Source organism: Glycine max, chromosome 10, assembly GCF_000004515.6.
Source record: "Glycine max cultivar Williams 82 chromosome 10, Glycine_max_v4.0, whole genome shotgun sequence".
Lineage (NCBI taxonomy): Eukaryota > Viridiplantae > Streptophyta > Magnoliopsida > Fabales > Fabaceae > Glycine > Glycine max.
This window is the reverse complement of record NC_038246.2, coordinates 28,298,567-28,350,416: the sequence shown is the minus strand read 5'-3', so window position 1 is coordinate 28,350,416 and position 51,850 is coordinate 28,298,567. Positions and strand designations below refer to the sequence as shown.

Genomic DNA, 51,850 nt, shown 5'->3' with positions numbered 1-51,850 from the left:
ACATATATATATATATATATATATATATATATATATATATATATATATATATATATATATATATATATATATATATATTCTATAGGGTACTATATGAGAGATGACATTAGATATTACATTGTTTTCCATAAAAGAAGCATATATAAACTTAAACAATTAGGTTGCCTTAGCAGTCCAAAGACATCATATCAATTAGATGTGTATTTAAAGAGAAATAAGAAAGCTTTTTATTAATATATCTTAGACGATACATATTCAAACAAATCACAAGTTTTTCATTTCCTTAACACGTAAGTTATGACACTTGAAAGTAAAATCGATTAACATGGACACATCAATGCACGCAAAGATCATTAACCGAGGGTATCAAATGCAATTCGTTTTTCCTCCCAATAGCCACTCCAAATTGTTCGGCCATATCCATATTCTCAGGTTTGATTTTATTTGGGAGTTCCCAGTTAAAATGATAGAGCAATAGAGCTAGTGGAAGCATAATGGTGGCTAAACCAAATGTCATGCCAGGACATATTCTCCTTCCTCCCCCAAAAGGAAGATACTCAAAATTATTCCCTTTGAAATCAATAGAACTAGCCTCAAACCTTTCAGGGACAAACATTTCAGCATCAACCCAATATTTGGGATCTTTACAGACTGCATATACGTTTACCATGACTTTAGTTTTGGCTGGTATTTCATAGCCATCGATAATGGTTAGTTGAGAGCATTCTCTAGGCAGCAATAAAGGAGTAGGTGGGTGTACCCTGAATGTCTCTTTGATCACCAACTTCAAATAAGTAAGTTGCTCTAAATCACTTTCATGAATTATTTCCTTTCCTCTAAAAGCTTGTCTCAATTCAGCTTGTGCTTTCTCCCTCACTCTTGGATTTCTCATCACTTCTGTCATAGCCCACTCTAGTGTTGATGCTGAAGTATCAGTTCCAGCAGCAAATATGTCCTAATCAGGCAAACAAAATATTTTAATGTAAATTTTGATAAAATAAAAAGGGAAATTATATATATATAACAAAAACTGGAGAAATTCTAGTATAGAAATATCAGATGACAACGGAAAAAGAAGTGGAAGATAAAGTAATTAACACAAACAAGAGGAATTAAAAATTAATGTATTTTATCTATTTGATTAAGATAGGAAATACGCAGGGGGAGAGTTAACTTTTGTGAGATTTACCTGAAAATATTTTCTCCACAATAGCCTAGATTTTCTTTTGTACAATGCTTTTGTTTAATTTTATTTAATTACTATAAAAAAAAAAAGAAAAATCGAAGAGAAAAATATGTGATAAAATAAGTTATGTGACAATGAAAAATATTTTTTTTTTTGTAAATATGTGTATAAAAATAATATAATTATATAAACTCTTCTAGAAGTTAGATGATTAGTTTTCCTATTTTAGAATCATCTATAATACCAATAGTGACAAACTTTTTTCTTTTGAGCAACAAACAATTTAAATTTATTAAAGAGTTATTATATTTGTACACCCAATTCTTCTTTTGTCTTTTCAAATAATTTTCTTCCCAAATTATTTTTATCAATAAATATTTGTTTAGTTTTGCTATAAATGTTAGAAGAAGAATTTGAATCCACCACCATTCTCTCCTCCCTTCTCCCTTTATCCTTAGGCTTTCCCTTCTACTTTTCTTCCCGTACTTTCGTTTCTATATATATATATATATATATATATATATATATATATATATATATATGATTGTTATATTATTTTTCATGTCTATCTAATTTCTATTTATATGTAATTTGACATTTTAGTTTATCAAATATGTAGCAATTGAGGTACAGAGTATGATGCCCTCAAGAGCATAAGATATTGATACTCTTACACTCCATTTTTGGGTGTATGGGTGGAAAGAAAAGAAAAAGAGAAAAAAAATATGAGGGAAGAGAATATGTGACACATGATGTGATGAAAAATGAAGAAAAAGATAAAAACACAAATATGATGAATGTGAGTTGTAAGAGAAGTTAAATGGTATGTACGACTATTTTCTCATAGCATATTACAGTATGTGGTTACAATCAAAATGTTTCTTCTTTCTTCATAGAGTCCACACCCTGGACAACACTTAATACATGATGAAACTAAAATCTCACCCATTTTGCACTTAACAAGATCAGACGACAACGTACTTTATAAAACAAATTGAAAGCAAACAAGGAAGCTATAAAATGATAACTAAACTTATTTTAGTCTTAAAGATAAAAAGAATTAAATTTTTACAATTGAATATTGGGCTGGTGAAGAAGAAACAAGTCTAAATTATCATGCATGCTATCTGATGTTCGTCACTCTGAATGAACAGTAGCTGGATGAGCATTTTAAAATTTGTTAGAAAGGGCATTAAAAGGCGCTTATTTAAACGTACAATAATAAGAGATGCTAAATTTCACCACAACCAATAATAATAATAATAATAATAATAGATGTTAAATTTCATGCAAATACTTTCAAATTTAATTGTTATATATTTTTGTTAGTGTCAAAATTTTTATATTGTTAACCAATCAGAAATTAATATTAATGTAATTTTTAAGATAATTATAGAAAAGTTAACAAATATATCAAACATAGTTATTTGTGACTAAATAACACTATAAATTTATTTTATATTATCCGTGCGTAACTTATTTTTTATAAACTTATTTGTAATTTGTTTTTTAGTTTTGCATTGAAGACCTAAAAAGTGATTTTTTTTTTATAGAAAATTATATGAAAGCACATTTAAAAATAATAGAAGAGGATATTTCTAGTTTTAGTTTATTAACTAATGGCATTAGGACACCAGATAACATTTGTTTTTATTTTTTAATGTCAGAGAAATGGAAAACACGGGAAATGAAAGAAAAACATGTGGTATTCAGGCAGATTTAAAATATAGAAGTTTTGCCACATAAACTAACCAATATCAAGGCTTTGATGTTGTTAGTCGTCATGTTTATGTTTAGAGTATCACTTTGTTGTTGGATTCTGAGAAGAACATCAATATAATCTTCGTCCTCAATTTCAGCTCCATCTTCTTTGGCACGTTTATGCTTTTCTTGATGCTCTTTGACGATGGTTTCCAATAGCTTGTCAACCTGCTTGTGCAACTTCTTCAATTTAGCCATCTTCCCAGTTATGAAATATAAGAATGGAATTGAAGGAAACAAATCAGCAAGGTCGAATCCTCCCCCAATTTCAACAATTCGTCGGATCAAAGACACAACGAATTCGTCTTGCTCCTTATATATGCCGCCAAATGCTACCCTGGAAATAGAAGCACATATTAATGAGAAAATTCTACTAGTGAGATTGATTGTCGAACCTGCTGATTCTCGAATCGAGTTGATAAACTTTGCTGCCTCGTCTTCTCTAATCGAAGCAAAAGACTGAACTCTTTTCACGCTCAGAACCTCCGTCACACATATTTTCCTCATTTGTCTCCAGTGATCACCATATTGAGCAAAAGCAATGCCCAATCCCCCATAGGTCATTATTTCGCCAGCAACAAAATAGGGTCTCTGAAGAAAAGAAACATCATGTGTTTTCACTATTTCCTTGGCCATCTTTGGGGAGGATGCAACCACTGCTGAAATTTCACCAAGTTGAAGGTGCATGAGGGGTCCATATTTTTTGGAAAGTTTTTTGAGAGCATGGTGTGGAAGTGAACCTGCTGCTGCTAGTTGATGCAGGTTTCCTATGATAGGTAGTTTCTTTGGTCCTGGGGGAAGTGTGTGAGAGACATTAGTTTTTAGCTTGTAATATTTTGCAAGCAAATGCAACAGAAAGAACAATGCAATAACTAAGAAATAGGTTTGAGCTTCCATGGCTTTTTAGTTTATAGAGTTAGCTCTCAAATCAGGTGGTTATATTGTTTGCCGAAGACTGATTCCTATTTATAGAATCTTGAGTCTCAGAAGTCAACAATTTATCCATTTGTTTTTGGAAGATGTATATTTGGGGCGTTGAATGGCATTTTTTTTTTGTTGATGGCCGTTGAATGCATGCTTTAGATTGTCGTTTAACTGCAGTTATAGTTATTTTTCCCTTTTTTATAGGGAAAATTTCAACATAGATTTATGGGAGAAAAAAAATGTGATGACAACGTAAACTTTTTGGCTTTCAGGGAGCTTTTTCACTGGCAGTTTGCATTTTTGGCTTTCATAGGACTGTCATGTTTTTCGTTGTATACAATATCTTTCTTCATCCTGATGATGATGCCTTGCTCATCCTCTTGTTTGGAGGAATTCTATAACAATGGTTTAGGTTCACTTAGTTATAATTCTTTTTGCTTTTATTAACATGCGTTTTGGTTTGGTCTTCCATGCTTTCTTATATTATTTTTTCTTTTATTTAATATATTTTCGGTTTTGCTTACAAAAAAAAAAAAGACCTCAACTTTCTAAGTTTTTTTCTTTTTCCATGACATAAGTGTTACATTTTATCACTTTTTTCTTTCTGTTAGTCTTTTTTCCGTCTCAATTCACTTTATTTAGGATGCATCATTATTAAGTAAAATTGTAGACGAATGCCACTTATGCATCAATAACTAATGTGATCGTGATGCATTTCTGGATCACAAGTACCTTGATCATTGCAGCGGTAATTGGGGTTGAACAGTGTCAAAAAAAATTTGTCGTTGCACTCTAGCTAATTGGTTTGAAGAAAATAAAGTATTTATTTGGGCATCATTTATTCCTTTAAAAATTTATCCTTATTTACGCATGTGTTTGACTTTTGTAATGTTCATTCATCAGTTTTGAAAAAAAGAAGACAAAGAGAGTAACATATTTATCTCTTTGATTTTAGATTATACAAATTTGACCCTTCACATGCACGTAAAATGTAAGTTGCTAAAGTCCAAAAAATTAACCAAATTAAAAGTATTGATAGAATTCGTTCATAAGGTGATGATGAGTTCAATAATTCCTACTGCAATTACAAACAATAAATTAATGATGGGGATTCTATTTCCAGTCTTTTGATCGTTGTGTTGTGTTGGGGAGTTTCAATTGATTAGGTACCATGCGAACCCTCTAACATGCATGCAGCTTATTTTTAAGCTTTCATTAGCCACTCTTATTAAATGATGTGCGATAAATCACGATTGCATGTTCCCTTTTCTGATCTTATAGGCACGTTATACGGAGGATATCATTGTTTAATTATTCAAGTGCCCAAAGATTTTGATTCTTAGAGAAAAATAAATAATGATTGAGCCTTCTGCTGCTTATATAACTTCATACGCCTAGTAGAATGTTACACAAGTTAATACAATAAATTCAAAACATCTTTGTCGTGTCCCTACGCTGTTCCATTAAAATAACAATACATAACAACACAACTGTGTTAATATTTAATAGTAATATTTAATTTTAAAAATCATGAAAACTATATAATTTTAAAGGACAACTTAGAAAATGACAACAGAAAAGTCAAATTCTGGATATATACAAAAATTAACAATACCAAAGTCTATCTCATTAAGTGATCAAAGTCGGTTACATGGATCATATGATGTCATTTGGCATAGTTAAAAATCAAAATTTAAGGAACATTATTTATCCTAAGATCTCATTTGTTTTTCCTTCAATAATCTTTTAGGTTTCACTCTTATCCTTTTCACATGACTAAAATCATACAATCTACTTTTCTAGCTAACACCTCTTATGCTTCTTTGTACATGTCCAAGCTACCTCAATTATTTTTTGTCGTCTTTTTCTCAATCAGTGTTACACCAATCTTTTATTATATATAGTTATTCCATATTCCATCATTTATTGATTATATAACCACACATCAATCTTTAACTTTTTCTACTACTCTCATTTATCTCTCATGGTGTTCTCTTAAGGGTCAATATTCACTATCATATAGTATAGTTGAAAGTACCTATATATAGCTGGACAAGAAAACTTTCCTCCCAATTTGATGGATACTTTATGATCTCAAATAACTTTACTTGAATACAAATAAAAAAAAATTACAACTTAAATAGAATTTTTTTTAAGCTAGGTTAGAGATCATGATGTTTCTCAACACATTAAATTAAAGATTAATCTTACTCGTAGTACATAACTATCATAGAAACTTTCTTCAGTTCCACGGTGTTCATCTAGAAGTTACTCATCAACTTTGCACATAATCTTTTGACTTGAATTTGTTGAAATGATTAAACTAGACTTATATCTTAGATTCTAAAATATTTTTTTATTCTAATTCTAAAGTTATTTGTTTTTACCTTGGTTGCTTTATTTTTTCTTATTTTATTAAAAGGATATTTTAATTTTTTTATCAAAATAATACAATTGTATTTAAATATATCATTATATTTAAATTAAATTTATTAAATATTTTTTAATTTCATAACAATATTTTATATACAAGACTATATATCTCAAATATGATTAAATAGTTCTGATTATATTAGGCGAGTTGTATTTTATAAATACAACTTAACATATACAATTATCATAAAGCGCAGATACATTGTATTTAATAAATAAATTTATGTATTTTTATTATAAAAACATACAAGTAAAATCTATCTATTATTTTATAATTAGGACTTGACAAAGTGATATTATATAAGAAATCACACTGATAAAAATATAAAAATAAATAAAAGAAACTGCAGCTAAGGAGAAATTGACCACAGATTTTGATTCTTTTTTGCGAACGTATTGTGATTTGGAAAGGAGTTTAATAATTTTTTTTATACAAAAAAATGGAGTTTATGGAAATTCTTTATGACTATATAATTTTATAATTTATTTTAATTTTACAAAATTTATTTAAATATTTTTAATTTATAAATAAATTCATAAATTAAAAATTATATAGAATTTAATGAAATTTTTTATCCAAATTCGATCGACTTAATGCTCAATTCACTGTTTATCTATTGTTTATTTATTTTGAAAAGTTTATCCAGTGCAGTTACGACCTGGAAACGAGATTATTCAACCACAAATCGTATCTGTTTAATTTAAATAAATAATATTCAGGTCACTGGTGGGCTGATATTCAAAAAACGTCACATAACCCCTGCGTAAAGGTTATGTATTTTGAACCACCTTCAATTCGACCATGTATAATCTATTTACCCAGTCCAGTCAATGTTTCTCCGATAATACAATATCTTTTGTTTATTTGACTAGCTAATCTATGATAGAGATTATGGATAATATATTTAACGAAAAATATTTAATGTTGAAATCATTCTATTGATATAGCTTTGGTTTAATAAAATTTAAGTTATTAATATAAATATAAATGTAAATTTATATAAATGATAATAGTATCCAAGGTATATAATAAAAGAGAGACCCAATGAAATCCCTAAAATGCTCATGATTGAGAACTTGACATGTGGCACTTTTGCTAGATTTTTGGTAATTTTACCCCTCCAACTTTGAGGTTAGTTTTCTGCCACCTGACTTGCTGTGTTGCTTTTGTTTTCTGTCATGTGACACTTGTGCTGTGTTGGTTTGATCTTCTTCCCACGTGCATTTGTTTTGTTCCACTATATGATGCGTTCCCTTGCTGTTTTGTTTCTTCTTCAGTTTTTTGGTTTGTGAAGCAAGCATTCATTTTTTCAGGTTCTTCTCCTTTGTTTTTTTTGTTTCTTTTGCTGCATGTTTGCGTTCATATTTTGTGGTTCCTTGCCATGTCCTCTTATTTCGTACATAGGCATCAAATTTGGTTTAGTCTTTTTTTTTTTTTTTGTAAATTTTTGGAAAATAAATCCCCTATTTTTTGTCTAACTTTTGAGTCCATTTTGGTTTGTTTTGCAGTTTGGTAGAGGGAAACACCAAAGATGGGTCTTTGCTTTGGTTGCTTCAGCATAAACGAACGCGTGTGCAAGGAAGAAGAGAGATTGACCTCTGAAGAAGCGCATGCCAAAGCTGCCGAAGTCGCATAGAAAAGGTTTTGCCTTTATCCATTCCTCAATTTTCCTTTTTTTTTTAATTCAATTTCATTAATATTCTCAATTCCTGCAAAAAATTAAAATTTACGGATTTGGGTTTTTATTTGTATACCTACATGGCCAGTGTAGTTGGTGATAACAAAGAAAACCATTTTTCTTTTAGGAAGCGTTAACTGTCATGCGGTTACATTGTTGGTGAAATGGGTTGTAAGTTATGTGTTTGGTGAAATGCCTAAATGAAGTTTTAGTTTTTAATCTTAAAAATTCATGTGTGTGCTGGTTTTGGGATACCTCCATGTTTATGATTTCTGAATTATCTATTGTAGAAACGAGTTTATTTGATTTTATAGTATGCACCCAAAGGTGATCTTTACAAGGAATCACAAAAATGCAAATATTTCAATCAAAGACGTGCATTATTAGAAAATACACTTTCAACATCGGTTATTTATGGCATTCTACATCGGTTTTATAAATAACCGATGTTAATATACACACGTTAACATCGGTTATGTATAAATAATCGATGCTAACGTTTGTATATTAACATCGGTTATTTACATAATCGATGTTAACGTGCATGTTGACATCGGTTTTTGTAAATAATCGATGTTGTTTACTATATTAACATTGATTTTTGTTAATAACCGATGTTGTTTTCAAGTTTCTTTTCTATATAAACTTTCTATTTTTACAATAAACCCAAAATTGTACCTATAAAATGCAATTTCAGACCCAATTCACAGTAAATAAATATTTTATTCTGCTTTGAAGCAGTTTTAATCATAATAAACATTGAATACTTGATTTATCATAAACAACGATCAACAAATGAATTCAATGTTCAAATTAAATAGGAAATGTCAAAAATGTTAAACCAAAGTAAACTAAGCTAAACTTAATGTCCCTAGATCCTAGGTCTGATCTCGAACTCGAAGATAATACTGTGCCCACTGGATCTGCAACACATTTAATCTCTCTGGCTCCAATGGTCTAGGATCGTTAAAATACTGCATGATGAAATAAATGATAATAAGTTAATAATGTAATAGAAATTATAAAAAAAATCGAATTTGTTTGAAATAAACATACCGCTTCCCAGTTATTCCTAAACTTCCTAAAATGATGGTGGACATCCAGTGCATGACATAGTAGCCGCACTCAGTACTTCCTTTTTGTCTATTACACTAAATAGTTGTCTGGCCTGTTAGGCAATGAACAAAACCAGACAACTAGGTGTTCGTTGGGAACAATGGCCACCATCTGCCAGTGTCCGCTGCAGTGGGGATGAATATAGGTTAGTATATTAGTAAACATTAATCAAATCCAGTTATTTTGCGTGACTTACCCATTCAGGTAGGCTCCAAGATAGACATTGCATTTTGAACTCTACATCCAACTCTTTATGTAACTTTCAGTCTCAAACTACGATTGCCCAGACCTCTGAATGGACTGTGGCTCGAGGAATCCATAGATATTAGAATTCCCCGCTCGCATACTTGTTTCAGTTAGATGCCTATTTATGTGAAGTCAAAGTTAAATATTTATGAATTGAAAGCAATAACTTAGGTAATTAAAAGTAATCTAAAATGACTTACATAATCCACAACTGTAACACTGATATGCTGAGACATTGACCATCGTGCGCAATTTCGGACAGGTCTTCGTGCTTTATGTAGAGCGGGAAGTCTGGATTAAAGACCCTGAACATGGTGGCATCCCATGTAACCTGGTAAGGCCTTAAGAAAAGCTCTGGGATGGTCAATGTCATCAGATAAAGTGGATCATCAACCTCCGGATGGGGCTTTTGAGGTGGTTTTGCTGAAGACACAGTTGCCTGTTCATGAAACAAAGTTAAATGGCCTAATTTGAGGCACACTGAATGAATTAATTCAAAAAGAAGAAACATATAGTAAGATTAAAGTACCTGATGTGATAAAGACTTGACCAGATGTGTCGGCCAAGTAAGGAAGGTGTGAATTGTTTGCCCCAATAAGGAAACCTCATTAGTGGGTACAAGAACTGGAGCATCTGCATCTGTAACCTGCTCCACACCCACCTTTACTTGGCCAGACAACAAAGGAGTGTTATGAACAACAGTGGATCCCTCATAAACTATCCCTAGGGCAACCAGGCGGGCAGGATCTGCTTCGATGTACAAGCCGCACCTATCTGAGTCACCCGTCTCAAGATCATTTCCTGAGGGATCAACACAACTCCCCTTTGTGCTTACTCGAGGACCTGAGGGACCAACCAAAGGCTCGGGAGGCAGTGCAAGTCCCTGAGATTGCATCTGGGACTGCATCTGGCTGAACGATGCCGTGAGCCATCGCGTCACTTTTTCTGTGATGGACTCCTCTAACTGGTCCCTGATTTGCTGGGTCAGCTGCTGCAATTCTTAAAGAGTCAGGGAGGAAGAGCTGCGGGACGTCCGTGGAGCCAATCCAAAGTATTGCTTGATGGTGACACCGGCTCCAACAGCACGGACACGTCCAGGGTACTCTGGACGTCCAATAGCAGCAGTGAGAACATCTTGACGTCCATGGGGGATGAAGGATCCCTGTGTCGCCTGCTCCTCAAAGGAATCCTGCATAGAAAACACATAGTTGTACATGGCATTCACAAAATATTGAAATATAATTATAATGGTTAGTTGAAAATAACTTACGATCTTCTCAGCGATTTCCTTTGCGGCCTCAGTCGTCATCTCCCCTGTTTTCTTCGTGCTGGCCATCTTCCACTTCACATGGCATCTGACCGGGGATGGAGGGTCGATGACACCATCAACGCTTCTTTACTGTGCAGCTTCCTCTAGCTTCTTCTTGGTCTTCTCAGCTTCTGCTCCAAATATTCATAACCCCCATGACACAAAACGTGGGGGGCAGTGTTCTATTTCTAGATGGCTTGTGCCTTTTTGCTTACATCCTGCAAAAATAAAACAATAATATTTCAAATTTCTAGAATGAAGTATAACAAGTTAATGTTTTTTTAAAAACAACTTAAATGGCAAGGAACATACCTCCCAAGAAGGGTCTCTGCGAGTCTGGCAAAACTGGACCCATTTTTCCTTGCTTATGCCGTATTTCTCACAGATAGTGCCGTCCACACCATCCTGATCGGCTGCAAGGGCCCATTTCCTCGTGAAGTCTAATTTAAACTGCCTCCATCTCTCACCAGTCTTTGGGATTTCAAATTCCGCCTGATAATAATAAATAAGCTTATTTTTTGTTACAATAATGTAATTTTTGGCTATTAATTAAACAACATCAAATAAGAAAAGAAAAATACCTGAATATCCTCCCAAATCAAGTCCTTCTGAGCAGTAGGGACCTCCTTCCAGTTCTTGTACGTGACGTCCACCTTATCACGCGCCTAAAATCCCCAAATATGTTCTTAATTTCTTCATGTGGGGACCGTCGGCCTTACCGTCGGCAGGGACAATAATATTTTCCTTCTTCATTCGGTCGACCTCTTTCTGAAGCAAATTGCAAGAACTGCTCGATGTCATCCTCATATTCTGGGCTCATGCGACTTTTATTCATCCAACTTTGATCCATCTAAGCAATTCCATGCATAAAAATCTCACTTTTTTATTTATAGGTGTGGCCCTATTCCATTTAGGAAGACTGTCTTTTATGTTAGCTTCAAACATCAGGGTTAGCATTATTTTGAAAATTTTGACTAAATTTCGGTAGCATTTCACATTGGTCTCCAAGTACACGACATGACATCGGTGAAATGAATTTTCCGATAATCAAGTATGCACTCAGAGAACAACTTGAAATGCATTGAACCGAAATTTGATCAAATTAATCAAAATAATAATAACCTTAACGAATGAATCTAACATAAAAATACCAGTTCCCCAAACTGTCCAAACGGACAATTCAAGACTAAATACAATGACTAATGCAAACTGTCCACAAGAATCATTGCATTCAGTCTCAAACGGGAATCTAAGATTCACTCAGCATGAACAACAATTGTTTATATAGCAAATTACATTGATGACGTACAAGAACATACAAAATCTAAATTTCAAATACAGACAAATATCAAAATCAACAGTTCTTTACGTAACTAATTTCAAATTTTGGGTTTGGAGGGTGCTTATGCTTTATTATTGTAGTTGGTTATGTGTCTTCTTTTGAGAATATGTTAGAGGTATGACAGAGGTGGATGGAATATGTGACAACCAAGAAGGATTAGCTTGTGAGTACACCAGCCAACCCACTGCTTCCAAAACCAGTAGACCAAACCTCTTGAGTGGACCTCATGTGCCAGCAAAGGTGACTAAACTCTGCCTTTCAATTTTTAGATGAGGGTGTGTGTGTGTGTGTATCAGCAGGGTGTATCTGTCTGTCATGAGGGTGTGTATGTGTGTGTGTCTTTGTGTGTGATTAGGGTGTGTGTGTCTTTGTGTGTGATTAGGGTGTGTGTGTGTATCATGGCGGTGTGTGTGTCGTTGTGTGTGATGAGGGTGTGTGTGTGTTTGTCATGAAGGTGTTTGTATGTGTGTGTGATGAGGGTGTGTGTGTGTGTGTGTGTGTGTGATGAGGGTGTGTGTGTGTGTCTTTGTGTGTGATGAGGGTGTCTGTGTGTGTGTGTGTGTCAACTTAACCAAAGATTAATTAAATATAAAACAAGGGATAAATTTTATAGAGGTTGGCAATATGGTTTATAAATATGATTGCCTTCATCGAGAACTGAGAAGTAATCAATCACACTCATATTCATAGTCGTATTTGGTTATTCTTCCTTTGAGTCAGTCAATATTCACTACTATAGCTTTTTAAATTTTCATATGATATGAGACACTAAGGGATTTTAATTGCCATGACTATATGCAGTTGGGCAATTATTGTCACCATACAACTTTATTTGTGGCTAAGAGATTTTAATCGTTAAATTTTGACTCCTGAACCATACAACTTTATTGTGGTTGTTATATTCATGAAGTAATCTTTCTATTCCTTACCTAGTTTTTGACTGGGTTTTTGGTTTTCATATAAAATCACCGAATCAATTTCACCATATGACAATTGCAATTCTCACCAACAAAATCATCAGCAGAGCAAACCATACAAAGCATACATATGAATCACAGACCAAAAAGTGTAGCAAACAAACCTCAGTATCTGCAAGATTACATCAAGGAAGTCCAGCCAAGACAATGATTATATGGTAAGAGGATATTGGCTCTAGAAGATTATCCTATATGCTATTTTGTAATTCTGTTACAATCAAATCCAAGGGCAATCGGTTAAGTTATTGAAACTGAACTGAGCTTGGTTGTAGAACTTACAAGCTATTGGACAATATGATGAATGAAGCTTTAGTTCAGTTATGCAAATTCAGCTGCTGCAAAGAGATAATAAGTAAGCATTTTGACAAGAATTTATACCTACTTAGTAATATGAAGACTAGAGAAAAGAAAAATGAAAAGGGAATTCTAATGCAAACTGTGAACAATGTATAGATGTCATGCCATGACTAGTAATTTATGGAATTACTAGTCAAAATTGAATTGAGAGAAGCTAAGCAACAAAGTTCTATGAATCCAACTTCCTCCATTTCAAAACAGACAATGGCCAGCCATTCTACATCTCTTATTAATGGCATTCCCATCAATGAGGCATCTAACCTTGGGTGGCAGCAGCCTCAAGTTATGGCAAAACCCATCAATTGATTCAAAAAATTAAAAATGAATTAAATAAAAAATTACAAATCAGTTTGAATTAACTTCAAAGGGAATGCCTATTAAATTGTTAATTGCTGGCTTAATTAGTGTTGCATAAAGTGCATGCATGTAACAATCCAGATATTCATAATTGACTGAATAGACATTGAGTTGAATAACAAATGCTACTATGAGTATGCAGTGAAAGTGTTAGGGCTCTATGTTGCTCTAATCTGGCTGATAATGCAAGATCCAGTTTGCTTGCTGAATGTGATCAGATAGATTATAGTGGCAAAATAAAGTTAGCATACCGAGAATGATTCCTTGTGCTTTTCTATAGTAAGAACTATGTAGAGTCCTGAACCTTTCCTGCCCAGTTGCAATAGATTTCAACGTATTTGGTTGTTGTCCTCACTCCTGATTGTTTTACAGTGTACACAAATGTCAGAATCAGAATCAGATATCTTACACTATAGTTTAATGCTTATATGAAGTCTCAATTATACTCATAATCCTTCAAGGATTGAAATAAAAATATGCATTCCAAATGCCCAAAAAAAAGCATACCAGATTATAGTAACTAAATTCATATACATAAGGAGTTATATACGACTGAGTGATAAAAAAAAATATACCGGATTTGATTCTCCCATTAAAAAAAAGTTAACAATTGATAACTAGAAAAAATAAAAATCATGTAAATAACACAAACCTCTGGTTATGGACCACTCATGATAAGGAATGATTATACAATTTGGAAGCAAGGAAAATGCTAAGTAATTTTCTTTTTGTTTCTTTGACAACACCTAGTTAAGCTTTCCATATTAACAAAGTAACATTTCAATGCATTGACAGATTTTGCTATGAAGACTCCTTAGAGCCAATAAATGTGAAAGCTTGTATATTGTAGATTAAGTACTTGGGGCAGTGAAGTTGTTGTGAAAGCAATTTGAGGCATTGGTACTATAATAGAAAGTGAGCAAGTTTTTGAAATTGCGCAAATGTTCATGGCTCCAGCTACCATTGTAAATAGTAGCATAGGTCAAATTATTACCAATTATACAAAGTCCACAAGGTATCATAAGATGCTCTTGATTTCTCTCTGAATAACCTCTAAGGTCAATATTTGGTTACTTTTTTTGATTTTTCTTTAACAAGCTTATTATAAATGAATCTTTGTTACAACACTTTTCTTCTTATATATCTCATGATAAGTTTTTATTTGAATTTCTTGTTAAACTAAGATCACCATCGGCAGTAATACATAAGAGCCATGAAGTAAAAATTCCAGCTCCATTTGCTGCTTCATTTTCACCTAGAGGTCCAAATACAGGATCTCAACATATTCTGAAGGTACTAGTACCAAAAGCTGCAAAATTTCCTCCATTATATAGTTAGTGGACTTATTTTTGATCTTCTTGTAAACTAACCATAAAGTTAGTATTTAAGAACTAAGTGAGTTTTATAATCTATTTGATGCAGCGTGATGTTGCAGCTCCTGGCATTAACATCTTGGCATCTTATACAACTATGAAGTCAATTACTGGTCAGAAAGGGGATACCCAATTTTCAGAATTTACACTTATGTCTGGAACTTCTAGGTCATGCCCTCATGTTGCTGGAGTAGTAGCATATGTGAAGTCATTTCACCCGGATTGGAATCCTGCTGCAATCAGATCAGCCATTATTACTACAGGTGAATTAAATTTTAAACCCATTTCCACTTTAGTTAGGTTTTTTGTTCCATCATATGCATTTTTAACTGTATTACACTATTAACTTTAGTAAAAGTGCAGGAAAATTCTTCAAAGTTGGACTCTAGCATATGGTCAAATGATTTGAAAAGTGGATTCTTCCATGCAGATCCTCATCCAGGAAATATCCTGATTTGTAAAGGACCAGAGGCAAGTCATCAACTATATTGGTTTTGTAATATCTCCTTAACTGTGATTTCATCTCTAGGTGAGTATCATATAGTTATTGTAGAGTTGTGTTAATCAACATGAATTACTTATGGAAATGACCATAATGGGTAGAATATTGAGAATTAGTTCTACACATCAGGATCTAATTTTTTGTATTTTATTTTTTTTAACTCTTAACTATCGTAATGTACTAACTTCCCTCAATTCAGGTTGCCTTGCTAGACTATGGACAAGTGAAGGATCTCCTAGATTAGTTGAGGCTTGCCTATACAAATCTAGTTCTTGAGATTGGTAATGGTGACCCATTAAGACCTGCAGAGAGGTATATGTACTGAAACATGCATTTAAGTCTTATGTTTGCAATTGGTATTGTAATGCTATCTTGTTTGTTGAGAATAAGAACATAAATACATATCTTTGCTAATACCAAGTTACAAACTGAACTAGCAGTGCTGCTAGGAATAGATAATGAAAGCAAGGATTAAGAGTAAATTCATGGAAGTCCTATAGCATGACAACATCATCATTGCCTGAAATAAGCTATCTTTTATTTAGGTATCCATAAAACACAAACTGATAACCGATAATTATATTTGGTTGTATTACATCGTTAGTAGTAATGCACCTTTCTATGAAATAGACATCACTTAATTGATCACCAACAATCCCATTTTGTCTGCAATCAATCAAATTAATAAGCATATGAGACCCAATAATCTATTATAGAAATCAACTAGGTCTAAACACCAGCAGCAGCAAAACCCTATTAAGCCAAACTGGAAGCATAACAGAGACAACACAACTACCCTATTAGGTCTACAATTACATGAAATGAAGCAACATTCTATACACCTATCATGTATCAAATTGGAAAGCTATGCTAGAAAACATAAAAGAATACTATCTGAATATTGCACTATTTCTTTGCCCGACAGATAGAAATTTATAGCTAAAAAGCTCATACACTTCATAATAAGTGCTAGAGGCTTCACAGAACAGAAAGCTTATAATTATGTTATACTAATGGGACAACAATTTCTAGCATATTATCCTATTTCAATGCCTTGTATGGCTTCACAGCAGTCTTTCTCATTTGACAAGTTAAAAGCAAGTATAACAATTCTTGGATTAAGTATGAAGTCCATAATACATATAAAATCTAAACCTAAAGTTGTGGCCTGAATTTGCTACACCAACTCTTTCTCAAATCAGGATATAATTATCAAAAACTGATATCCGATAGTCGATCTGAAGATAACAAATCAAGTTGTCACAGACTAATTAGAACCAACTTAAATGATATTTCATTTTATTTACGTGAAGAATGGCTCCATTTTGCTTGATGTTTTAGTTTAATGAACTTCCTTGGAGCTTAAAGGTTTGAACTTAGAAATGAAAGATAATAATTTAATCTGGTCGTGGAAAAATGATAATAAAAGATTTGTCACTCTGCACAAACTAGTAGACAATTTTGTAAACTTGATCTCTGTCCTCTTTTTTTAACGTTTTTGAGTTCATTTGAGAGAGCTTGTTTCTCTCCATTACAATTTACTCAGTAATTAAATTTCTTCAAACTCAATTAGCTAGTAGCCACAAGTGATCCAATTATCAATTTGGCAGCACTGTATTCTGTTCTTGCTCCTTAAGATCAGAAATATATTATTGTGTACCACTCTTGTGTATGTTTTTATGACATGAACAACTTGTGTTGGTTGGCAGTCCTATTAGGAGTTTTATGGAAAATGAATGCGCCATTCTTTGATGATTATTTTATGCTTGTAATTTCCCTTTACTATTGTTGTTTCTGATTTCTGACTGCATTTTGGTTATTTTCTTTCTATTTTTTCTGTCATTGTAAATTTTGACATTTTATCTATTATTTTCTACTTCGTTTTTATCTTTTAGTTTGGAGGATGGAGCTGGACATCCAGATGTTTTTGAATAATGCTGATCAACAACATTTTGAGTTTCAACATTTCCCTTCTTCCTATCTCCAATTGGTTGCACACCGTGTTGCTCAACACTACAACATGCAAAAAATGGTTCAAGATAATGCCTTAGATGGTCAGGGAAGTAAAATTCTGGTGTGGAAGTTACCAGAAACCAAGTATCCTGTGGTTTGATTATCTGAAATACCTGCTAAGCAGTTGGAAAATGATAAATCTGAGCAGAAAAAATTTGTTATTAGACCTAGGCCCAATAGAAACAGTTTGAATGATGCCAACGGAGTTGGGACGAAAGGAAATCCTGTAAGAAGTGTGGAAGAAAGGAAGGAGGAATATGACCGGGCGCGGGCATGTATCTTTAGTAGCCCTAGAAGCTCTGAATCAGGCGATACCTCATCCATGGTTCCAATGGACGGGAGAAATTCTTCTACTAGCAAGGATGAGAATGAAACTAGCAAGAACCCCATGGCTGATTCAAAAAGATATATCAGTGTCAGGGATAGTTGTTCGACTCGAGTTGCCATAGTCAGAGATAGGGAAAAGGATCATAGTGATCCAGATTATGACCGTAGTTATGGAAGGTGAGTCATATTACTATATTCTATTATTTAACTGAGAGCTTTCCAACAATTGAATGCCGTAGTTGCAAATGCATGTTTATTCAGTCATTTTTCTGCACTAAACTTGGAAGTTTGAGGTGTATTTATATATGACAATAAAAGATTAAAAGCTATTTGTTTGTTTGTGAGAGACGAAGTAGGGGAGGGATACACAACAAAGACTGAATAATGACATTTCTGATAATTTGATGGCACTTGGATTTAAGAATCTATATAACTTGTAATGTGATGTTTAAAGATGTTTTTTGTTTCTTGAAGGTTTTAGCTATTTGATAGTTGATGCGATCTGTACTGATTTAGTAACTTTGAGTATACATTTTTCTGAATGAATTACATTATTGGTGCAGGGGTATCCCAGCCTCTACTGTTAACTTGGTGCCATTTAACTTGCAAAAAGCTCAACCTTTATTTGCTCAATACGATGCTACATTTAACCAGTTGCGTCAGATGTGACAAACAGCTTAGTAAAAAGTGTTTGTCTGAGGAGTGGAATGGTTTTTGAGTGATACCAATATATTTTGGAGTGTTAGCAGCCTCTTGTCACAGAAGATAGATTTTGTTACAACAAAGGGTTGGTCTCCTTGAATGATCAAGGAAACTAACGCCTTATATTCTAACACTAAATATGCAGGCACTGAGTAAGAAGAGCTATGAGCTTGTTTCTGGTGGAACTGAGAATCATCTACTTTTGGTGAATCTGAAGAGCAAGGTAAACTACAACTTTTCATTCAAGCATCCTCAAATATACTATGTTACAAAATTATAACATTCAATGCTAATTGTTTGTTTGTTATTGTCACAAAGCTGAATTGAAGTTACTGATAACTAACCATGGTCATGATTTACTTCAACAGAAATTGTAAATCCTTGTAAAAGTAACAACACATTATGTTGGATTCATAAAAGATAGCTGTAATTTTCATCTAACAGTAATATTAAACTGAGACTAACATTCTTTTATAAAAAAACAAAAATCTCTATTAGGGTATTGATGGCTCCAGAGTTTAGAAGGTGTTGGAATCAGTTCGCATTGCAGCTAACAAAAACACAGTTCCAGGAGATGTGTCAGCTATGGTTTCTGGTGGTATCAGAAAGGGTATAGGGTCTTCGTTGTTTTATATTTTGATTTTGGTGTCATTATTCATTTACTTGATCTTAATAGTTTTAGTGGATTTCAGGAACTCTTGCTCTTACTTCTAGTGGATTTCAGAAACTAACTTAAACCAGCTTTAGCTTAGCTGCCTTTAAATGTAATGTCATCCACTAACCTAGCAGTCTATGGCAGCTTGCTGAAAATAATTGAAAGCAGTGCTAGCCTGTGCATGTGGCTACTATAGGGTCAAACGTTTTAAAGAATATTGTTCCCATCTTTCCCCATTTCAAATTCTAAAACTAAAATCCAAAATAATAACTATTTGGAACCCCAATTGCATACACAATCTTCTAACAATGTTATTACTTTTTATAGTAGAGTAGAGACTGATTTCTTAGACTTTTTTTCACCAAAATTGTATAAGTGGTTTTAATTTTAGGGGAATGGTGCAAGTTTTGAACTTTTTGTTCAATCAAATTGGAGTAAGTCATGATTACAAGGAGTGTGTTGCCATGCTGCTCTTCATATGTAGTGTGCACTAGCTACTGTGATTTTGCATAGTTTTGAAACAACACCACGTGTCACATGTGTTTTTGTGTTCTCTCTATCTAGATTTTTCAATTTGTCATGTTCTCTTTGTAAACCTTCCATGTTTTGCCACTCATTCAACTATATTGAGGCAAGTTAACTACAAACCTGTTGCCATGGGTGAGAACTACTTTTGCTCATCACCACCACCACCAAGGGTGAGAACTCAACTAGTCCATTTGCCAATTCAATTGGAGCCAAAAATTGGGAGTAGTCCTATGGAAGTGCAGCAGAGGAAGCCAACAGTTGCTGCTACTACTATTCAATTGAAACATTAAGTTTTTAATTATGTTTTTTAATTGTTGGAGCTATCTGTTATTTTGCAGTTGTTGCTGCTACTATTTGTGTTCTCCTCTTAGGAAGCCAGCAGAGGAAACAAACTAAAGCAGGATCACAACATTCGGTTCCAGATCTATATTGATGACAGAGAGGGACTATACCTTATAATATAGTTTTGTAAGGTACTAGTTGGATAATGATGGTTATGAATAAGACAATAGAAGGCTAAGTCATTATCTAATGTAAAAGGAGACTATGAGGAATGAAATGCCATAAGTTGAGTGTATATATCTTAAAGCTTTAGTAGTCTTAGACTTGATCATGGTGGACAACTCTGAGTATAAGAGGGAAGAAAGGTAATAATGTCTCAGCAACAATGGTTTAGCCAACTATATAGGGATTGTGGTAAGAATGTATCCTAAGATAATAATGAGAATTAACCCTATAATAATGGTGAGAATGTGATAGGAGTCTACGTGAAGTAATGATTGAGAGGTGAAGATCGGACCAAATGCATAAAGGATTCGCTAGAAACATGGTGAGGGTAAAGCATACAAAGCATAGATATCATAGAATCAATTTTGACTGGGTTTTTGGTTTTCATACAAAATCACCGAATCAATTTCACCATATAACAATTGCAATTCTCACCAACAAAATCATCAGCAGAGCAAAGCATACAAAGCATAGATATCAATCACAGGCCAAAAAGGGTAGCAAACAAACCTCGGTATCTGCAAGATTACGTCTAGGAAGTCCAGCCAAGAGAAAGATGACGTGGCAACAAGATATTGGCTCTAAAAGATTATCCTATCTGCTATTTTGTAATTCTGTTAGAATCAAAATCTTTTCTGCTATGCCCTATATGCAAAATCAATAGGAATGTAAAAGACTAGGATAGCAAACACAGTACGAGGATAGCAACTACGATAGCAAACACATTACAAGCCAAAAGATAAAATTTACCAACATCTAAAACTAGCCTAGATTTAATTCAGACCTCCTTGGAAGCAATGTAAGAGACTGAATAAGTACCTCCAAATGGAAATCTGGTCAGAAGCTATGTTTCAGCAGCTCTCTCCATCAATTAAGCCACTATATAAAAATTTCACGAGCATATAATAGAAAATATTTCAGTGTCAACTTTAAAATTTTTCTCATAGAAGTAGAAGCATGTATACATGATAAAGATTGCAACCCAAACACAGAATTCAGAATATCACAAAGACAATAACTGATGACTAACAAGTTGAAACTATTCAAGACTTAATGTACCCACAAAACTATATAGACATATTGGCAAAGGAAAGCATAGCAAAGACAACACAACTGCCCTATTAGGTCTACAATTACATGAAATGAAGCAACATTCTATACACCTATCATGTCCCAAATTGGAAAGCTATGCCAAAAAACATAGAAGAATACTATATGAATATTGCACTATTTCTTTGCCAGACAGACAGAAATTTATAGCTGAAAAGTTCATACACTTCATAATAAGTGCTAGAGGCTTCACAAAACATAAAGCTTATAATTATGTTATACTAATGGGACAACAATTTCTAACATATTATCCTATTTCAATGCCTTGTATGGCTTCACAACAGTCTTTCTCATTTGACAAGTTAAAACCAAGTATAGCAATTCCTGGATTAAGTACGAAGTCCATAATACATATAAAATCTAAACCTGAAGTTGTGGCCTGAATTTGCTACACCAACTCTTTATTATATTACAATGCCAGTGTATGACATTAGTAGATTTGCAACTTCCATGATGGAGGGTGACATTAGCAGATTTTATGTGTGATGTGTGTGTGTCATTAGGGTGTGTGTGTGTGTGTGTGTGGCAAGGAAAAACCAACTCCACCAAGTCTTCCCTTGTCTCCAAAACACAATGCCAATTTGCAATTGCAATACCAATGTTTAGGTCCAATTCATTTAAGAATGATCCAATTTAATTAGACCACAAATTCATTAGTGTAGCTTCTAAAATAAATCCCAAAACCTAGTCAGATCTACTTCAAGCATAAACATGCTTGTAAACAGATTTGGAAAAGAAGGGGAAATTTGAATCCAAAATAGAATTAAGAACAAGTTTGAGAATCCAAATCATTACCCTTTTATAGCAATCACCAATGGAGAAACTAAAAAAGCATAAAACACAAACAAGGGGGGAAACCTTGAATCTGAAAGGTCACAACTACACAAATGGTCCTAGTCTATTTTTGCACTATTTTTTTCCTCTTTTATAACTTATTATCTCCCAATCCCAAGATTACTCTTATCCCAACTATTAGCCCATGGAATAAGCTTTTCAACGATATCTCATTTGCCTAACTTGGCCTCGAATTCAATGATATATGCTCAAAAGACAAAATGTATGTCATGCATGCTCGCCCAATACTTCTGGTCTAACTCTAAAACTGAATTTTAACACCGAAATTCCCAAATTCATCCTTTTTACAAAGTTTGTAGATATCTTTATTAACTTTCCTAGCATATAAAGAACGTCATAATTAGAGATCTATAGCTTAAGTTATGACTAAAATGTTGATACAACAACAACAACAACAACGCCTTATCCCACTAGGTGGGGTCGGCTACATGGATCAACTTCCGCCATAATGTTCTATCAAGTACCATACTTCTATCCAAACCATTAATTTCGAGATCCTTTTTTATAACCTCTCTTATAGTCTTTTTGGGTCTTCCTCTGCCTCGAATTGTTTGTCTTCTCTCCATCTGGTCTACTCTCCTCACTACAGAGTCTACCGGTCTTCTCTCTACATGCCCAAACCACCTAAGTCTATTTTCCACCATCTTCTCTACAATAGGCGCTACTCCAACCCTCTCTCTAATAGCTTCGTTTCTAATTTTATCCTGTCGAGTCTTACCACACATCCACCGCAACATCCTCATCTCCGCTACACCGACTTTATTCTCATACCGCAGTCCGATAAAACTTTCCCTTTAGCTTGATCGGTACCTTTGCAAAATTAAGACCAAGTTTGAAACCTAGAAGCAAAGTTAGACTCCTTGTTGATGTAGTCAACTTAAACAAATCACACCACTATGCTCACTTAGTAGTTAATAGCATGATATACTAGCACCAATCATTAAAGAAAACCAGAAAGAAAGTACAGGATCACTACTAGTCGTCCTATAAATAACCCTTAAGATAAAGAAATAGCTACAAAGTACATGTTAATATCTAATTGCAGGTTATTTTTGTCATGATGTCAACTTTACTTTGACTATATTTTCTGACCTAAACCTTAGGAGATTTCTAAGTTTGCATAAGTGCTTCATTTGCACGATTTTAGGTTCCAAAAACTCTATCATTTTTCATTATTGATAGTGTCTTTCTTTGAGAAGATATGATTCATGATTAGTAACTTGTGTGATTTGCAGAAAGTGCTGGAAAAGGAGACTCAACTTCTCTTGGCCCAAACAGAATTGAACAACATAAAGAAACAGCTACAATGTGCTGAGAACACAAAATCCAAAACTCTTTCCGAGCTTGATAAGGCCAAAGTGACACTTCAGGAACTGAGAACGAAGCTCAATAGTGTTAGGGAATCTAAGCAATCAGCAATAGAAGTTGCTAAAGCTATGAACAATAAGGCCAAACAACTTGAACAGGCACTATCCCAAAAAGCTATAGGATATGAAGCATGGAAACAAAAACTAGAGCATGAAAGAAAGGAGTACACAACAACAGTGAAGGAAGAAAGTAGATGCTTCGAAGCAACAACTCAACAAAATAATGCAATATTTTGACACAGTTTTCAAAGCAAGACTAGCTTCATTCCAAACCCTAGTAGTAGTAACTAATTAACAAACTAACTAACAATCTATAAGAACAAAGAGCATGTACGCAGAAGCTCAAAGTTACAATGAAGACATGAAGCTTACCTCGAACCCAACAACGACAATACCGGTGAGACTGGCAGTGAAATGTACCTCAGGTGACCACGAGTTCCCCAATCCTTGCACCAGAAACCAAAAAAGGGCCTTAGCTTAACCACGAGTTCCAGAAACAGACCTAGCTATTCAATAGAACAACACAGGTAGACGAAATGTATCAAGGTAAGTTGGGGATGGACAACAAAAAGTGACCTGTCATGATCTTCAGTGCAATGGAGAACAACAAGCTTTGATGTTAACAATGCAATAGAGAAGAGAGCGCGAGAGGGTACACGAAGAAGAAGAGAGCGTGAGGGGGTAAACAGAGAAGAAGAGAGCGTGAGCAAAATAGGTCGCGTCAAATATAATTTAAAATGTAAGTTCAACATCGGTTTTCAATAAAAAAAACTGATGTTAACAAATTGATGTAAACGTTAACATCGGTTTTATTCAACAAACTGATGTTAACTGATCATATGTTAACATCGGTTTTCTCAAAACCGATGTTAACGAAGCGACGTTAACCTTGGTTTTCTTCAAAACTGATGTTAGCTTGCTTTCTTAATATCGGTTTTTTGAAAACCGATGTTATTATCGCTTCGTTAACCTTGGTTTTCTTCAAAACTGATGTTAGCGTCACTTTGTTAACATCGGTTTTCTTAAAAACCGATGTTAACGGATACACATTATTTACAATTATGCCACTGCATTTACGTTAACATCGGTTTTGTCAAAAACCGATGCTAATCCGCCGATGTTAAATCTGGTTTTTCTAGTAGTGGTGTAACTATTGTAAGTATATAGCATACAACAACATTCCTTCTTTTCCTTTCCCCATATGTTGTTGTTTGTTGATTACATTGTTGTTGTGGTCACTATCAACAATTTTTTCGTCATCTTCCCCATATGGGTTGTAAGTTATGTGTTTGGTGAAATGCCTAAATGAAGTTTTAGTTTTTAATCTTAAAAATTCTTGTGTGTGCTGGTACCCGAATCAAATAAACATTACAATGTAGTAACTAGGAAGTGATCCTAGGTCGTTTCCCAATGAGCAATGATAAACCAAATGTTCATAATAGATAGTAGGAAAATAGTAACGAATTGGGGGGGGGGGGGGGGGGTTGTTTGCTTTTGTAAATTAAACAGCGAGTAAGATGTGAATTAGAAAATATCAGAATTAAAACATGTTGCTTCCCCTTGATTCACAAGTAAGTCTCTTATCTTAGGTTACGAGAGTTTATCCTTTATCAGTTCAACCACTTAATCCAACCCTAAATTAAATTACTAAGCGAAATTTAATATAAGGCATTCATTATGTGATTAAGCAACACATACACCAATTAATCATAAACGATCATTAAGCATGAACGTAAATTAAGCGCAGAGACAATTAATCAAGCACTAAGCATGCATGAATTAATAGCAACAAATTCAGAGTAATTAGTGAAGAGGACAACTGAACATAATTTAATAGTAATAATAGAACCTCAAAGAGAACTGTGCTTGATCCTCAAGAGAAAACAACGTTGGAGACTTAGCCTTCCATTAATCAATAGAGAACGAAATTTTATTGCTAGAATGAAAAGTAAAAACTGGAATTGCAAAACGAAAAAGTGTCTAAAAGAAGAAAAGCCTAAAACTAAAAACGAAAGAGGAGAGAGAGAAGAGAGGAGAAGAGAAGGGGCTAAAACTAGAACCTTGCTGCTGTTATATAGTTTTCCAGCCCCAAAGCTTACAAATATGTTTTAAATCCAAGCCCATAAATAAAATCAAATCAAATCTAGATAAGATAAGATAAGATAAGATCTAGATGAAATAATATCTAGATGAGATCAAATCTAAATAATATCTAGATAAGATAAAATTTTGTAGAATAAAATAGTCTGCCCTCTTTAAGTCTAAGCCCAATTCTGAATTCAAGCCCAATGCTTCATTAATTCTTGAAATTAGATTAAAAACATCAAATTAGCTAAATGGGCCCAAATAATAAACCTGTCTAATTAATTTGACAATTAAGACCAATCAGAAATTAAAATGGTGCAAAAAGGGTTAAGAAATAGGAGAAAATAATGGCACATCAAAACCCCACATACTTAGCCTTTTGCACTCCTAGGCAAAATGAAACAAAGAACAAAATCCAAGGATATCAAAGAGAGACAAACAAAAACATTTACATAATTCTCAATAAACATCAAGGAATGAAAGGAATGGGTAACATCTAACATGAAGAGATCCAAAGAGTCAAGACGTTCGTGGAAATCATCCAAGCAACCCAATCATGGCAAAATAGTAAATCAGCTCAAGAATGAAAAGTGATAAAGCCTCACAAGATATACACTCTATCTCTCAAGTGTCTAGGCTACTATTTACCCTCAAAGCACCCATGAAAACCAACACCACATAAACTTGGCAGGATTCTACAATTGACAATCAACCCATAAACACAAGCACATGAGGATCAAAAGGTCTTTTAAGGTTGTAATGGGGCCAATGATAAGGTAGGGAAAAATATGGAATAAGTAGCTAAATGCCAAAGGAATAGAGGAGCAATGGGGAATAAGTGCATATTAAGAAAAAATAAGAAGAGCTAAAGATAAAATTTAAACATAAAGAGTAGAACCAAGAGTCTCATCATTCTTTATCTATTTAAGATCTTATTCACTCAACTTTATGGCTTTTTTTTCCGAATTGATTCAACTTGAAATTTTTTTTTTGCAATTTTTTTCATCATTTTTTTTAACAGTAACATTTGAGAACTAGCATATCATTCAGCAACATGTCCAACATTTAACCCATATACAATGTACATCAATATGGCCCAAAAATACATCATGAAGCATAGCCAACAAACATGTTATCCAACAAAACCCCCCCACACTTATTCCCAAAACAATTCCAAAGCTCCAAAATTCCTTAAGGGTAAGGTGATATCATGGTTTTTCACTTAAGGCTTGTAGTGAGCTTCAAAACAAGGAAAGGGAAACAAGGCTCAAAAGGGCTATCAAAGGAATTAATTCAAGGTAGGTCCATTTGGCTAGAGGCTTATAAGAACAAAATTGCCTAAATCATTTCCAAATATGCATGTGAATTAGGAAGCATCAACAAGAATCAAGCCAAGGCTATTGTGCAAGCCATCAATGGGGCAAAACACACCAAAAGATTATGATGATGGATGACTCAAATTCTCACAAAGGTAAACTTATCACTTTCAAAACTATCATGACATGTAGAGGAAAAACAAGGATTTCAAATCACAAAATGTCAAGAGACATTTATTTTCAGAACAATTAGCCATTTCATGAATATATCCTATAATTCAAAGAAAAATATGCAAAGTTGTACATGCAAACAGAATTGACCTAAAATATTAAACTAGAAACCCAACAAAACTAACAAATTTAACACAACTAACAAAATTAACAAAACTAACAAAACTAGCAAAACCAAAACCAAAGAACACTCCCCCCTCATACTTAAACAACACAATCCTCAATGTAGCACAAGTAAAAGATTAAAAGAAATTAGACCATCAAATAGAATCGGACAAATGTAATAAAAATAAAGAAGGAGATAGGAAAAAAAAACTCCCTAAGTCATGGCCGAAAAGAAGTAAGCTGAAGTAAGCAGATCTTTTGAGCAAGGACAACCCCTAATGTGTAATTAGATGCATCGCACATTAGCTCAAATGAGGCTGTCCAATCAGGTGCCTGAATGATAGGGGTGGTCGTCACCGCACACTTGAGGCAATCAAAAGCCTGTTTACACCGGTCATCAAAATCAAACTCCACCTCCTTTTGTAGCAGATTGGATAGTGGAAGGGCCACCTTGCTAAAATCCTTGATAAAGCGCCTATAAAACCCTGCATGACCAAGAAAAGATCACACCTCTCGCATGCAAGAGAGGTAAGGCAATTGTGAAATAACAGAAATTTTTGCAGGATCTACTTCAATGCCCTTTTTGGAAATAATGTGGCCTAAAACTATACCTTGCTCAACCATAAAATGACATTTTTCAAAATTTAGAACAAGGTTAGTTTCAATGCATCTATTCAAAACCTTTTCCAGACTATCCAAACAAATATCAAAAGAGGATCCATATATAGTGAAATCATCCATAAACACCTCTATGCAATTTTCTAAAAAATCACTAAAAATACTAATCATGCACCGCAGGAAGGTACCAAGGGCATTGCATAGGCCGAAAGGCATCCTCCTATACGCAAAAGTGCCAAAAGGGCAGGCGAATGTGGTCTTTTCCTGATCCTCAGGAGCAATAGTGATTTGCATATAACCAGAAAAACCATTAAGGAAACAGTAGTGAGATTTACCTGCCAGGCGTTCAAGCATCTGGTCAATGAATGGCAATGGAAAATGGTCCTTTTTGGTAACCTGGTTTAGCCTCCTATAGTCGATGCAGACTCTCCAACTGTTCTGCACCCGAGTAGGAATCAGCTTCTCCTTCTCATTTTTTATCATAGTGATGCTAGTTTTCTTCAAAACTACCTGGACGGGACTCACCCATTGGCTGTCGGAGATAGGATAAATGATTCCAGCATGCAAAAGCTTGGTTACCTCCTTCTTCACTACATCAAGAATCACCGGGTTGAGTCTTCTCTGTGGCAGTCTTACTAGTTTAGCCCAATCTTCTAAATTTATTCGATGCATACATGTGGATGGGCTAATACCAGGAATGTCCGCCAGGGTCCAGCCTATAGCCTTCTTATGCTTCTTGAGAATAGATAACAGCTTCTCCTCTTGCTCATCAGCAAGGGAGGCAGATATAATTACTGGAAAAATTTTGCTATCATCCAAGTAAGCATATTTTAAATTTGATGGTAGAGGCTTCAATTCTGGTGTGGGCGGCTAGATAGTGGTAGAAAGAGATGGTTTCTCAGCCTGTACCTCATAAAGAAATTAAGAGGTATGTGTACTTCCTGAAACATGGTTAGTTCTATCTGACTCTAGAAAATCAATCTCAAGAGGTAAAACATCACTAGGAATGTAATCAATATAAATTTCAGATTCACTCTCAGCATCAAATTCAGACATATGATCAAGTACAAATTCAGATTCAATGCATGAAGAGTGACAGGCATGCAGATTAGAATGAAGATCAGTCATGTATTCATCAACAATATGGTAAATTATTTCAACACGAAATACAGAAAGATCTTCAGATGGGTGTTTCATAGCATCAAGAATATTAAAATGAACAGTTATATCATCAAACCCCATAGATAGTGTGCCTGCATATACATCTATCTTAGTTCTAGCAGTTTTCATAAAAGTTTTGCCTAGAATGATGGGAACTGATCCTTTAGAAAATCCCTCCTCCATATTCAAAATATAAAAATCAACAGGGAAAATCAGTTCACCAACTCTAACTAAGACATCCTCTATGAAACCAGCAGGATAGGCAACACTTCTATTAGCTAAATGAATTACCACATTAGTTGACTGCAAAGGACCTAGAGATAGAGAATTAAAAATAAATAGAGGCATAACACTAACAGAAGCTCCTAAATCTAGCATGGTATTGTCAAACTTATTGTTCCCTATAATACAAGGTATGCTGAATGTACCTGGATCTTTACATTTTCAAGGATTTGGGGAACAAATTTACCAATCAATGCGGAGACATTTCTGCCCATACTAATTCTTTCACTTCCTTTAAGCTTCCGCTTATTAGTGCACAGCTCCTTCAAGAATTTAGTATACCATGGAATTTGCTTTATTGCATCCAGCAGAAGTATGTTTACCTCTACTTTTCTAAATGTTTTCAAGATCTCCTTCTCTGCCTCTTCCATTTTTTTGTTGGAAATTGCTCTTGGAGGGAATGGAAGAGGGATATGCTGCTTCTGTAATTCATAATTACCAGTGGAAGATTTACCTGCATAGAAATTGTTAGGTAACTTACTCTTTAAATTTTTGTCATCATCTTTTTCTAGAGTAGAGTGAGGTTGGGCAGGTTCATTTGCGGATGAGGAAGATGCTACTGGTTGAGGTCCTTGACACTGCTTTCCCGACCTCAATGCAATGACACTCACATTTTTGGGATTCTGGACAGATTGAGAAGGTAATATGTTAGAATTCTGGGACTATTGTTGATTTAACTGTGTAGCCAATTGTCCCATCTGATTAGTTATGCTCTGAATGGAGGCTCTGGTCTCTTGTTGAAACTGCATGTTTTGCATAGTCATTTGCCTCACAAGTTCTTCAAGGGAAGGTTGTGGAGGGGCCTCAACTGTTTGCTGTTTCTGGGGCTGTTGCTGTTGTTGTTGCTGGATTGGTGGAGGAACGTATGGTCTGCTTAGGCCAGCAACATTTTGAAAATAAGGCTATTGTTGTTGTTGTTGCTGCTGTTGTGAAGGATTCGACCATCTAAGGTTGGGATGATTCCTCCACCCGGGATTGTACCTGTTGCTGGAGAGGTCATAATTGTTCTGTTGTGGCAGATTTTGCTGCTGAGGTTGAGGAAAAGGTTTTGAATATTGGAGGAGCAGCTGTTCAGAAATCTGGTGGTGAGGGCTCCACCACTGGCAGCATCTATCATACTTCTCTCCATGTTATTGAGTCCTTCATAAAAATATTGGAGGAGCAGCTGCTCAGAAATTTGGTGGTGAGGGAAACTGGCACATAGTTTCTTAAACCTCTCACAGTATTCATATATGCTCTCTCCACTGAGTTGTCTAATGCTTGAAATATCTTTTCTGATGGTCGTGGTCCTAGAAGCAGGGAAATTTTTTTCTTAGAATACTCTCTTGAGGTCATCCCAGCTCGTGATGGACCTTGGAGCAAGGTAATATAGCCAGTCTTTTGCCACTCCCTCTAAAGAATGTGGAAAGGCCTTCAAAAATATGTGATCTCCTGGACATCTGGTGGTTTCATGGTGGAGCAGACAATATGGAATTCTTTCATATGCTTGTGCGGGTCTTCACCTGCAAGGCCATGAAACTTTGGAAGCAAATGGATCAGTCCAGTTTTAAGAACATATGGGACATCCTCATCAGGGTATTGGATGCACAAGCTTCCGTAGGTGAAATTAGGTGCAGCCATTTCCCATAGAGTCCTCTCACGGGGTGGAGGTTGTGCCATGTTTTTAGAATGTTCAAAATCAGAATGTTCAAAACTATAATGCTCAAAATCACCAATAACAAAATGCTCAGGATGCTCGAAAGGTACTAAATGATGTCTAACTAATCTATGAAATGTCCTATCTATCTTAGGATCAAAGGGTTGTAAGTCAGATGGATTGCCTCTAGTCATACACTATATTCAGCATGCACAACTAGTTGCCTTCTTATGCAAGTAACAGTGTAGGTTTGAACTACAGCTACCCTCAAATGATATCCAAATGACTTGAAATTTTGTGAGAAACCTTATAAAATGATGAGAGATAGCACAAAAACTTTCAAACGAAAATTCAAAGTGCAACTATAGAAGCTAAGAATAATACTTGGAAAATGAAAAACTTTTGACAGAATTGCAATTTTTGGAAGCAGGAGACCTCAGCCAGCCTATGGCAAGCTACCACGGCATGGGAAATTTTTTTCTACCCCAACTACATATAAAATGATAGTCATTCTGATACCCGAAGCAAAAGTTATGACCGTTTGAAGTTTTGACAAAAATAAAATTTGCTACTTTTTTTTAACATTCAAATCTGACCAAACTAAGGGCTCCAGCTATTTTTACCACAAAATATGGATCAAAAGAAGTGACCACAAAAAAATTCAGCCAAAAATAACAACTATAGCTACCAAAACAAAAAATCCCAATTAATTCAGCAAGTGTGGTCTCTAAAATCCGTCACTAAGGGATTTCCACTACTACCTTGTTTTCCCGCAAGTGTTCTATTCAGCAAAAGTGGTCGCTAAATCCGTCGCAAAACACTATTCACAGCAAAACACCAAAACTGAAACAGGGGAAGCGCTGAACAGAAAAACTAAAACAGAACACACACTAAACAAAATAACAAGGCACTAAACAACACTAACACAACACGAAAGCATAAAACAACTAAACATAAAACATGAATCACTAGCTATTATGAACCTTTGGACACGGCTCCCCGGCAACGGCGCCAAATTTGATCGAGGCCGTACTCGAATCAAATAAACATTAAAATGTAGTAACTAGGAAGTGATCCTAGGTCGTTTCCCAACGAGCAATGATAAACCAAATGTTCATAACAGATAGTAGGAAAATAGTAACGAATTGGGGAGGGGGGGTTATTTTCTTTTGTAAATTAAACAGCGAGTAAGATGTGAATTAAAAAATATCAGAATTAAAACACGTTGCTTCCCCTTGATTCATAAGCAAGTCTCTTATCCTAGGTTACAAGAGTTTAACCTTTATCAGTTCAACCACTTAATCCAACCCTAAATTAAATTACTAAGCGAAATTTAATATAAGGCATTCATTATGTGATTAAGCAACACATACACCAATTAATCATAAACGATCATTAAGCATGAATGTAAATTAAGCGCAGAGACAATTAATCAAGCACTAAGCATGCATGAATTAATAGCAACAAATTCAGAGTAATTAGTGAAGAGGAAATACTGAACAAAATTTAATAGTAATAATAGAACCTCAAAGAGAACTGTGCTTGATCCTCAAGAGAAAACAACGTTGGAGACTTAGCCTTTCATTAATCAATAGAGAACGGAATTTTATTGCCAGAACGAAAAGTAAAAACTGGAATTGCAAAACGAAAAAGTGTCTAAAAGAAGAAAAGCCTAAAACTAAAAACGAAAGAGGAGAGAGAGAAGAGAGGAGAATAGAAGGGGCTAAAACTAGAACCTTGGTGCTGTTATATAGTTTTCCAGCCTCAAAGCTTACAAATCTATTTTAAATCCAAGCCCATAAATAAAATAAAATCAAATCTAGATAAAATAAGATCTAGATGAAATAATATCTAGATGTGATATAATCTAAATAATATCTAGATAAGATAAAGTCTAGATAAGATAAAATTTTGTAGAATAAAATAGTCTGCTCTCTTCAAGTCCAAGCCTAATGCTTCATTAATTCCTGAAATTAGATTAAAAACATCAAATTAGCTGAATGAGCCCAAATAATAAAGCTGCCTAATTAATTTGACAATTAAGACTAATCAGTAATTAAAATGGTGCAAAAAGGGTTAAGAAATAGGATAAAATAATTGAACATCACTCCCTGTTTATGATTTCTGAATTATCTATTGTAGAAAGGAGTTTATTTGATTTTACAATATGCACCCAAAGGTGATCTTTATAAGGAATCACAAAAATGCAAATATTTCAATCAAAGACGTGTAACTATTGTAAGTATACATCATACAACAACATTCCTTCTTTTCCTCTCCCCATATGGGTTGTGTTCGCTTCCGGCAAGTGCACTGGATCGCGCAAGTAGTATAAAACGATAAGAACCGAGTATCGAACTCTCAGGGAACTTGTGTTACTTGGTAAAGCTATTTCAATGAATAGGTGTTTAGTGTGGAAAGAGATTTGTTTACTATGAACAGTTGTGTAAACTAACTATTAAAAGGGAAAATCATGTGAGAAATGATGCGTAAAGACAAGTAGGTAACACGTTGGTCTTCCTAATAGGTGCCTCATGTTAAAAGGATATTCTCTACTTAACAATGCTCATGTATGCTATGGTGTCTCCTGAAATGCTAAACCCTGATTCCTCATGATAGTCTAGCCTAATCCTAATCAAGCATCGTCCGCAGATTCCTCTTGTTAGGCTAAACTCGGCCAGGATCGCATTAAGACAAACAACAACTAGGTTACCGTACCCTGATTCCTCGTGATAATATGATAAACCAGCCTCGTCCTATCAAGTTCTAAGAATCAGACCAGTTTCCATTGTTGAATGATCCTAAAAACACATGCATCTACATGATCTAGGCAAATGCATGGTAGAATGATGTTCTGATCGCACAGTGAACACACAAAACATCATTAAATAGATAAAAAGATATTTACATCAAGTACCTACAAGGAAGATCCAACAGAGGATTTAGCTTTCCATAACTGGGAAGCTTCCTTTACAACAAAGAGAATAGAAAGATGAAAGATTGCAGAAATACAAGTAGTGGGGATGTCTCCTCCACCTCTAGGATCTCACAATCACTCACAAACTCATCTCAAGCTCTCAGGATGACTTCCTCTTCAAGCTTTGGTCTCTACAAATCTTTGCACAGCAAAATCTATCAAACTCTCTGGAACTTGGACCTTTCTCTCTCTAGAAAAACCTCACATGCAGAAGCTCCTTGAGAAAAATGGCCAAACTCGCTTTCCAAAATCTGATTTCAGGCTTAAATAGGTGGCTTTGTTCATGCTTGTGTGCTTAGCGCAATTCTGAATCGCTTAGCGCGGAGCGGATGGACCGAAGCGGTGCGCTTAGCGGGATGGCCCTTCACTCAACAAACAAGCACAACTCATCCTTCTTCCAGATTCTTCCTTGCGCTTAGTTGAGGAATGTTGCGCTCAGCGGATAGCTCGCTAAGCCAGCAGATTGGCTTAGCGAGAGGGTGAAAATCAACACTTCAAAACTTTCCTAATTATTCTGAAATTGAGAGAAAATGATTATTAAATACACAAAATGGGAGTACTACATATTTATTACCTATCTTTAACAAAAAGTAATTATAACACTAAAAAATAACCATAAATTGGAGGAGTTTGATACAATTTACACAAGTTTTATACATAAAAGTTAGTCGAATTCACCGACTAACAAGTTGTAAGTTATGTGTTTGGTGAAGTGCCTAAATGAAGTTTTAGTTTTTAATCTTAAAAATTCATGTGTGTGCTAGTTTATGATTTTTGAATTATCTATTATAGAAACGAGTTTATTTGATTTTATAGTATGCACCCAAAGGTGATCTTTACAAGGAATCACAAAAATGCAAATATTTCAGTCAAAGGTGTGTAACTATTGTAAGTATATATCATAAAACAACATTCCTTCTTTTTCTCTCCCCATATGCTGTTGTTTGTGGATTACATTGTTGTTATGGTCACTATCAACAATTTTTTTGTCATCTTCCATATTGTGAAAAGTTCCAAACAAATATAGTTGATATGATCTTGATTGTGGTCATGATTTGATATATGAAAGAAAAGAAACTATCAAAGCTTTGATATCAAGGCTAAAATTATGGTCACATTGTTTTTAAAAATCCTAATATACCTATTCAACAACTTCTCTCAATATTAAATAAATTTAAAATGAAATTTAACATATTTTGACTGCTTTGAAGGTTTGTGGAGGGGATTCTACATGGAAATAGAGGACAAAATCTTTGTTTGTTGATCCAACTTGTGTGAGGTTTATACATGTGTACCATTTCTCATGCAAATAATACGTTGTTATTGGTTGGGAGTGCTGCAATTTATATCATGTGATGATTGGGAAATTGAAAGATATATAATAACATGGGGACAAGATTGCACCAACTGAGAAAAACAAAAGGAGATTTAGTATTTGGACTAGAATTGGTTGTGCCTGAATTTAATAATAACAACTATCCCCATTGTACGTGCGAAATTATGCAAAGTTATGATTCTAATTGACCAAGAATATAATATAATTTTATATCTACCCTCCATTGATTAGTCACCACTATGTCTTTGTTGCTTCTAAGACAAGTGCAAATTAGACAAGAGCTAGCTTTCGGCATGGAGAAAAAAAATACGAGTTCCCCAATCGTGGTCACCACCATTTTCCTTTTCAACAAACCCAATTGGCCATTTTTTGCATAGGTACAATATGGACCATATGCTTCTAATTGGGCGATTAATTAGCAAAATGTGAAGAATTAATTAAAAAGGTATAACATGATGGGACATAACTACATATATGAATGTCAGCAAGCAAGGGACAAGATTAATTGTAGAATGACTTCCATCTCTTTATTATAGGGATATTAAACCAGAGAACCTTCTTATTGGTTCACAGGTGATCTCCAATACCCAGGCTGTTGTTTCTTATATGTTCATTTGTTTGTTATCCTCACATTATGTGTTGGGATTTAATTCCAAATATAGGGATTCAATCAATCAACCTAATTTATTCTAATAGACAATCACCAATCCTAACCACATGCTTTCTATTCATGTAGAGAGAAATTACTGTATAGAGATAAATAGAACCCCTTTGTGTTCCCATACTCAAAATCATGATGAAAAATTGTATGCAGAAGCGTACCTGGATTAGCCCTAATGGAATGATGATGAATGGTTGATTAGAAAATTGGGTTTTATGATCTTCCAATTGTAGAGAGCCCTTATCTTTCTTTCTCTAGATTTTTCTCTTCTGATGGGATAAAGAGAAACTGTAACTGTACACGTTGCACTGCGTTACGTTGCTCTCTACAAATGGGGACCATAACCCTTTATATTGGTAACTGCCATCAGTTACCCCAAATTTGATAATTATAATTTGGCCCCTCATCAAATTATAATATCACTTGTATGTACACAATTATCCTTTCATGACATACATGCCTTTAGCCATACTTATATATTGATTAGACCACTTTAATCTTTTGGCTAATTATATAATGACCCTAACTTATTCAATTATGTGATATATATGTATGACCCAAAATTGCTAACAATCTCCCACTTGTCACAAATATATATATATCCTTACAATCATTATGAATATGTTAGACTTTATGAGCTCAAAATTTGCCATTACATTCCTTGAGCATATTCCAAAAATCTTGTCCATTGATTACATCCACATGTAGGACCAAAGCAGTTTTCATTGTATCAATCACAACTAAACTCATCAATGATCACTAATGTTGACAGAATCAAATGACATATACTCATCATGAAATGTGTAGCATGAAAATTACGTGAAGGTAGCCTGTACACGTCTATTTTCAACTGGTCCTACTTTACCTCAATGAGATCATTTAATAACCTTAGTGTAAAGAGTGTAATAACTGAATAATAAACCATATATATATAACCAAATGCATCCAAAAGTCAATGTATGCATACATAAAATCGAACATAGAACATAAAATACATAAAAGTGACTAACTCTCACTAAACCAAAGATTCCTCAAACTGTAAAACACCCATGTGAGCAACATGCTCATCAAAGACCTTGGGTGGAAGTCCCTTAGTAAGAGGATCTGCTATCATGGAGTTTGTCCCTAAGTGTTCTATGGAAATCTGTCCACTTTGTACCCTTTCCTTAACAACTAGGAACTTGATGTCAATATGCTTTGACTTGGTCGAGCTCCTATTGTTGTTAGAATACAATAAAACTGATTTGTTGTCACAATATAACTGAAGTGGTCTTTCAATTCCTTCCACAATTTGTAGCCTTTTGACAAATTTTTTCAGTCATATTCCATGATTTGATGACTCATAGCATGCCACAAATTTTGTAGCCATAGTGGATGAAGTAGTAAGGGTTTGCTTGGCATTGCGCCAAGAAACCACACCACAGACTAACATGAAAATGTAACCTGAAGTGGATCTCAAACTATCTAGGCATCCTGCAAAATTCGAGTCAGAATACCTAGTGATCTCCAACTGATCTAACCTCTTGTATGTGAGCATATAAGACATTGTTCTCTTCAAATACCTCATAACCCTTTTGGCTGCTTTAGAATGATCCATTCCTAGATCACTTAAATATATGCCTAATACCCCAACTATGTATGCTATATTCGGACGTGTACATACTTGGGCATACATCAAACTCCCTACAACTGATGCATAGGGAATCTTCTGCATTTCCTAAATTTCCAAATTTCCCTTTGGACACTGTTTGAGACTAAACTTGTCTCCCTTAGCAACAGGAGTATCCCCGCATTTACATTCTTGCATGCCAAACCTTTTAAGTACCTTTTCGATATAGCTCCTTTGTGATAATCCTAGAATACCCCGAGATCGATCTTGGTGTATCTGAATTCCTAAAACAAAGGAGGCGTCACCAAGATCTTTCATTTTGAAGTTTCTTGATAGAAATCTCTTGGTTTCGTGCAACATGCCTATATCATTAGTGGCAAGCAGTATGTCATCAACATATAAGACTAGGAAAATGTATTTGCTCCCACTGAATTTGTGATACACACAATCATCAACAAGATTCATCTCGAAACCAAATGAGAGAATTACTTGATGAAATTTGTGGTACCATTGACGAGATGCCTATTTTAGCCTATAAATGGATTTTGTCAGTTTGCAAACCATATTCTTTGGGTCTCCTGACACAAAGTTTTATGGTTGCACCATATAAATTGTTCCATCAATGTTGCCATTGAGAAACGCTATCTTAACATCCATTTGATGAAGCTCCAAATCATAATGTGCAATAAGAGCCATGATTGCCCTAAAAGAGTCTTTCGATGAAACTGGAGAGAAAGTCTCTTTAAAGTCAATCCCTTCCTTTTGGGTATAGCCCTTCGCCACAAGACAAGCCTTATACTTCTCCACATTACCATTGGAATCCCACTAGGTCTTAAATATCCATTTGCAACCAATGGGTTTCACACCTTCTGATAATGGGACAAGTTCCCAAACTTTGTTGTCTTGCATGGACTTATACTCCTCATTCATTGCTTCAATCCACTTTTCTGAGTTGGAACCTTGCATGGCTTGACGGAAGTTGACTGGGTCATCTTCCATCATACCATTATTTTCCTCATGTTCTTGGAGAAATTGACTCATGAAGCATAGGTTCTTGAGGATCTTGAGTTTGTTCTTCATGAACGACCAAATTATCTTTAGTGGGGGATTCAATAACAATATCTTGTAGAGGTTTCGAATTTTCTTTATCAAAAGCAACTATATGAATTGGTTCTGGAATTGTTCCTGATTCTTCCTCTAAGACAAAGTCTCTAACCTTATTCTTCCCCCCAAACTCAATATCCTTAAAGAATGTGGCGGTTCCCGTCTCAAAAATTGTCTTTAATTTGGAAGATCATAAAATTTATAGCCCCTAGATCTTTCAGAATAACCAATAAAGTAGTTGCTCGCTATTTGGGAGTCCAATTTCCTTTCATTTGGCTTATAAGGCCTTGCCTCAGCTGGACATCCCCATACATGAAAATGTTTTAGACTAGGCTTTCGCCCAACCCAAAGCTCATAAGGTGTTTTGACAACTGCCTTGGTTGGCACTCTATTTAGAATGTGAGTTGCAGTCTTTAGTGCCTCTCCCCAAAGTGACTCTGGTAAGTTAGAATGACAAATCATACTTCTTACCATATCCTTAAAAGCTCTATTTCATCTTTCAACCACACCATTCATGCAAGGTGACCCTGGCATGGTGTACTGTGGGACGATTCCACATTCATCTAGGTACTTGGCAAAAGGCCCCGGACGTTGTTCACCTGAACCGTCATATCTGCCACAGTATTCACCACCACGGGATCAGATCTGACACACTTTATTCTTTTGTTGAGTTGATTTTCAACTTCAACTTTAAATGTTTTGAACACATCCAGAGATTGTGACTTTTCATGTATAAGAAACAAGTATGCATATCTACAGTAATCGTCTATGAATGATATAAAATACTATTGACCATTCCATGAAGGTGTATGAAATGGCCCACAAATGTTTGTATGTATTAATTCCAAGACGTCTGTAGCTCTATATGCACCTAATTTCTTGTTTTTGGTCTGTTTACCTTTAATGCATTCAACACAAACATCAAAGCTTGTGAAATCAATGGAATCCAAGATTCCGTTTGACACAAGTCGTTCAATTCTATTCTTAGAAATGTGACCTAAGCGTTTGTGCCATAATGCTTTTGAGTTTGTATTATCAATTCTACGCTTAGTACCACGCAATTCTGCATTAAAGGATTCATCATAGGAAGCTATAGTATCAAGTAAATATAGATTATCATTAACCAAGAGTGAAATAGTTCCAACAATATCTGAATTAAAAGACAACCTAAACACATTGTTTCCAAATGAACACAAATAACCCAATTTGTCCAAATAAGAAACTGAAACCAAATTTCGTCTAGATGACGGTACAACAAAAGTGTCTTTCAAATCCAAATAAAAAACCAGTACATAATAATAATCTAAAATGTCCTATAGCTTCCACCTCTACCGATTTACCATCTCCAACATAGATCCATCTTTCAGAATCAATTGGCTTCCGATAGCTTAAACAATCCTTTATTGAAACAATGATGTTAGTAGTGGCACCAGAATCTAACCACCAAGTGTTTCTAGGTACTGAAGCTAAATTGACCTCAGAACAGACCAAAGTAAGAAACATACCCTTCTTTGCTCGCCAAGCATGGTATTTGGTACATTTCTTCTTTACATGTCCAGGCTTATTGCAAACGAAATAGTTGTCACCCTGATTTTGTTTCTTTTGTCCTGGACCCTTATCAACTTCATTCTTGGGCTCCTCAGTTCTTTTCTTTTGCCCTTGTCTTTAGAGGTACTCACAACATGAGCACTTTCAGTCCTTTCTTGCTTCAGTCTTTCCTCTTCTTGCACACAGTATGAAATGAGCTCATTAAGAGACCATTTCCCCTTCTCACAGTTATAAGAGATCTTAAACTGACTAAACTATGAATAAGCAAGTCTTCCGATAGCTCAAGCTTTAGTGCCCTTAATTTTGAAGCAATATTTGACATTCCTATAATGTATTCCCTGGCATTTCCTCTTCCTTGGTACTTCATGGAAATCAAATTCTGAAGGAGAGTACTTGTTTCTGCCTTATCGCTTTTTTTTTTTTGCAAAGCGCTTTTTAATTTCAGCAAGGAAATCTTTGGCACTAGTTATATCATCCGAAATAGTGCCCCTAAAGACCTTAGGAATGCCACGCTTAATGATCATAAGACTCATGCGATTTGAGTGATCCCACTTCTCATTAAAGTTCCTTTGTTCAGAGGTACTGTAGGAGAAAAGAGTTTCTCAATCCTTAATGCAAGGTCTAGATCCATGCAACCAAGAACAATTTGCATGTTCTTTTTCCAGTCCTTACAATTTGCACCATTAAGAACTGGAACCAAATTTAGATGAGCAGATATAAAAGCAACAACCAAAAAGATAAAAACAAATAATACAATAAGCTCACATAACATTCATCAATGCATTTAAATAATGGTATATCTCATCACAAGATTTTCAGTGCACTATTAATATCAAGTCTTTGGACAGTGATATTAATTGCTAGTGAAATCCTTGTTGTAATGTTCAAACATTGATAATAAAAGCATGTCAAATAATAAACCCATCTTTTGATGTGACTTATCATTCATATGCAAAACCTCATAATTATCACATGTTTAACATCATAGTTGTGTATGTAACTTAATTAAATGATAACTTTCCTTTGGGCCACTCACCATTCATATAAATAATCACCCACGTCAACATTTAACATTTCTGAGCATTGTGGTGAGCATTGTGCTATGCAGTGATTCTTCTCTTTGTTTATATTCTAAGCAAAGGGAACAACATTGAGTCCAGACCTGCTTTGTCCAAGGTATTGTTTTGTTTCTCATAGATTTTTCCTGTTAGGTGTAGCTTAGGATTTTGAGGGGTTTAACTACTGTTTAGTTATTTGATTTTCAGAACGGTGGGTCTGTGAGAGTGAATCAATCCTCTCTCAGTTGGTGTTGCATTTTTTGCTACCACTACCAAGAGGGTAAGCAGAAATTAAAATGGCACATTTGCAAGAAATAGATCGAGTCAAGAATGAAGTTATACATTTAGAATGCGAATTTGTCATTTCCTTTCTAAAGCCTAGGCTCATAACGACACTGGGCAATCTTATTGGTACTGCAATTATTTAGAGTGTGAATTATGTATATATTTTTTAATTTAGATGAAGAAATTTGGCATTCAGGGTAGTTTTTGAGTGCCATAGTAAACACTTTGGGTTTTAACACTACAATTATTTAGAAATCACCCTAAATATTATAGAAGACTAAAAATTTATCATATCTTTACATTTACCGTATGAACTATTTACTCACATTTTAATTGTACAGTTGCAATCTCTTAAAATAGTTTCTTAAATTAATTTTACAATGTATCTTTCAAAAATATTTCATATAGGTGAGATAAAACAGAAAATAAGCAATTTAGTATTTTCTTAAGTGTTCTTTACATATCGCATAAAGTGAGAAATTGGAGTTGTCCTAATGCAGTTGCTTTCAATGGGATCTGCGTGTACCATGTTCGCATAATTTTTTTTTCAATACAAGTAACTCTGGACAAGAACAATGTTAAATATTTCCTTATTAGCTTGAATTTCAATATATCTCTGTTAACATATTAATTCCCTATCAAGAGAGGATTATGAAAATTATTTATACAATAATTGTTACCTTACCAGGATTCCCTCAAAGCACTTGAGGCTGATATACAACACACCAATGCTTTGTAAGTTGCTTTTTCCCTCCCCTTTAAAGTTTTTTGTGTTCGTTTGGGTTTAGGGTCGGCAAAGAGAAATGATGGTTGATTATGAATTGATGATTATAAGTGTTGATAGAGTGTGTGAATGTATGAATGTATTATCAAACGCTTGGGGAAACGGTTTTTGAAATCCTAAAATTACGGACTTGGGTGTACAATTATTGAAAACCTAAAATTTTTATTTTTATTTTAATTCTTTCTCTTTCATTGGCAGTGTTATGCAAAACTTGTGACAGGAACGCCAATGGAGGTAATTTGATTTTTCATTTTTTTCCTTTGTTTTTCCATTTCTTTTGCTGCATGCTTGCGTTCATGTTTGGTTTTTCTTTTGGTTGTAAATTTTTGGAAAATAAATCCCCTGTTTTCTATCTAACTTTTGAGTCCATTGTGGTTTGTTGCGGTGTTCTCTTTGGTTGTGGGGAGTGAAGGTAATGGTTTGGTATTATTATTATTATTATTATTATTATTATTATTATCATTATTATTATTATTATTATTATTATTATTATTTATGATGCATTCCTATCCCGCAAGGGCATTGGGTAGAAGACTCCAAGTAGATTGGGCTAGAGATCCAAGGGAAGGCCCTAGGGTTCTCATGAGCCTTAGGGTAGATTTCGAGCCCATGGGCTAAGTATGAGCCCGCTTATCTTTGTAAATATTAGAATAGGTTTTTCCTTCGTTTGGGCCTTGTATTTTGGCCATTCTAGTAGTATAGGGTTTTAGCCTTGTATTTCAGGCATTTTGAGTAGTCTTTGTAGTAAGGACTTTTTTTTTTGTATTTTCATGTTTTTTGTCATGGGTGTGAGCTTAGCTATTATAGGGGGTGTGTAGCTGAGTTCTAGCTTCTCATCTCAAGGAGGTGAGCTTAGCTATTAGAGAGGTATGTGTAGCTAAGCTCTAGCTTCTTTAGGAATCTTCTTAAGGAAGCTTCTCAAGGAGGTGAGCTTAGTTATGAGAGGGGTGTGTGTAGCTAAGCTCTAGCTTCTCAAGGAAGTTTTCTCAAAGAAGCTTCTCAAGGAAGTTTTCTCAAGAAAGCTTCTCAAGGAAGCGACCTAGTCTATAAATAAAACCAGGGGTACCCCTTGTGGAAACTTTGAGAAATGAGATTTTTGGGAGACCCAACCAAAAGTTTAACTTTTCTCCCTTTTTCCTCCCTCAAATTTGGGGCCCCCCCCCCCCCCCCCCCCTCTCTCTTTCTCTCCCTCTTTCTTTTCCTCCATTGAAGCATCCTCTCCAAGCTTCTTATCCAAGGCTCATCTTGGTGGTGAAGCTCCTTCTTCCAAGGCTTATTCCCTAGTGGATGGCGCCTCCTCTCACCTATTCTCCTTTGTCTTCCGCTGCATCTCCATGGTGGAAAATCACCATTAAAGGACCTCATAGAAGCTCAAAGATTCAGCCTCCATAGAAGCTCCACAAGCAAGTTTCCATCAAGTGGTATCAGAGCACAAGAACTTCAAGTAGGTGCTCCCTAAACCTCCATTAATTTTTTGCTTTACCTTCTCTTCCATTGTTTTTTCTTCATTTTTCTCCATGTATCTCCTCACATGTCTTGTTCTAAATGTTGTTAACATGATTCTTTAGAGTTTGCACCGATTAAACTTGCTATAGAAGTTAGATTTGATTTTCTATGGTTCAAATTTCTTGTTCTTGTTCTTGAACCATGAATTGTGTTGAGTTTAGGTTCCTTTGAGTTTTGTCTTGTTATTTTTTGTGGCTGAAACCTAAACCATAAAATTCTTACAAAAATATTAAAGTAGAAGAAAACCTCAAAAATCTAGAGTGACTTGTTCACCTATTGTAGTTTTGTCATAGAAGTCATATCTAGTCATGAAACTTGTCACATAAGATTTCTTATGCTGTGCTGAATTTTATTTTCTTGTTTCTTTGTCTAACTCATTTGTTCATGAGTGTATGAAATTCTTTTAGCCTATTATTTGATTTGAGTCAAATCTTTCATGTTAATTAGTCCTTAGCATGTTCATGCAAAATTCTTAGAGTCTTTGATTGTGAACCTTTTCTTGAACTTTTAGGTTTCCTTATGATTGTGTCTATTGTGAATTTGAGTTTTGGTGATTGAATTGCTGGCTGAAATGTTGATCCTAAGTGAATATTGAACTCCTAAAACTTTGGTAAACAATCCTAGTGAGTTCAACATACATAGGAAGGTTGAAAGTAAGCCCAAGGCAATCAATATACCATGCTTAAAGAAACAAATCGCTGGTGCTGGCAGCTTGGACATACAAACTTGTAAAAATTACTGAGAATTGGTTACTTCGAATTTTGAGCTAAAATTTTTACTGAATTTTCTAAACATCTGGAAAAAAGTTATAAAAAAAGAAACAAGTGATTTGGATTAAAGGAAAAAATACGAAAAATCACACAAGTTGGCAGGAAAATCAGTATCCAGAAAAAAAAGGTGAAAGGGAAGTGTGCTTGTTGTTTTGGCTCAATTTATTCTATAATTGGAAATTTCAATTTAAAATTAGTTTGAAGACAAGTGCCAAAGCTAGAGGTTTGTTGAGTCTTATTTTCAGTTTTTTTACTCTACTTTAGAGCCATTCTAAGTTTCTCTTTGAGTCCTAGCTTGCTTCTATGTCCTTTTCATTGCTTTAATTGTTGAATAATCCTTGAAAAATTGTCTTGTTAAAACTCCATTGGTTTAGCTTTCATTTCATTTTTTTTGGTCTTTGGTTATTTCTTGTGTCTTTGTTTCCTTGTTTGTGGGTTGCCATATAGAGAATTGGAAGGAGGATTGATGCCATCCCTTGAAGAATTTGAGTCCAGAAGCAAGGGGCCAACCACCTTAAGAGCTATTGGACTAAGAAGCACTCCAAATTGAGTGAATCACCAAAGAGAGAACAATCACCAAAATTGAGGATTGTTTTGTAATTTTGTAATTTGCAATTTACTTACCTTCATTGCTTTCAAGTTTTGTAACAAAAAGGCCTTTCATTGGAAGTGTGTTGGGAGCCTCCAATAGGTTACCAAACTTCCATTTGTGTGTAATAATTTTAGGCAATTTTTCCTTAGGATAGTGAGTGTTTTGTTGGGAACCTTGAATGTGGTCATCCAAACACTCTTAGGATTCGCCTAGTTTACATTTCTTGCTTACTTTCATAGCTTATTTCCTTTACCTTCCATTGTCAAACCGCCTAGATAGCTTTCCTTTTACCAATTAGTTTTTTACCTTATCTTTCACACCTCTTTTAGTGTTTATTTGGCTAGTTTCAACCATAGTTTCTTTTACCTTTTGTTTTCAAACCTCCAACAAGAAAGAACCATAACTTAGGAACCAACATGAGTCATCATTCATCTAGTGTTAATGGCAAGGGTGCTAGTCATAAAGACCCTTTATCTAGAATCTTAGATGAGTTGAGTTCCCTCAAGTTATGGAAAGAAAAACAAGAGAGAAAAGAAAAAGGAAAAAAAAAGAGTGGAAGAAATAAGCCAAGATGAAAGGAATAAAATAAGAGAGGAAGAAAGAAGAAAAATAATGAAAGAAATGAAAAGAGAAAAACATGCCTCTTATAGTAGTCATAACTCTTGCAAAAGCCTAAGTGAAGAACTTCGTGACTATTACGAAGGAAGGCATAGGTCACATCTTAGACCTCACTCCCATAGAAGAGAAAAGGAAAGAAAGCCTCAAGAGGCTAACATTAAACTCTCATACTTCCATGGGAAGGACAATGTAGAGGCTAACATAGATTGGGAAATAAGGGTAGAGCAACAACTTAAAAAGAAGTCTACTTCAAAATCTTATGGCTCTCACTCTTATCCAAAGAAAGACCAAGGTCAAGGCATCTTAAGGGTGACACCTTCTAAGCCCAAAGATGATAAGGGGAAGACAATAGAAAAGCAAGCCCCTAAGGCTAGTATGCAAGAGAAAACTAGCTCTATAAAGTGCTTTAAATGTCTTGGAAGAGGACACATTACTTCTCAATGCCCCACCACAAAAACCATGATTATGAGGGGCCAAGACATTTATAGTAGCCAAGATGAGGCTACTACTTCACCTTCCTCTAGTGAAAGTGAAAAAGCAAAAGGGGAAGAATCTAGTGAAGAAATCTACCCCCAAGAAGAAGGACAACCATTAGTGGTTAAAGAGAAGTGTAAGGAGGTAAGTGTCTCCTCCAAGAGTTTAGCTAAGAAGGAAACTCATTTTACAATAAAGACAAACATTAAAGAAACTTTCCCTCTTAGACAACCTCCACATTTTCTCTTTTGTAAAAAGGCACTTGCTAGCATTGCCACACCTCTTGGGCTTGAGTTTATTCCTCAAGTAAAGAAGTTGTTGGATGAGGGTTTGGTTCGCAAGAGCTTAAATCCTTGTGCTTTGTTGGTGCCCAAAATAGGTATTATTAGGTACCAAGTCCCTAAAATAGGTGGTATGATGAATGTTTTGAGTGGTGCAACCCTCTTTTGTAAAATCACTCGTACACCTAACATCTTCATGGTGTGTGTACATAGGGACCCATTAGGTAGGTTTGTTTTTATTTTTAGTTTCAATACAAACTTAGGTACTCATATGGGACACCTTAGGTTTGTCATACTTTTTGGTAGGAATAATCAATATGAAAATACAGAAAAAGGTATGTTTTATTGCGTTACTTTTCTTAATTTTTCAAATAGTGATCAAGGGGTTCCCATAAACCCTAAGAGAATAAAGGTCATTCCTGAGTGGCCCACTCCACCAAGTATAAGAAAAATTTGGGGCTTCCATGACTTAACAAACTTTTACAAAAGGTTTGTCCCATATTTTTCTATACTTGTAGCACCACTCATTGAGTTGGTGCGAAACCATGTTCCTTCATGGGAAGATGCCCAGGAAATGTGTTTTCAGACCTTACCTTACTTCAACATACCAAACACCACTAATACATATGTTTTTGTTCTTTTTACAGGTGTTGAGGGAAGGAGCCAAGAGTATGAAGAACCTCGGGATTTGAGGTCAAATCCTTTCCAAGGTGGAGGGAATGATGCAATCCTATCCCGCAAGGGCATTGGGTAGAAGACTCCGAGTAGATTGGGCTAGAGATCCAAGGGAAGGCCCTAGGGTTCTCATGAGCCTTAGGGTAGATTTCGAGCCCATGGGCTAAGTATGAGCCCGCTTATCTTTGTAAATATTAGAATAGGTTTTTCCTTCGTTTGGGCCTTGTATTTTGGCCATTCTAGTAGTATAGGGTTTTAGCCTTGTATTTCGGGCATTTTGAGTAGTCTTTGTAGTAAGGACTTTTTTTTTTTTGTATTTTCATGTTTTTTGTCATGGATGTGAGCTTAGCTATTATAGGGGTGTGTAGCTGAGTTCTAGCTTCTCATCTCAACGAGGTGAGCTTAGCTATTAGAGAGGTATGTGTAGCTAAGCTCTAGCTTCTTTAGGAGTCTTCTTAAGGAAGCTTCTCAAGGAGGTGAGCTTAGTTATGAGAGGGGTGTGTGTAGCTAAGCTCTAGCTTCTCAAGGAAGTTTTCTCAAAGAAGCTTTTCAAGGAAGTTTTCTCAAGAAAGCTTCTCAAGGAAGCTACCTAGTCTATAAATAGAAGCATGTGTAACACTTGTTGTAACTTTGATGAATGAGAGTCTTGTGAGACACAACTCAAAGTTCAACTTCTCTCCCTTTTTCTTCCTTCAATTTCGTGCTCCCCCCTCTCTCTTTCTCTCCCTCTTTCTTTTCCTCCATTGAAGCATCCTCTCCAAGCTTCTTATCCAAGGCTCATCTTGGTGGTGAAGCTCCTTCTTCCAAGGCTTATTCCCTAGTGGATGGCGCCTCCTCTCACCTATTCTCCTTTGTCTTCCGCTGCATCTCCATGGTGGAAAATCACCATTAAAGGACCTCATAGAAGCTCAAAGATTCAGCCTCCATAAAAGCTCCACAAGCAAGTTTCCATCAATGTAGGATCTGTTCTTCTATAGTTTCTTAGTTTGTTTTCTAATTAGAAAAATAAATTGTTGCTTTGTTGAGTAGATGTGCAACTGGAGGTACAATATCAGCAAAAGGTAACTTTTTTTCTTTGATTTTCTGTCATTTTTATCATGTTTTTCTTTCTCATATATGTTACAAATGACAGACATACATGGCATTTCAAGGCATGTATATAATAGACTTAGAAACCTTAGTATTTCAAGACATGTATAGAATAGACTTAGAAACCTTATATCGAACTGTGATGGTTCAAGATTCCACTTTGCTATTGTATGTTTGGTTTCTTTGGGCCAAATCATTATTTTCTTTTGGTTGTGATGAATTTCTAAGCTCTTCTATATTTAGTTTCCTTGCTCATACCTATAATGATTGTCATATTCAGTACTCAAATGTTTTCTTTGCAGCTTTGTGCTAGTTGAACTCCATATTATCCACGACCATGGTTTATAATAGATTCTAGGCATTTTGTTTATTGATTCTTGAAGGATTCTGGGGGTACTGGTCTGTTTCCTTTTATTGCAGCTGAAAGCAGCCTTAAGATCAATATTTTCATCCTGTTAGTTTAACTGCATGTTTAACTTTTATGTCTAAACCTCCCACTATACATATTTTTGGAGCAAATTGCATTGCTATAGTACCTACTCCTTTAGCAGTTATTGTTCTTAATTGGAAAAATTTTTATGTATCAGATCAGTATTTGTTTATTGTTTTTAATTTCCCTCAATTTTCTTTAATGGATCTCTTGATATTTTCCATATGAGACATCAAATGACTTTCATCCAACAACTAGAAGCTGTGAGTATGTGGTGGTTCTCATCCATTTTTTTTCCTTTCATTTTAACTTTTGTGATTCTAATGACAGTTTTCTTGATATTTTTTTAGGAACTTTCTTTCTTTCTTTTCTCATCCTGCAAGTTTTGAAGGACTACATGTTTGGTGAGTATTTTTTGGGATATTTTTTTGTTGATGCTTTCCTGCGATTTTTGGGTTTTTGTCAATGCATGGTTGATTTTTTTGTATCTTTGTCTTTGAATCAGTTTCTGCTGGAGTTTGTTTGGAAGAAAGTGTGGCTAAGTAATTTTTTTCCCATATTAATATACATGTCTATGTCATTTTCTTGCACACTGAGTTCTTTGAATCATCTTTTTTTGTCACATACATCTTTCAATTAACAATTCTTAACTGATTGAAATATAATTTCAGATTCTTCTTTATGGAGGGAAGATTGTTTCCTGGAAGAATAATCGAAAGGAAAAAACTTATTTTATAAGCAGTAAGGTAAAAAAAATAGTGGCACTTAAGAAAAATGAGTGCTTGAGATTGAATTCATGTTTCTTTATTTCATTATCAACCTTGAATGATATTTGAAGATCAAATTTCTTTTGAATTTGTTTCATTTATTTGTGATTGTATGCATATAGTTGATGTCATTTATGGGGATTTTCTACTGAATAGGCTAGCTGGAAACAACATAAACCAATTAGAGGAGGAATATCAACTTGCCAAGCACGGGTTAATTTTATTTCACTCACTGGTGGTGAAAACATATTTGACTTTTGTTTTAACTTTTTCAGTGCAATTTCTATTTTAGTTTGGTGATCTCAGTTCACTTGAGCAACATGGATTTCCAAGAAACAAACAGGATGTGGTCATTGGATAGGTACCATTCTCCTCTTCCTCTCTTAGACAATTAGTCATCTGTGGAACTAATATTAATGTCAATAGAAATTAACTTAAAGACACCCTCTATGTATATATTGATTCAAGCTGTGTTTGCCTCTTTTTCCTTCTCCCTTTCTACATTTTTACTCATTAAAGATAAAGCACTGCTAAATAGAACAATCAGTCATCTGTTTGCCTCTTTTTTTATCTAATAATTAATTTATTTACATATATAAATTTTTTCCTTCTCCCTTTCTACATTTTTACTCATCTCCAAACATGCACTTATTAGTTGTAAGAATGCATTTACAAGGTTTACTTTTGATAGGCAGAAGAAGAACCAAAGAATAACCAACTAAGGGACAATTCATAGGAAAATATTGCTAATCATTAGCATCACTGGAATTATTTTATGCAGATATGATCATAATGCTGGTGCTTTCTCATCTATTGCTTTTGTCATCTAGCCCAGCATTTTTATTTATTTTGTGGTGATTATCAAATTATATATCTTCTAACTTCTAAATAGTCATGATGGACTCTGCATATTGTTAAAGTTGTGCTTCCATCAAAGTTCTCAAAAGGTCAAAAAAATCTCTCTTCCTCCGAGGTAAGAAAAATTTCCATTCTTCTCTCCCTCAATTCTAAGCTTTCATTTTCTATCTTACAACTATTTTTTTATTATGTTTAACATATTGTATTTCGTTGTGACAGATGTGGATTTTTCTGGAACTTCAGTCATATAACTCCGGGTAATTTTCGGTGCATTTTATTTTAAATATTTTAGATGCTATTGACCTAATTATTTAAATGATTTATGCAATTTTGCATTTTAAATCATAAATTTTATTGTTATTGCAGGAAGCTAGATTAATTCAAAGTCTATGAGGTTTGTGACACCATTAAATTGTCCTAAGTATTGCTTTAGGATTCTATTTAATTTTATTGTTTTTATTATTATTATTATTATTATAAAATTTTAATATTTTTTTATGAAACCAATATATAAATGTTCAGATTACATGTTAGTTGTCGGAAGAAAAATAATAATAATTATATACTGAGAATATAAAAAGTTAAGATTTTGTCCATCATTCTTATGATATTGGTTAAGAAAATAAAAGGAAAAAATATTTTTTAAAATTATAAGTAAATATAAATAAAAAAATTGAGGATAACACAATTTTTTTGTCTCCCAATGAAAATGTTTTGTTACATGTTTGTTCATTTTTGTATGAAAGGAATAAAATGGATAAACAAAATATTATTACTAATAACGAAGGAAATGGAATTTTGAATTCCATACAAAAAATGATGTCCATAACTACAAAACTATTTGTATAATATCAATAAAATTATAAAAAAAAGGGAAGCATACATTCACAAGTTACTCATAAAATTTATCAGCCTGAGAAAAAAAATATACATGTCTTGCAAATGGGAACAATTAGTAACGAAGAAAAAATTAAGAGATAGGAAATATCAGTATTAACTCCTGTCATGACAACATAAAAAGACTCTTCAGCTAGAGCCTATATAATAATAATAATAATAATTGAATCTATTTTGTTATTTTGACAGATAATTTTAGTTATCTTTGTTTAGAACTATCTTTATACTTATGTTTTATGGATTTGGTAATCAATGTACTGCACTATATAAAACTCTTTAATATGAATGTTAGTCTTTTTCCTTTTCTTATGATACCTTTCTTTTAATTCTTTCATCAAAAATCATTTGGCAAACAATCAGACAATGTAACATCCTGGAAATTTCTACCCGGAATTTTCGAAAAAGATGTATTTTGAATGATTATATATATATATAAGTATTATTCAGTGTATATGCATATATATGTTCTTG

At 34.5% G+C, this 51,850-nt stretch overlaps 1 protein-coding gene and 1 pseudogene across 1 annotated transcript; one reads left to right on the top strand and one right to left on the bottom strand.

Moving 5' to 3' along the window:
* Positions 1-203: 203 nt before the first annotated feature.
* LOC100790902 (cytochrome P450 71D8-like) lies at positions 204-3,896 on the bottom strand. Its single transcript, XM_003537168.4, has 2 exons — positions 2,939-3,896; positions 204-955 (listed from the first exon to the last, which is right to left on the bottom strand). Exons 1-2 carry the CDS (start codon positions 3,842-3,844, stop codon positions 335-337), a joined length of 1,527 nt encoding a protein of 508 aa, XP_003537216.1. The 5' UTR covers positions 3,845-3,896; the 3' UTR covers positions 204-334.
* An 8,217-nt stretch (positions 3,897-12,113) lies between these two features.
* LOC112998181 (subtilisin-like protease SBT1.9) lies at positions 12,114-19,213 on the top strand (annotated as a pseudogene).
* The last annotated feature ends 32,637 nt before the right edge of the window (positions 19,214-51,850 follow it).

Coding starts and splice junctions, on each gene's coding strand:
- LOC100790902 (XM_003537168.4), bottom strand. CDS start 3,844: ATGGAAGCTCAAACCTATTTCTTAGTTATTGCATTGTTCTTTCTGTTG. Junction 956..2,938: donor ACATCAAAGCCTTGATATTG/GTTAGTTTATGT, acceptor TTGCCTGATTAG/GACATATTTGCTGCTGGAAC.